This window comes from Primulina eburnea, chromosome 11 (assembly GCF_022965805.1).
Source record: "Primulina eburnea isolate SZY01 chromosome 11, ASM2296580v1, whole genome shotgun sequence".
Taxonomy (NCBI): Eukaryota; Viridiplantae; Streptophyta; class Magnoliopsida; order Lamiales; family Gesneriaceae; genus Primulina; species Primulina eburnea.
Window position 1 is genome coordinate 39,512,308 of NC_133111.1, and position 72,089 is coordinate 39,584,396.

The 72,089-nt window shown below is 32.5% G+C and overlaps 7 protein-coding genes and 1 long non-coding RNA gene across 19 annotated transcripts in view; 4 read left to right on the forward strand and 4 right to left on the reverse strand.

The window, feature by feature from the left end:
• Positions 1 to 818, forward strand: part of LOC140805066 (WEB family protein At2g17940) — an 883-nt gene extending 65 nt beyond the window's left edge. The window contains exons 1-2 of the mRNA XM_073161251.1: positions 1 to 205; positions 351 to 818. The exon at positions 1 to 205 is cut by the window's left edge and continues 65 nt beyond it. Coding sequence (XP_073017352.1) covers positions 68 to 205; positions 351 to 818 — 606 coding nt within the window. The 5' untranslated portion in view covers positions 1 to 67. The remainder of the gene's footprint in view (positions 206 to 350) is intronic.
• Positions 819 to 12,390: 11,572 nt separating this feature from the next.
• On the forward strand, positions 12,391 to 14,468 carry LOC140804631 (uncharacterized). Its single transcript, XM_073160705.1, has 2 exons — positions 12,391 to 13,137; positions 13,246 to 14,468. Exons 1-2 carry the CDS (start codon positions 12,420 to 12,422, stop codon positions 14,286 to 14,288), a joined length of 1,761 nt encoding a protein of 586 aa, XP_073016806.1. The 5' UTR covers positions 12,391 to 12,419; the 3' UTR covers positions 14,289 to 14,468.
• Positions 14,469 to 15,002: 534 nt separating this feature from the next.
• On the forward strand, positions 15,003 to 16,499 carry LOC140805962 (GDP-mannose 4,6 dehydratase 1-like). The gene has a single exon (XM_073162349.1). It carries the CDS (start codon positions 15,123 to 15,125, stop codon positions 16,227 to 16,229), a length of 1,107 nt encoding a protein of 368 aa, XP_073018450.1. The 5' UTR covers positions 15,003 to 15,122; the 3' UTR covers positions 16,230 to 16,499.
• A 1,648-nt stretch (positions 16,500 to 18,147) lies between these two features.
• On the reverse strand, positions 18,148 to 20,395 carry LOC140805963 (protein BASIC PENTACYSTEINE6-like). 2 transcript variants are annotated; one of them, XM_073162351.1, is made up of 3 exons: positions 20,195 to 20,395; positions 19,611 to 19,662; positions 18,148 to 19,298 (listed from the first exon to the last, which is right to left on the reverse strand). In XM_073162351.1, exons 2-3 carry the CDS (start codon positions 19,614 to 19,616, stop codon positions 18,408 to 18,410), a joined length of 897 nt encoding a protein of 298 aa, XP_073018452.1. In that variant the 5' UTR covers positions 19,617 to 19,662; positions 20,195 to 20,395; the 3' UTR covers positions 18,148 to 18,407. The 2 variants fall into 2 exon arrangements, with proteins under 2 accessions (XP_073018452.1, XP_073018451.1); XM_073162350.1 differs by having other exon boundaries at positions 20,190 to 20,395.
• An 8,172-nt stretch (positions 20,396 to 28,567) lies between these two features.
• Positions 28,568 to 31,117, reverse strand: LOC140804804 (NAC domain-containing protein 37-like). Its single transcript, XM_073160939.1, has 3 exons — positions 30,881 to 31,117; positions 30,108 to 30,383; positions 28,568 to 29,187 (listed from the first exon to the last, which is right to left on the reverse strand). Exons 1-3 carry the CDS (start codon positions 31,053 to 31,055, stop codon positions 28,631 to 28,633), a joined length of 1,008 nt encoding a protein of 335 aa, XP_073017040.1. The 5' UTR covers positions 31,056 to 31,117; the 3' UTR covers positions 28,568 to 28,630.
• An 11,624-nt stretch (positions 31,118 to 42,741) lies between these two features.
• On the forward strand, positions 42,742 to 43,760 carry LOC140805964 (uncharacterized). 2 transcript variants are annotated; one of them, XM_073162353.1, is made up of 2 exons: positions 42,742 to 43,412; positions 43,505 to 43,760. In XM_073162353.1, the coding sequence occupies exon 1, from the start codon at positions 42,833 to 42,835 to the stop codon at positions 43,397 to 43,399; it is 567 nt and encodes a 188-aa protein (XP_073018454.1). In that variant the 5' UTR covers positions 42,742 to 42,832; the 3' UTR covers positions 43,400 to 43,412; positions 43,505 to 43,760. The 2 variants fall into 2 exon arrangements, with proteins under 2 accessions (XP_073018454.1, XP_073018453.1); XM_073162352.1 differs by having other exon boundaries at positions 42,755 to 43,400; positions 43,486 to 43,760.
• An 11,061-nt stretch (positions 43,761 to 54,821) lies between these two features.
• LOC140805965 (uncharacterized) lies at positions 54,822 to 66,845 on the reverse strand. 10 transcript variants are annotated; one of them, XR_012112401.1, is made up of 6 exons: positions 66,665 to 66,845; positions 65,932 to 66,155; positions 65,089 to 65,465; positions 64,943 to 65,006; positions 58,054 to 58,179; positions 57,553 to 57,964 (listed from the first exon to the last, which is right to left on the reverse strand). It is a non-coding gene; the product is annotated as an uncharacterized lncRNA (long non-coding RNA). The 10 variants fall into 10 exon arrangements; XR_012112408.1 differs by having other exon boundaries at positions 65,181 to 65,465; positions 66,665 to 66,844; XR_012112404.1 differs by lacking the exons at positions 57,553 to 57,964; positions 58,054 to 58,179 and adding an exon at positions 54,822 to 54,837 and having other exon boundaries at positions 66,665 to 66,841.
• Positions 66,846 to 67,157: 312 nt separating this feature from the next.
• LOC140804737 (uncharacterized) lies at positions 67,158 to 70,179 on the reverse strand. The gene is made up of 5 exons (XM_073160842.1): positions 70,100 to 70,179; positions 69,774 to 69,934; positions 67,935 to 68,018; positions 67,761 to 67,850; positions 67,158 to 67,527 (listed from the first exon to the last, which is right to left on the reverse strand). The coding sequence occupies exons 1-5, from the start codon at positions 70,140 to 70,142 to the stop codon at positions 67,273 to 67,275; spliced, it is 633 nt and encodes a 210-aa protein (XP_073016943.1). The 5' UTR covers positions 70,143 to 70,179; the 3' UTR covers positions 67,158 to 67,272.
• Positions 70,180 to 72,089: the final 1,910 nt, after the last annotated feature.

Below are 72,089 nucleotides of genomic sequence, written 5' to 3' on the forward strand. Positions count from 1 at the left end.
ATTATATAGTATATACTACTCAAGTGAATTCTATCCATAAGAGTAAACTGTTCCCACCACAAAAAGTATGCAGGAAGGAGGCGTCGTGGTGAGGGGAAGAGTCGAGATCGACACAAGGCGGCCGTTCCGATCGGTGAAAGAAGCCGTATTGTTGTTCGGGGAGAAAGTACTAGCCGGAGAAATCTATGCTAACAAGCTCAAAGAGGTATCTGCATGATTTACAGACTATGTTTCTGCATGCTAGATTTAAAATAAAGACAACCTCGTATTTCTATGTCTCAAATTTAACGTTAATTTTTGCGTATGCAAACGTGTATACATATATTACGAACTTTCTCATTTCTTCTCAGTTGCAGAGTAATGGTCCAAACCGAAACTCCAAAATTGGAGCCGTCCAAGCCGAGATCCAAGAGACGAAGCAAACTCTCGAGAAAGCAAAAGAAGAAGGAGCCGTCACGGCACATTGTGTAACTTCACTGAGGCAAGAACTGGAACAGACAAAAAGGGAGTTAAATCAATTAATAATGGCAAGAGAAATCAAATCCCATTTGGATAAACCAGAGATTGAAGAACTAAAGTTAGTTGAAAAAACAAGTGAAGTAGCCGAAAAGAAGTTTGAAATCGAAAAGGAATTTGAAGACGGAATTTTGATTGAATTGGAGAAGAAAAGATCTTTCAAATTTGCAAGTCCTCCACTGCTGACAAAAGTGTTGACAAATAATGAGGGTGGGGAAGAGGGAGAGAAAGTGCTTTTGGCTAAGAAGAAATGGAGGAGGAAGGGTTTGGTTCCATTGATTGGAGGGTTTTTTGTTCGATAGTATGATGCCCATTGAGTACTTTTGTTATATGTTGCTGACATTTTGAAATTAAAATAATGTTCATTTATTTGTTTAAATAAATTTGTTTTGAGCAATGCATATGTCCATTGGATTGTGGTATTATTATAAATTGAGTGTTTAAGTCGTTAAACACGGAAAGATTTAATTTGTAATTCAATCCAAAGTTTTATTGTTCACGATCGGTAAATAAATAAGGACAAATTATTTTGATAAGATCGTCTCAATTTTATTGAAGCCTATCTTTGGTTTGGTAATAAAATTAAGGATACATTTTGTTGTATTGGACTGAACCACGTGAGATTTGAATTTGATTTGACCATAATAATTCAAAATCACTTGATTGTCGTACATAACACCTTAATCCTGAGCGGATAATGAACTTTGATTACTAGCTTGAAGTTCTTTGATACATCAATGAGTGAGACCAAACCATTGGTCAATATCTCGATGTTTTGGGAATCAAAGTGAAATAACAAAGAACATATATTCGTAATATGGAATCTGTCACCTAGTCAATATGTATGATCATAAACTCATAAGTTCTTCTAGAAGACAGTAAAATCTGAGCTCAGTAGTTCAACATTCTTGTTGAATTAATTATGTGATGTGATCACATGGGACTGTCAAAGAGAAGATGAGGGTTGATAAGCTATGAATATCTAATGTGGGTTATATGGTCTGGATACCCTGTTTTAGATGTTCTAATTGATCGACATGGGTGATAATCTCTAATCTCTGTGTTGTAATTAATTAATTCGTGTTAAATACGTAGAACAATCGATCCTGTGCAGTAGAGATGATTGAGATCACAAGAAATCAATAATTGATATGTTGGGTCGATAAATCAGAGGATATTATTATTGATTTTGTGCTTCAGTAATATCAATTAATTTGAGACTGCAATCTTATCCTTTTAGTGGAGTAGAATAAGATTAATAAATTATTTTGATAAATCATGAGTTGATTGGATCAAATTAATTTATTGGAGCTTAAATTAATTGAATCCGACCAGGTCCCTTTGGTGGCTCTAATATAAACTCGGATAAATTATATGAGTTATAATTTATGGTATATGTGGGATAAATTTATCTGGACTATTATATTTCATGGAAGATTGAGATATCAAATCTTCTAGATATGTATAATATATTTGTCCATTTAAATTTATATTTTAAAAGATATTCTAGTTATCTTTTTGTTACAAGATATCACAAATATATTTTATATATATGTGATATTGTAACTTGTGACCACACACAACACAATCCTACACAAAGAGTTTGAGAGAACACCAGAGAAGGCTTGGAGGTTTGGAGCGTAGATCCAGTGCAGAAGAAGATCGAAAACACGCTTCAAGGGTAATCTCTAATCTCTGTGTTGTAATTAATTAATTCGTGTTAAATACGTAGAACAATCGATCCTATGTAGTAGAGATGATTGAGATCACAAGAAATCAATTTTTGTGATCAGATCTTCTCGGTCTTGGCTAACATATGGTATCAGAGGCACGGGATTTGATATTGTTTTTGCGTATTGCGAATTAATTAATTATTTATGCATGTTTTAGTTTAAAGCGGTGTTAGATTTATGTGATTATGGTTTGAATGAATGATTTATTTAATTTTTGAACGGTTTATGGCCTTAGTTTTTGGTGAAATTGTATTTCGTATTTTCGAGTCTGTAACCAAGGGGGTGGATTACGACTCCATGTTTCCCCTTGTTATTTTCGTGCAATTTTTATTGTATTTTTCGGATTTGGGCTTTTCTGCTTCTGTTTGAAGAACTGGAGGGTCGGATGCAATTTCAATTAAAACTACAAGGGCTAGACGGAAATTTCGGCCAAATAATTCCAGGGACCGGAGTGCACCTTCTTCAAATCGTCAAGGGCCTGTTCTGTAATTTCCGAAAACCACCATGAAAGTGCAAATCTGGATCGCGAAATCTGGAACGCCACGGCCGCGAGGATGAGGAACGAGTGCGAAGTGATTTACGGTCCATCTCATGCGTCGTTCTTCACGTTGGAGTGGGCGCGATTGAGATTCGAAAATCACAAAATTTTTCGCGCTGGATCTTGGAAAAATCGGGCACCGATTTTTGTTTTCGAAATGGGTTTGGTGTCTCGGTGGTTTCCGGATGACTAGCGCGGTGTAAATCTTCGCATAGGCAAGTTTCCGGCGATTCCAGCGGCGGCGTGGGGGCAGCGGCGGCGTTTTTTGCTGCAGGGTTGAAGAAAAGTCGAAACGGGTTTCGGGTCATGGGCTTCGGGTCGGATCTGGAGTTTTTCTTGGGCCAAACAAGTTACTGGATCAACTTGGGCTGGACACTTTTAAGAATTGGAGTGTTGGGCCAATTTTTTGGGCTCAATTAGATCTTTAATTTTATTGTGTCTAGGATGGGCCATAAATTTGTTCTTGTTTAATTATTGCTTATATTTGTCATTCATGTATCATGCCATGTAGATTGCATAAACACCGCTTTAGGTACCATATTGTCATGCATAAAATATTTTATTTATTCTATTTGAGAGAATAAATATTTTGATTAATAATTGAACTATTTTAAGAGTTAAAATAGTCATGATTTTATTAATCGGATAAAACCCAAAATTAAGTTTAAATATTAAGTGTGAGAGGGTATATTTTAAATAAACCCACGGTCTCCCTTATTAGTCCATTAGTAAGAATTATGTATGCCTCGTGCCAATTTTATTGGTCTCCCTATAAGAGGGCTGCATTGTTTTCGGTTACTTGATTGGACTCATTATTATAATTATTTTATAGTAAAATTAATTGTGACCACCCTATAGGTGACATAATTAATTTGATACTTGATAAATAATTAATTTAAGGGTATACACTTAAATCAATAATATTGTGAGAATTTCCTATAGAATATTTTTACAATATCTTTTGATGGCCAAAATCAAGCAATTCTAAATTGATATTGCATGAGTTGCTAGATATATTGAATTTAGTGGGAGGGTCCCAGCCTAGCTATAAATAACATGTTTTTTCCTAAAGAAAAAATTATGTATTTTGGAGTTTTAGGTAAATTGCTGTGCTGTAGTAGTTTTTGGGATCTACAAATGCATTTCATGCATAACACGAAATTTTATTTATTGCATTGCTCATTTAAATTTATTTTAATTTCAGAAAAATGTCTGGAAATTCACTGTCTATGATTTTAACCAACAACCAACTAGTCGGAGAAAATTACATTGATTGGAAACGTAATTTATTGATTGTCTTAACTGCGGAGAAACACAAGTTTGTGCTCAATGAACTCTGTCCATTGGTGCCTACGACGGAGTCCACGATAGCTCAAAGACAGGCTTATGATAAGTGGATCAGTTCTGATGAGATGGCCCGTTGCTACATTTTGGGATCCATCTCAAATGTGCTGCAACAGAAACATCAGAACATGGACACTGCTACAAAAATCATGGATAGCCTCCAAGAAATGTTTGAGCATCAAGGACGTCAGGCACGACAAGCAGCCATTAGAACCATTATGAACATGCGCATGAAACCTGGGATGCCCGTGAGAGATCATATGCTTGCATTGATCGCTCAGTTTAACGTGGCTGAGGTGTTAGGAGCTGAAATCAAATCAGAGACTCAGGTTGACATGGCACTTGAGACTCTCCCTGAGATGTTCTCACAGTTTAAGGTTAGCTATAACATGAATAAGCTAAACATGTCCCTGACTGAGTTGATGAAGGAACTCCAAAATGCTAAAAGTGTTCTTAAGACTAAAACTGGTGATTCATTTGTTGTTGCTTCCGCTGGGCCGTCTTATTCCAAGCCGAAAAGTAAAAATGGGAATACGAGGAAGAAGCCCAACAAGAAGGGTCCACAACAAAGTGAAAAGAAGGTCAAGGTAGATGGCAAGCCTAAGGGAAAATGTTTCCATTGTGGAGAGAAGGGTCATTGGAAGAGAAACTGCCAAGGATATCTAGCTTCCAAGAAGCAAGGTAGTGGTGAGTTATCTTTTATTGAGTCTTGTTTAGTGGTTGATTCTACTGATACTTGGATTGTAGATTCTGGAGCCACTAATCATATATGCAATACTTTGCAGGGGTTCCAAGTAACCAGAAACCTCAATGAAGGAGAACATACTCTAAGAGTTGGCACAGGGGCTGTGGTGTCTGCAAAAGCTGTTGGGATTGTTTATCTTTATTTTTCGAATAATAAACATTTGTTTTAAGACATTGTTATTATGTTCCGGAGATTACTAGAAATTTGATTTCTGTTGCTTTATTGTTTAGACAAGGATATTATGTCCATTTTTCACAAATGGTGGTTGATATTACCTTGAATAAAGCTCTTATTTGCAAGGGACATTTGAATAACGATTTGTATGTCTTAAAACAAGATGACAGCTCTTTGCATCACATTGAATCCAACAAACGAATTAAATTGTCTCCCACTAATGAAACTTATTTGTGGCACTTGAGACTTGGTCATATCAACCTTAATAGAATTCAACGGTTGGTAAAGGATGGTCCTTTAAGTAATTTAAAGGTGGAATCCTTGCCTGTATGTGAATCCTGTTTGGAAGGTAAGATGACTAAGAGGTCTTTTAAATCTAAAGGACATAGAGCCAATGAAGTTTTGGAATTAGTGCACACTGATGTATGTGGACCAATTAGTGTACAAGCTAGAGGAGGATTTGAGTATTTCATCACATTCACTGATGATTACTCTAGATACGGTTATGTTTACCTAATGTCCCACAAATCTGAATCTTTTGAAAAGTTCAAGGAATTCAGAAATGAAGTGGAAAAACAATTAGGTAAGAGCATAAAAACACTTCGATCAGACAGAGGTGGCGAGTATCTATCCAATGACTTTAGAACATACTTATCAGATAATGGGATAATATCCCAATTGAGCGCACCAGCTACACCTCAGCAGAATGGTGTCTCTGAAAGGAGAAATAGAACTTTGTTGGATATGGTCAGGTCCATGCTAAGTTTCTCTAAGATCAGTACATCCTTTTGGGGATATGCTATCCAAACTGCAATATACTTATTGAACATGGTTCCTTCTAAGTCTGTCTCTAAGACACCCCTTGAATTGTGGAATGGGCGCGTGCCTAATCTAAGAAATATTCGGATATGGGGATGTCATGCTTATGTGCTAAAGAGAAAGATGGATAAATTGGAACCTAGATCAGAATTATGCATTTTTGTTGGATATCCTAAAGGAACAAGAGGATATTACTTCTATAGTCCTCAAGACAAGAAGGTATTTGTAAGTACAAATGCAACCTTCTTAGAGGACAAGCACATAGAAGAGAGTGAATCAAAGAGTAAGGTTCTTTTGGAAGAGATTACTGAATCATCTACTCCAGAGATCCGCACTGAACCTACTCAGTTTGAATTCACATTTCTACCACCATTAACCACTGGTTTCCAAACAAATGAAGTGGTAGAAGGCATTGGTTCTAATGATCGGTCACCCCATCATATCCAAATGGAGAATGAAGGAAATGATCAAGAAGAGAACTTAAGACAACGACAATCAATTCCAATCAACCAAGAACCTCCACAACTTAGACGTAGTGGGAGGGTCATTCGACAACCTTCTAGATACTTGCTCTATGGAGAATCGTTTGATGCGGTTTCCATTGAACAAGAGGAGGATCCCATCACGTACAAAGAAGCTATGGAGGATGTTGACGCTGACCACTGGAGGAGTGCCATGGAATCAGAAATGAGATCCATGTACACTAACTCCGTCTGGGTTCTTGTAGACATTCCTGAAGGTGTGAGACCTATAGGGTGTAAATGGGTCTACAAGAGAAAGAGAGGAATAGACGGAAAAATAGAGACCTTTAAGGCTAGATTGGTAGCCAAAGGTTTTAGTCAACGAGAAGGAATCGATTACGATGAAACCTTCTCACCTGTGGCTATGATAAAGTTTATTCGGATCCTCTTATCCATTGCAGCTCATTTTGATTATGAGGTGTGGCAAATGGATGTCAAGACAGCATTTCTTAATGGAAATCTTGACGAAACCATTTATATGGTACAACCAGACAGTTTTATCCACAACGGTCAAGAGCATAAAGTATGCAAACTGAAAAAGTCTATTTATGGACTTAAGCAGGCGTCAAGGTCTTGGAACATCGTTTTTGATCAATCTGTGAAAGATTATGGTTTCGATCAAAATCTTGATGAGCCTTGTGTCTATAAGAAAATTTTAGATGACAAGGTGATTTTTCTTGTGCTATATGTGGATGACATCCTACTTATTGGGAATAATGTAGGGGTGATGACATCTGCCAAAAATTGGTTGTCTCAACAGTTTGACATGAAAGACTTGGGAGAAGCAAGTTATGTTCTAGGAATCCAGATCCTTCGGGATAGGAAGAACAAACGGATTGCTTTATCTCAATCTTCATATATTGATAAAATATTGGTGAGGTATGCAATGCAAAATTCCAAGAAGGGTCAAACACCTTTCAGACATGGAATTCACTTGTCAAAGGACCACAATCCCAAGAATCCAAGTGAAGTGGAATACATGAAAAGAGTTCCTTATGCTTCGGCTGTAGGAAGTCTTATGTATGCTATGCTATGCACTCGACCAGATATTTGTTATGCTGTTGGGATTGTTAGTAGATATCAGTCAAACCCAGGACCAGAGCACTGGATTGCTGTAAAGCATATTCTCAAGTATCTTCGCAGAACTAGAGGGTATATGTTGGTTTACTCGGCTTCAGAGTTGGCACTTGTGGGTTATACTGATTCTGATTTTCAAGCTGATAGAGATTCTCGTAAATCCACATCGGGATCTGTATTCACATTGGGTGGTGGTGCCGTTGTTTGGAGGAGTATCAAGCAATCATGTATTGCTGATTCCACAATGGAAGCGGAGTATGTAGCGGCTTGTGAAGCATCAAAAGAAGCCGTTTGGCTGAAAAAGTTTTTGCTAAGCCTTGAGATTATTCCTGCTGCATCAAATGCCATTACTTTATATTGTGATAACAGTGGTGCAGTGGCAAATGCAAAAGAACCAAGAAACCATCAGCGTGGAAAACACATTGAACGAAAATATCACCTAGTGAGAGATATTGTTCAACGTGGAGACGTGACAGTGTGCAAGATAGCATCTGCTGAAAATCTTGCTGATCCTTTCACCAAAAGCTTACCTGCTAGAGCTTTTGAGGAACATATTCAAAATATGGGTGTACTAGACATGACTCATTTACTCTAGGGCAAGTGGGAGGATGTTCGATAGTATGATGCCCATTGAGTACTTTTGTTATATGTTGCTGACATTTTGAAATTAAAATAATGTTCATTTATTTGTTTAAATAAATTTGTTTTGAGCAATGCATATGTCCATTGGATTGTTGTATTATTATAAATTGAGTGTTTAAGTCGTTAAACACGGAAAGATTTAATTTGTAATTCAATCCAAAGTTTTATTGTCCACGATCGGTAAATAAATAAGGACAAATTATTTTGATAAGATCGTCTCAATTTTATTGAAGCCTATCTTTGGTTTGGTAATAAAATTAAGGATACATTTTGTTGTATTGGACTGGACCACGTGAGATTTGAATTTGATTTGACCATAATAATTCAAATCATTTGATTGTCGTACATAACACCTTAATCCTGAGCGGATAATGAACTTTGATTACTAGCTTGAAGTTCTTTGATACATCAATGAGTGAGACCAAACCATTGGTCAATATCTCGATGTTTTGGGAATCAAAGTGAAATAACAAAGAACATATATTCGTAATATGGAATCTGTCACCTAGTGAATAGGTATGATCATAAACTCATAAGTTCTTCTAGAAGACAGTAAAATCTGAGCTCAGTAGTTCAACATTCTTGTTGAATTAATTATGTGATGTGATCACATGGGACTGTCAAAGAGAAGATGAGGGTTGAGAAGCTATGAATATCTAATGTGGGTTATATGGTCTGGATACCCTGTTTTAGATGTTTTAATTGATCGACAGGGGTGATATGTTGGGTCGATAAATCAGAGGATATTATTATTGATTTTGTGCTTCAGTAATATCAATTAATTTGAGAGTGCAATCTTATCCTTTTAGTGGAGTAGAATAAGATTAATAAATTATTTTGATAAATCATGAGTTGATTGGATCAAATTAATTTATTGGAGCTTAAATTAATTGAATCCGACCAGGTCCCTTTGGTGGCTCTAATATAAACTCGGATAAATTATATGAGTTATAATTTATGGTATATGTGGGATAAATTTATCTGGACTATTATATTTCATGGAAGATTGAGATATCAAATCTTCTAGATATGTATAATATATTTGTCCATTTAAATTTATATTTAAAAGATATTCTAGTTATCTTTTTGTTACAAGATATCACAAATATATTTTATATATATGTGATATTGTAACTTGTGACCACACACAACACAATCCTACACAAAGAGTTTGAGAGAACACCAGAGAAGGCTTGGAGGTTTGGAGCGTAGATCCAGTGCAGAAGAAGATCGAAAACACGCTTCAAGGGTAATCTCTAATCTCTGTGTTGTAATTAATTAATTCGTGTTAAATACGTAGAACAATCGATCCTGTGCAGTAGAGATGATTGAGATCACAAGAAATCAATTTTTGTGATCAGATCTTCTCGGTCTTGGCTAACATTTTTCTTGAAGAAGAAGGAGATCGAGGAGAGGAAGTGAATCTTGAAGAATTCTATATTTTTGTCCCCATCTTATTTTAGTTTTGTTTTTTTTGGTAAAAATTTATTAGTCAGTATTATTTTCGCACTCTACTTTATGAATAAAATATCTCTTATTTTATTCATGAGATGAAGTGTATATATCATAAGTTGAAGTATAAATAAAATTGGCCATTTTTACATCGTATTTGAGTCATTTATTAATTCATCATTCGAAAAAAGATACGAAGATATGATACGAAGTCAAACAAAAGAGAAATGCTAATGAAATTAATCAGTTATCGTGGGAAATGTTTATTCAAGAAAATGAATAAATGATAAAGAATTTTGAATTAAGTTATGTAATTTCTCAAATTACGTACTGGTCATATGTTGGTAGGTATTCTTTTATTTTGTCTTCAGAAATCTCGGGATAGAAATGGGTGAACCAAATGACTATGAGAAAATAGTCGATGCAAGAGTTTAACTCTTTTTCCTTAAAACGATATTGCCCATCTCCGGTGCTCACGGTTGTTGGCAATTCGTTTCCTAAGATACAATGACTACGACTTTAAAATATTAGCATTAAAAATTTTAAAGCCACATGAATTTGAAATGTTTAAACGCTATCAAGATTATATGCAAACTTTCTAATTTCGAATTCTAAGCGTTAAACTTAAAAATCAAATTCCAAAAGTTTAAATCTTGCAAAACTTGGATTTAAGCGTAAATGCTTAAAAAAACTCAAAATTAGAAGATAACTCTTGAATTTAATTCCAAAGTTCGAATTTAAGCGTATAAGCTTAGAAAATTCAAACTTAAGATTTTATATCTTGAAAATTTGAACTTTAAGCACTAATGCTTAAAAATTCGCATATAGAATTAAACTTAGAGAAAAAGGAGAAGAAGAGAATTTGTACAATGAATGCAAATGTGGACGGTCTTATTTATAAAAAATGAAAGGACTTGAATCAAGAGACTATATATATATATATATATATATATATATATATATATATATATATATATATATATATATATATATATGTATTATATATATATTCTTTTGATTCAATATTTTCACTCGATAAAATTTGAATTCAATTAATTTTTCATTCACCCTAATTGGTAATCGAGAAATAATTATATTCACTACGTAGCTCGTTCGAATTATTTTATCGATTCTAAATAAGTACAAAACTCCTTTTTCTAACAATATATACTATACCTAATTCCATGGGGGGAAGAATTAGGATGTCCATAAATTTGAGGGAGACTTCGAGTTGGTGGAAAAAAATGAACATCCATCTAAAATGAAATATTTATTAAAAAAAAATGAAGAAGGTATAGAGGTGGGGGGCAAAATACTAGATCTAATCGTCCATTTGATTATTTTTAAGACGAATATGCGCTCGTTTTGGGGATTTATTACGTCTATTCTGTCCAACTCTAGCCTTGGAAAAACTCAACAATTCATTGGGATCATCAAAATTCAATAGTAAAATCAAGAACGAAGTCAGAAAATAGAAGTTGAGGTCAAATTTTTTTGAGAACAAATATTAAGAGAGAAATTGAAAAAAAAATTATAATTTATATTTTGCTCGATCACTGGATAAAGTACACATGATTCCTATAAATCTTTAGATGATCAATCATTACAGTTAAGTCTAATACCAGTTTATGTATATTAACGTAAGCAACAGCTAAATAGACTAGGACTCTAAGACATGATTAACCAAATTTAAGCCCGAACTCGAAACGTGATATAAGGTGAACATGTACTTGCGATCATTTTTGGCGATGATCGACTGACATTTATGCAGATTTTTTTTTATCATAATATTGTCATGCTCCGAACTCGAAGCTTGATATCAATGATGTTTTTAAAATTTTCGAAAACATCAAGCCTCATAAGTCTCTTGATATATATATCTTCATGTAATGGCCTCTTAATTTCTCCTAAAGGAACCTCAGTCGGGATTCACAAAAATCATTAATTCCATTAATTATTAATTTATATAAGTTATATTATCTAAAAAATACATTAAACCTCATTAATTTGAGGTTTTAGTTTAGAAGCTTCTCATGTGAGATTCTTGACTTTGCTAAAGTTAGAGCTTGGTTTTACTATGTCGTAAAGCGCAAGCTTATTACAACATCAGATTCTTTCTCTGGGTAACCTAAGTAAAAGATTTTTCTCATAAAAGTGCCACATTAAATAGAACGTCTAACAATAAATTTTTTTGTTATATACTGCATCCCCAAAATTCAAGCTGATTTACTTTTTTGAGGGAAAAAATGTAACAAATTCAAAATTCAAACAATTTTGGTATGAAGTGTTCTAATATAATAAATCTAGCTCGTTGCTTGATACAAAATTTAGGAACTAAGCCCACTTTAAAAAAGTATGAATATATAAATTAGCTAGTGGATTGTTTGGTCGTGTGCCCTTTTCCGCTTTCTCTTCTTTATATAAAAAGAAAATCTTCATATACGCTCTCAAAAAAATATAAAAAAACAACCATCTATATTTGTTTCACGTATTAAAAAAATATCACTTTTTTAATTAATAGCAAAACAAATAAACAAATTTAAATAAAGATAATTACATTTTTTTGTCTTATAATTTAATTTTTTTTTCGTTTTTGATTTAATATTGAATTGTATTTTTAGTATTATAATTTAGTATTATAATTTACATGTTTTTTTGGTTCTCGGTAAATTTGTATTTTTTAAAGGAGCGAGAAAAATATTTGAATAAAAAAATCAATAAAGTGCAAAAAGCAGAATAGCAGAGTTTGCCTATATACTACTCCAAGAATCAACATCCTCTATATATATATATATATATATAGAGAGAGAGATAGATTATTGTCAAAAATAGAGACACAAACAAAGAAATAAAGAGAGATGGAGAATAATGTACATTTTGCTCATGAGCACCCACTCATCTTTAAGGAATCAGAGGAAATTCGGCATTGCTGCAATGCATGTGGGCTGTATGTGTTGTCGAGTCCCTGTTACATGTGCACCATTCAAGGTTGCAATTTTTATCTCCACCTAGCTTGCGCACAACTCCCCCCCGAATCGCACCATTATTTCCACATTGGTCAACTTTATTTACCTATTGTAAAACATGCTCTCGTTTTACTTGCAAAGCCGCGTGACGAGAACTGTTTTTGCGGTAAATGTGGGAAATTGTGCGAGAATTTCATCTACCACTGCTCCGAATGCGAGTTTGTACTCCATCCTCTATGTGGGTTTCCTTTAGATATCCAAATAAAACACACGAGCCACCCCCAACATCCACTGGTAATTGTGTGCAAGAAGGCTCTGTTGCGTTGTGACGTATGTGGGAGAGAACATGAGGGTTATTTCTTCTCATGTCAAAAATGCAATTTTTGGATTCACCATGATTGTGCCTTGTTACCCAGCTTTGTAGGACTCCAAAACCATGAGCACTATCTCTCCCTCTTCTATTCTGCTGCCTCCTTGCTTGATTTTGATTTAAGTAGCGAGTGTCTAATTTGTTCGAAAATAACGATTAGTGACTTCGGGCTTTATTATTGTTTTACGTGTGGAGTTAGCAGTCATGTGGGTTGTGCAATAACAAAGATGAAGGACCCAGGTAACTAAATTTACTTGTTTATTTATTGTTTTCTATATATGAATGAACGAATGGTATCACAAAAGCAACATATATATAAATAATTTCAATGACAAAATCTGCATGCAGGTGAGATATTTCATCTACCGACTTTGTCGATCGATGCTTTTCCGAGTTCGATGATTCGTTCATTAGCAAAGGAAAGGGCAATACAGGAGAGAAACTCTCCCAACATGTTAGAAAAATACCACGCACATTCTTTGGTCTTGATCGATGAAGAAGACATTGCACAAGAATCAGTTTGCAACGCATGCATTCAGCAGATTTCACCTCCATATTACAGATGTAGTGCCCATTCTGAATGCAATTTTCTCCTCCACAAATTTTGTGTGGATTTGCCTCTTTCTATCAAAGATTTGATTTACATATCAGCCACTGGCAGCCTGGTTTCCCCGAGATCGGATGAATTCTTTTCTTTGTTTCAGTGTCATAGTTGCCGCAAGTACTGCAACGGATTCGGATACTCATATAGTGAACACAGCTCCACAGTTGACGATCTTGCATGTTCCTTTTCTCCGAGAGTCATCGAGCATGATTCACACAAGCAACATCCTCTTGTTCTAACTTCTTCAGGTTATACTATTACAAAGAGGGTATCGTGCTGTGGTAAATCATGTCGGTATGTATACCACTGCGGTGTGTGTAATTTCATGATACATATTGATTGTGCTCGTCTGCCTAAAACAGTCACCCATAAATTCGACAAACATCCCCTCACTCTGACATTTGAATCTTCTTCCCAATACCAAAATACGGATCACTTGTGCGAATTCTGCGAAGAAGACATTGATTCCAAGTATTGGTTCTATCATTGTACCGAATGTGACCAATCGTTTCATGTCGACTGCATTCCTTCAGTAGGGGAATTTTCGAAAATCAAGTTTGGTGGCACCGTGGAAGTGCCTTGTCACGAGGATCATCCATTGACCTTAACGAGGATGATGAATCTCGGCAGCCAAACCTGTGGGTATACATATTGCCACGAAATTATCGAAGGCTTCAAAGATGGAATGGCTTTACACTGCCAAGACTGTGATTTTTGGATCCATTTCGACTGTGGATATCGATCCTGCGGTGGAAAGGTTTCACATCCCTATCGAAACTTCCAATGAAATCTTGATTAAATATGTTTTGTTTGTTTAAATTAGTCTTAATTTCCCCTCCCAAATTCAAGGGTTAGTTTGATTATAAGAGAGTGTATTAAACGGAAATGTCCTCGAATAAGCTTCATATAGATATCCAAACAAAAAACGTAGAAATATTACGGCCAAAAAACTTATCCAAATTTGGAAATAACTTCTGCTCGTATGAAAAATAACCAAACTGAAATGCATTTTCAAAGGTAGTGAAAAAGGTTCACGAGGTACGATATTATCTCATTCTATTTTCCAAGATTCTTTATCACCTTTATGTTATGCATTTGCACAAATATATGATAGAGATGCTGCCAGAATTTCCATAAATTATACTCACTCAAAAAATATATATAAAAAAATGGTTTGATACATATTTGACAATTAATTTATATATATATATTAAATTATATGTATAATAAAGGGGAAGTTGGTGAAAAATTCCTAATCAAAACATTTATTTAGGTTCATTTTCTACCCACAAAATTGTGGTACTATATCATACAAAATGTGGTACACTTCATGTAGAAATGTGGTACTAAAAAAATACTTAGGAACTAAACACAAAAAAATTGACGGCGTGGACTAAGGACAATTTCCCGTATAATAAACAAATGTGAGGCAAATTATCGGAGTTAATAAGAAAACACCCAACTGCAATAGTTGCTAATAAGAAAACGAAATGGAGAAAAGCGTTAGTTCCCTACGGTTCTCTTTTTTCTTCTCCATTTCAAAAAATTTACACTGGAAACACTGAGCAATACAATACAAAACAATACAATACATCTTCAATTTGCACTCCGATTTCTTTCAATGGACGCCAATGGCACCGATGATCTCGCCACTCCATCCCCTCCGCTGCCGCTTCAAACCACCCGGAAGGTAGCTCTGATCACCGGGATCACCGGCCAAGACGGATCCTACCTCACCGAATTCCTTCTCGATAAAGGGTACGAGGTTCACGGCCTCATCCGGCGTTCCTCCAACTTCAACACGCAGCGGATCAATCACATCTACATCGACCCCCACAACTCCCACAAGGCTCGGATGAAGCTCCACTACGCCGATTTGAGCGACGCCTCCTCCCTCCGCAGATGGGTCGATACAATCCTCCCGGATGAAGTCTACAACCTCGCCGCCCAGTCCCACGTCGCAGTGTCCTTCGAGATCCCAGATTACACAGCCGACGTGGTCGCCACCGGTGCCCTCCGCCTCCTGGAGGCCGTCCGCTCTCACATTTCCTCCACGGGTCGGTCGCATATCAAATACTACCAGGCGGGGTCATCGGAGATGTTTGGATCCACTCCGCCGCCGCAGTCCGAGTCCTCCCCCTTCCACCCTCGTTCCCCATACGCCGCCTCCAAGTGCGCCGCCCATTGGTACACCGTTAATTACCGTGAAGCTTACGGCATCTTCGCCTGCAATGGGATTTTATTCAACCACGAGTCTCCTCGAAGGGGTGAGAATTTCGTGACCCGGAAGATCACCAGGGCCGTCGGTCGGATCAAGATCGGGCTGCAGAGCAAACTATTCCTTGGTAATCTGCAGGCATCGAGGGACTGGGGATTCGCAGGCGACTATGTTGAAGCAATGTGGATGATGCTTCAACAGGAGCAGCCAGGGGACTATGTGGTGGCCACAGAGGAGGCTCACACGGTGGAGGAGTTCTTGGTAGCTGCATTCGGGTATGTGGGATTGAATTGGAGAGATCATGTGGTGATCGATAAACGGTATTTTAGGCCTGCAGAGGTGGACAATCTCAAAGGGGATGCCAGCAAGGCGAAGAAAGTACTGGGATGGAAGCCGAAAGTCGGGTTCGAGCAGCTGGTGAAGATGATGGTAGATGAAGATATCGACTTGGCTAAGAGGGAAAAGGTACTTGTTGATGCTGGTTATATGGATGCCCAGCAGCAACCTTGAAAACAAAATTTTATTTGATAAAAGTTGGATTGAAATGAATTCGTTTTTCTAGATTCGATAAGTATATTTGTGATTCAAATTTGATTCAATTATAGCAGTAGCAACTTGATACATTGCCTTGATATGATGAGTTTAGGCAGCAAGATGGTATCTTTTGGATAGCATGTAGTAGCTGTTGTTTCTTGATTAATGTTTTATGTGATTTCAAATCCATGTTCTACATCCATGGTGTTTGTTTGGATAAATTTGAGATGGATTTCAAATTCTTTTCACGATGTTTTATGTATTGGTTTCAAGGCATTGTGATAGAATCTTTTGGGATATATATCTATCTGCCAGATATCTCTGTCAAATATGAACTCTTCTATTTGAACACAAGGCCAGTTTATAGAATCAAATTCTTTTTAGCGTCAGTGTTAATATTTTTGTAGTTTAATATCGTTTTCATTAAAATAAAATTATTAACTTTCAAATTAATCTTAGGTTGCATTTGGATTTGATCGATTGACTTCAAATATATTCAAATGTATTTTTGTAGTTTTAGACGAGGAAGACAATAAACTTCAAATCTAATCTTTGCGATGAATTTCAATTTCATCCATTAATAGAGGCATTTGAAGTCTATTTTATTTTGTGTAACTAATGTGTAAATAATTAAGGTTTGAATTTAAAATTTCGTATGTTTAATTTGTAACGATAAAACTATACTTGACATCCCCAAATACATCTTTGAACAATTTGAAATTTGTCGACTAAAGAATTCTAGCACATTCATTTCCCCAAGATAAACCTAATGAAAGTTGGTTCGTTTTGAATGGATACAGAATGAGTGGGATGAAGAACATGAGATTAGTTAAGACTTAAGTCGAATGAAGAGTTAAACCGTGATTAATCATTTTTTATATGTGGTATGATTCTAATTTCAATATGTCTCATTTGAGATCACGAATCTATATCCATTACACTGCTTGACTAGGTTCATATTTAAAGTGAAAAATAATAATTTTAATATAAATAATAATATTATTTTTAATGAGTCAGGTTATATAAGATATTCGTCTAAACGAATTGAATATTTAGATGGTCTTATAAGAGTTTTTTGTATCATAGTTTTGATATTTTAAAATTTCAAAATTTATATACTTATTCTTGTTAAAAGTAAAAATTTACGGTAAAAAAAAAATTTCAAACTCATAAAATTTATTAAACTACACGTTATAAAATTTTGTCAACTCAATTGTGTTTTTCTTCACCATTTTGGGTCTATTATAAATTATCACTATTTATTATCCTTATTTATCATCTATTTATCACTTACATTGGACATTTTTTACTTGTCCTATCTACGTATCAAACTCCCCCTAGATTTTTAATTAACAAAATTACCATTAAACATTATATTTGGAACTCCTGAAAAAAAAAAAGCCTTGGATATTCAATCTGTTAAACAAAACAAAAGAAAGGTAATAAATCTTTTCACTCAACGTCGTCTATAATTGGGATCATGTTTAATTTTGAAACAATATCAATGTATTTTCTTTAAACTAACTTCTAAATTAACGATTCTCATAAAGTTGAAATCCCGTGCATTTAAATTTAATTTTGAAATAGGGTTCATTCCAACAACGGCGATGTATACCATATCAAATCAAATGTGTGATGAAAAAATCAAGTAATTTATCAAAATTTGTTAAAATAACAAATTAAAATTCAATTTAGAAGACAATTAAATAAAATCTAATACACGATCGAAATAGGGTTCATTCCAGTAGCATCGAATATAAAACTAAAATTTCAATTTTAGAAGACGATTAAAATAATTGAAATTTGCGCTACACAGATTGTTCTAGAGCTGTTTTCATCAAAGCTTAGCACCCTTGTCAAATACATCTTCTCCCCCCATCATGAACAGTACAAATATCAAGCGTTCGAAGAGACCGCAGATTTTTAACATTATCTTGAAACATAGTATATACCGCATATTTTTAACATTTTCTTGAAACGTAGTATACACACACTGAATAAGAATACAATCAGGGAAATCACAACAAATGCAGTAAATTTCAAGAATGATTGATATCCTAAGATTGAAGTTAAATAGGGCAGAGCACCATTTGATTTTGTTACCTGTGCAACTAAGCAGAAGCCTTTACCCTCCAAACCCAGACATGTTCGAAGCTATTTTAGTGTGCTGTAACGGTTCGTGCCATGCTTAGCCCAGTGAGATTTAAGATCCAGTGGAGTAGAGAAATCATATCCCTCAGCAGCAAGCCGATTAAGCAATTTGCTAAATGCACTGCCACTCATTTTTCGGCCACCAACGCGAGAGTAGCGCCTATTGGCCGCCTGAGGCAATGGATACATTGAAATTGTGGTCGTGCAGCAGGCTGACTGCCATCCACCACTTCCCCATCTGTAGCAAGGTTGGGGCGATCCTGTGCATGTGCAAACCGGTACTGGCATGGCTGAGTCATCGAAGCTTATTTGGTTCAAACCTAGATTATCTTTCCATGAAACGGGCTTATCTAGGTCCTCCTCATTGCTCTCCAAAACTTGCTCCTTGTTCCAACCATTGGATGCCACAGAGTTAACTGGCTTACTCAAACCTTCAGATGATCTTTTACCAATTCTTGCAGATTTAGCTGACTTGGTTGGTTTTCCATCTTTTGGCTGCCTTCCTTTTCTTGATTTTGCTGTTTCAGGAGCCTCTGTAACAGTGAGCACATCAACTCTTGAACTTTCTCTAGGAGTAAAAGCTGCTTCAGACACGTGGACTTGCTGGTATGGGATGTGCTTATCTCCACTGGGTAGTTCGTTTCCAGATGTATCTGGGAGAGTGTCATATTCATTAACTGAATTCTCTCGATATTGCATAGCAGCAATTGCTTCGTCTCTCTCCTCTATGGCAGCATTTCGCTCGGCAATTGCAGCATCACGCTGCAGCATTGCCATATCTCGCTCTTGGAAAGCCCTCTTTCTCTCCTCTAGTGCCATGTTCCTCTCTCGGATGGCAGCATCTCTCTCAGCCGTGATGGCCATGAATGTCTTTATGGTAAAGTGATTGTGGTCCTTCCATCAAAGTTTAAATGTCAGTAATGCAATTATTTCAAGTCTAAATAGTATGATAGGTGAGCTGATAAAAAAGACAACCTGTTATTTATAATATGTTTTTTCCTCTTTCAGTCACTTTCAAATCCTTTCAACCAGTTCGAACTTGACCTCTTAGTAGTCTTAGTTTAATACCAAACGTTCTAATTTTAAGACTGTTTGCACAAGTCTTTTCACCTATTTTCATTTTCTTAAATTCTTAGACATGTATGATTTATGAAGAAATAAAGCAAATAAATATGAGAACTGGAATCAAAAGAATAATATGTTTACCATCATGAAGAACTAATTTTGATCTATAAATTCATCCCCAAATTGGCTGTTGCTGCACAAGTGAAACAGCATATTGGTTAGAAATCAATATCCGCAAAGGCAAGTATCAAGCCCCAAAAACATCCCCAGCATAAATACTTGAAGATTTTAGAAAGTCACAGCAAGACATGCTATGGTGTTGCACAGCAAGGTCAAGTATTTGAGGAAATGTTCTAAAAAGTAGTTCAATCAAACTATTAGCATCACATTCCTGATATATTAAGCAAAGACTATCCGACAATTAAGCAAATCAAATTAAGTCCATGCTAACATATTATCCACTTCAGACAGAGGAGGTTATATTAATAGGTTCTGTGGCAGCTACACAATATGGCTTCATATCATGACAGGACTATATGTCAAGAAAGAGGCAAACAATTACTTCATACAATACTTGGTAGGAGATCTGAGCATGTAAAACGCAATTAAATGCTGGATCAAAGACAACACAACGAACTGGGCAGACGCAAGCAGATCGATAAATCAATGCACAACAATGTAAAGAGAAAAACAAAAAAAACTACAAAAATCGGAGCTTACCGAACCGCTAACAATCTGAAGAAGCCTCTCTCTTCCCTTCTTCTTGTCGGAGAGAAGAGAGTGCGCGATCGTAAATGCGGAGTTGCAGGCAAACGATGGCTGAATCTCTGCAAATGTTCGAATTTGGGGAATTTAGGTTTCACGCGACGTCGTATTGGTCATATGATTCCAACGACATTTTGTCTTCAAGTCTTGTTGTCGGAGCAGCAGAAAATGACCATAATTTTTTATAAGGGTAATCGGTAATCTAACTGATTTAATTTAAAAATTGGTTAAATCGATTGAATTATTGAACTCATGGTTGAACCCAAAAAAAATTATATTTTATAAAATAATAATATAATATCATAAATAATATATTTTATATTATAAAGATTTTAAATGTATATAAATAATAAAAACATATAATTATCTAATTTTAAAATCTAAATATACATAATATATATATATATATATATAATATTTAACAAAGTAAAAATCTAAAAAATTATATAAATATATTCAAAATATCCATTATAGTTATATATTGTTAAAAAGAAAAACAATAAATTAAATAAATTATATTATTATTAAAATAATATTTTTAACTAAGTCCAAATTATAAATAATCATTTATATATAATAAAATTCCAAATTTAAGATTGAAAAAAAAATTAAATTTTCAAAAAAAATAATATTAATATTTTTCCCTAACCGATTCAAACGGTTGAACTAATTTTCTAGTTCATATTTAGTTCTACCAAGTTTGACCGTTAAAGGTATTTCGGACCGGATCCGTGATCGATTCTTGGTCGAACCGGTCCGATCCGGGTTCTGAAAACACTGCTCCCCAATGCTCTTCTTTTTGGGTTGACTTGTATTATTAGATTTTCATTAAAATAAAAAACATATTTTAAATTTAAGTTAGTACAATTATCATGAACTTTATTTTTCACATAATTTTTAATTAATATCATGATATTCAATTCTTCTAAAAAACATAAAGTTAGAATATGTCTCAACTGAACAACAAACAATTGATATCTTCACCAAATTGCTTACGGGGAGAATAAGTTTTATTTCATGCATAAATTTAGGGCGAATACTGAATTATGAAGCTTTATCCATAAGATAGTTTTCAGTTAGTCTTTAAGTTTACCAAATGAAAATTAGCCTCAAAACCTAACCAATAGATATTACTCTCAGTCTGACTGATCTTGTCATTTAATATTGATTGTAATGATTTACTTACATTCTATTTATTAATCATTAACGGCGACTAATTATTCATTCAATCTTAAAAACTTTTAAAATTTGTACGTTGTACTCCCGTCTCTTACCAGGTCAAACTTCGCACATTTTAAATAATTGAAATCCCTAAAATTTTTAGTTTACCTTTGCATCTCATTATTCAAGCATACTCTCATACTTGTTCTCAAGCGTTTTGCTTTCTTTAATCTCTATCTTCAAGATTTCATTTCAGAAATGGCAGCTCCAACAACTCATTCCTACATCATGGATGCACTCGCAATTGATTTTGAATTGATTTACTCTACCGAAGATGCTGCAATTACGCGGGTTTTCAAGGCGTTTGAGTTATCTGAACTCAAGATTTTTCTCAGCTAATCTTTGGATATCTATGTGGCTGAGCTGTAGAGTTTCCATGCTAGAGGGAAAGTTACTGAAGATTAGAAATTATTGATGTCTTGAGTGAAGACAATTTGTTTATTAAGCAAGATTTCTTCTCAACTGTGTTCCAGTTGCCTTCTGAAAGGCTAACTGGCTTCTTTGAATGTCCTCAACAGGCATTTGAGGATATGAAGTTGAAGTTATCTGCTTCTATTGATCCAAACAAGACATCAGTAAAGAATAAAAAAAATAAAGCTGGATTATCAACTGCTGGCTGATGTTCTAGCCAAGTGTATTCTGGCCAAAGCAGACTCTTTTGATGTCTTCACCACCGAAAAGTTCTTGGTGATGCAGCTATTGTCACAAGAATGAATATCAACTGGACAGTCATTTTGTTTCAGATTCTGAAGGCGATGATTCAGAATGAAAAGCAACCATTAGGTTTTGGCATCCTTTTGAGCCGACTGTTTGAATATGCAGGAGCCTTGGTGAGTAACTCTGTGACCCTGCATAAATTCAAGGCTCTCACTGTAGCTAACATTCTATCTCTCAGGCCTAGGGGACAAGGATTGATCATCTTTATTGTAGGACTGCTGGCAGTTAACAAAGAAATTGGAGTTGAAATGGCTACAGTGAAGAAATCTGTGGAGAAGAAGGCCAGTAAGGGCACTGTTTCTAAACCAAAGAGGAAATTGATTAATTAATCCAGTGATTCTGAGGTGACAACTCTCTCTCTCTCTGTTTCTTCGAAAAATCCAAGGACAACAAAAATCACAATAGTACCTACACTAATCAAGGCGATACCTATTTTTTAGATACAAGCGGTACTTATTTCGCAGGTACAAATGGTAAACTGAAAGCTGTGGCAGTTCCGCCAAGAAAAGTCAGTATGCCAATAGCTCTTCCTCTTCCACTACCAACAAAATGAGTGATAATTAAAGATCCAATCCAATCAACCAGATCAAGACGAGATTCTACCTTCTCACTGGTTTCAGGAAAATGAAAAGAAAAGGTTGCCGAAGTTGAGGAAACTGAGCCTATATCAACAGTGCAGACGCAAATCGATAAGCTAATGGATGAATCAAATGAGTTTGCTAAAGACAAAATCAATTTTTTTTTATGAATAGGTAGATTTTCGGACACTCGCCTTCACAAAAAAAATTGAAAAAGAAGGTTGTGTTGGAAATGTACATAGTACTAGTGAAGGCGGTGTTGAATCAAGCGAAGACTGTAGTCATATATGAAGCTCTTCAACACTGAGCTTATCTTTTTGATTTTTTGAAGATTCAGAAATTGACTACTATTTGTGATGAACAAAGATCAAACCACGATCCCACATGCCCGACAGCTTTTGATGACATAGCAGTGATCAATCAACTGGACATGGATCTTGTCTCACTTCAGATGACACTATTATTTTGGGAAAATGATCATAATTGGTTCAAGCCAGTGGATACCTAGGACAAGAAGGTGGTTGGATCTTCATCTCAGTCTATCTCTAAAACTCAACTGAATCAGATCCTAAGAAAGCCAAGCCGGCTATTTAGCTAGACGTTGCCTCTTCTCCACCCCTGAGGAAAATCACTTTGGCAAATGTAAAAGAAGTTGTGCAATCCATTATACAACAACAACAATAAGATGATGATGATGTTATCACTATCATGTCTTCATCTCCAGGAACTAAAAAAACCGATGTAGTGATCTTTGAAAAAAAGTCACCCTATATAAGGATGTACTCATGATAGAACATGATGAAGTTGCATTCATTAAATGCATAGTGCAATAGGTTGTTGAAATTTCAATGACCGAACAAGCTTCTACAGAAACTGATGCAGTGCAAATCAATCAGGTTGAAGAAGATCAGATTGAGGCATTTGTTAGTCAGTCTGATTCGAGTATTCTGATTATTGAACAAGTGTCCTTCAATTAGTCATGCCCCTAATTTTACGGTTGTTATCTCCAAGGAACTTCCAAGAGTAAAGCCTTCTCCTCCAGATATGGATATAACTGATGAAAACACTTTGGACCAGATTCATTTGTGCCTTTCTACCATCTCCACTTCCATCACAATTCTTAAAAGGAGCAATCTGAATACTGAGGAAGCTCTGAAGTCATTTAAAGATAATATGCTCAATTAAGGAAGTGTCAGATTTATCCAGGGGCATGATCGACATATTCACTCGATTGGAGCAGATTTAAAAGGCTCATCTGGCTACTGCTACCCATCTTGGTGGGCAAATTAAGCCAATAACTTTCAAATTTGCACCAAGATAGAGGAAATGCAAGCCAATATCAATGAGAATATTGATGACGTGAGTTCTTAGTTAGCATATGTTCTTGTCTACTTGAAGGCACCATCTGGTGCTGACCAAAAAAGGAAGAAAAGAAGTCAACTAAATCTTTCGATCAGCCAAAGCCAACTAATCCACAAAATAAGCTTATTGACAAGCATTCTGGTCACTGTAGAAGATAATGCTTAAAGAAAAAAAATTGTATAGTCAGCAAGACATCTCAATAGTATATTATATTGAGATTAATGAATTCAATAATTTGTGGCATAATTTTTTCAAACACTTGTTAGAATATTGTAAGTTTTGATAATTTAACAAGACTACTGATCTAATAAATTTAAGAGTCTAACCGACTACCAAGCTAAACTGATAGTGTAAAATGGATATTGACAGGCAAACTAATGTAAGGACAATTCATGGAGCCTAACCGACAGTTTATTTCAGTCGATCAGTCGGTTCAAATCCAAACATTCTCTTAAGAATATCAGTAAACTCCGTGATTAAGAATCAGAGTCCAACCGAAATATCATATTATTTTTCGTACTAACAATCACCGATTCTCAACATAATATCAAGATTCATGCGCACAACCAGAAAATGTCAAAAAGGACGATGGCATGACAACAACGACATATATATTTGAAAATTAATATATGATTTAAAAAATTACCTCTGCAGATGAAGTCTACAAATAGATTAGCTTGACTAACCTCTTAAGCTCTCCGGCTCTCTGAATTTTTGAATTAACTTATCTATTGTATCATCTTGAAAAAACTTTTTGCGAGCCAAACTGATAAAAGAAATCACACGCCGATAAGTTATTATCTAATCATTTGATGATCAAATCATGCTTAGAATTTCTTTGCGAAAAATGTGTAATTGTAAATAAGAAGTCTTATTGCTCAAGCTGATTAAGATTGAAATTTACTAAGAGTTTCAGTTAAGCAGTATTAAATACTACTGAAATGTGTATTTCAAATTGATTGTAATTATCAAAGTCTTTTAGTGAAAACTTTTCGTGAGGAAGAAGAGGTGATGTATGAGTATTGAAGTCTCCGAACATTCAGAAACAAACTCGTGTCAATTTACTTTTCAGTTTACCTACTTTACGTTTCATTCGATAACCCAACTGAGTTTTGACATGTCATTTTGTTCAAACAAGTTTCAGTCAGTCTATTTCCGCACAGTTCTTACTGTTGACTTACTAAGAACTCAACTGATAATAATTTCATTTCAGTGTTGTTAACTAAACTAAAATATTTGTTGAGAAAAACTTATTCACCCCTACTCTATTTTTGATCCTTAACATAAGTTCATAAGTTGAATTTTTCATTCAAAACAAAGAAAAAAATATGGGAGATGAAAACTAAAGCTACTTAACAATACTAAAGCCATGTACATTAGGATTTGGTGAATGTTGATAATGGATTAAACGAAAAAAGACTATAATATTATTTACAGAAAAAGACAAAAAAGTACTACAACTACTAAATTTTTACAAAAAAAATTAAAATCATCCCTCTATATTTCATCGACCAGCTAGAGAAAGGTAGAAAGACATCACGTTTGGAAAAATAATTTTTTGGTTCATTAATTTGTTTAATTTTTTTTGTTTTAATGTATTAATTTATCAAAATTTGGTCTTCATACACTAATTTTTTATTTCCAAAATTTTTGGTCCATTGTTGATGTGGTGTCGATTTCTGATGTCACATCAACACTCGGACAAAATATGACTAACATTTAAAAATAAATAACAAATTGTTGCACTAAAACAAAACTTTTAATACTTAATTAATCAAGACCCAAAATAAAATACAAAAAATTTTCCAACTAGGTTTGTGCAAGATTTTCATATCATTTACATGCTCTTCACACACACGACACACAAGTAGACATACATGTATATATGGTAACGTGTGAAATATTTTTTTAATGTTTTTGAGGAAGTGTGTGTTGTTTTGAGTGGGGTTTATTGTATAGACAAAGCATGCGAAATAGAAGCCTCGTCGCTTAGCGCATGCCAGACAACCTTCGGCCCCGCAATGACACCCATTCATCACTCAACCATATATATATATATATATATATATATATATATATATATATATATATATATATATATATATATATATATATAGGGGCGGAGCCAGGATTCAAAATTATTCGGGGCTGGCTCCGTCCCATGCTGTATTTAATAAAATAAATAATTAACTAAAAAATTTAAAATATGAAAACATAGAACAAGAGTATTTAATATTTAATACATTCAAAAACATGGAGCTAAAACAGTAGTGAAGTTGTGCTCTGCGATTCTTCTTAGAATGAAACTCGTAAATTATTAAAGCATTATCAATTTTTTCAACCAAATCTCGTTCGATGTAGATTATCATAGAATCTCCGAAAAACTCTACTTCCAGCTTGTTACGAAGAGCTGTTTTAACAAGTTTCATTGCTCAAAAATTCCTACAAAATTCAATAAATTCGCATTTATATTTTCTATAGCATCTAAACATTCAAATAATAAATAATCAATACTAAAAATCGAAAATCCCCAATATAAAATCTGGAAATTCGAAATAATGCTCAATAAATTCCAAAAAATTATCAATACCATCAATCGGCTCAAATATAGTATCTATAATCAACAATTTAATATATATCTATTAGAAGAATTCAAAAAAACCAAATACTCATATTTTGTAACACTAAATTATGAAATTGCTTTTAAATTCGAAATCTAACTAAGAACAACGTGAACGAGATGTAGAAAGTATAACAATAAGATTTTCTCATGATTTTCGGTGAAAACGGCAACCGATGGACGACGGTCGATTTCAAGACGACAAAAAAAACTTCGAAATTTTGGTATTAAAAGAAAGTTTATGTCGTGGGCTTTCCAAATCTACAACTGATTTTGAAAACTGGCGACCGATGATGACGTTATGACCATTTAAAGTAATGAAAATGGTGATAGTATGAGATAAAAGAATAAATATGATGCAACAGATGAGCGAAAAGAGAGATAAAAAACATATCGGGCTTTGGGACTAATCAATTTTTTTTTAAAATAAAACAAATCTATTCTTTTTTTAAAAAAAACTAGGTGGGGCTGGAGTCCAACCCAGCCCCTTACATAGCTCCGCCCCTATATATATATATATATATATATTCATTAATTGCGGCACTTTCGGAGAAATCCACGAGAGCCACCGTAGGCACACCAACTCCAGTATCTGTCGTTCTCTATCGAACAAAAATGGTGGAAAAGTCTACTGCCCTTAAATGATCATTCAATGATAAAGGAGGTAGAAGTGCAGTAATAGCACCTCTTTAATTCATGAAATAATTAGTCTCCGATATTTAGCATTGGGAAAATTCCCTCATCTGGCTATGTGTCATTTTTTGACATTTTTAGTTCTTTGTTTTGTGATTTTAGTTCATTATTTTTTATAAGAATGTTTACGTGACATTAGATACGTAGATATCACATTAATACTATGACGAAAAATGAATAAAAGTGTAAATAAAATAAGATATAAAGCATGCTAAAACTGAAATTTGACGACGTAGAAAATCAAAATATAAAAATCTAAATTACAATTTCTTCATTTAGCAGTCAACCAAAATGTTTGTGGATTAGGTGGGTATGATGAATCTCCAAGCATTAAAGTTTGGGGTGATTGAGAAAATATATATGCTAGGAAGAAAGCAGAAAATCTTCGTTGGTTCCACTTGCCTAAACTTTTAATTTGATTTTAAACCTTAATGTTGTAATAAAAAAATTAAAAATATTCCTCGGCCTATGCAAGATATCCATTTTATAATAATGTAACTATCTTTAAATATTGTGTGTACATTCAATAGTTTTGATATTTTGGGAGCGCGCACACACACACATATATACGTAGATACGTTATCAAACGTCCATGTGAATCGAATCCAATCAAATATACGACCTTTTTTAACAACAAAATGCTAGTCAATTAGATATTTTCCCATAAATATCTGGTCTCCTATTATTATTAGTTACAAGTATTTTCTACACTATAAGCAAGAAATGTAGAGTCACTATTATTCGATCCGATGAATATCCTAAAATTAATTTTCCTAATTCCTTATATCATATCATTAAATATAGAATAACTACCATTAAGCATATGATATTATATGTATACACAATATGTTCTAAAGGGAGAATTCCTAAAATATTTTTTAAAATCTTTTATGTAGTTTTCAAGTAAGTTGATCCAAAAATGTTTTATAAATTATATATGCTGCAGAGACTTCTCCTAAACCATTTATTTTAGTTTTTTGACAAAATAAAATGTTCTTCATATTTAATAAGGTATAAAATTAAAATTAATTTTGGAAAATGATTTTTTTTAAGAATATATACTATTTAAAAGTTTTTAACATCCAAATATTTTTAGAAATCTTATATCATTCACAACCATAATTATATGTTAAACAAAAAAAAAAAAAAAAAACTTGTCCCAAATTTCATTGACAAATTAATCTTGATTTACAAACAAATTAAACTCATTTATTAAATATGCAAATTCCAATATCACAATCACTCAAGATTGCATCATTCAACTTTGGTCCTTCTTCCCCACACGTAAGCAACTCCTCAAAACTTGAAAACCTATGATCATCTTCATATTCAGCATCTCCATGGCTAAGCTGAGAGGCAACAAATCTGTCAAGATCTCTCCAATCCATTACATTCTTTGACTTACAGTATTCCTTTATGTAATGATCATCATTATCATCCTCATTGCTAGCACGCAGTTCTGTTACGGAGCTCGGTTTTTTTACTGGAAGAAGGGACGGAGAATCTAACTCTGGAAGCTGTACAAATTGATCGGAGTGCTCAACGAGATTTAGAGTTTCAGCAGCAGAGTCTGATTCTTGTTTGCAGGCCAAGTTTTCGGCTAGACAGTTTAAGGGTTTGCATTTGGTTATTTGATCGATGGAACCCATAATTTTGCTGACATCAACATCTTGATAATAGTAGGCTGAGTCCCACCCTAAAATGGAGCTCTTTGTTTGGGTTATGCTTCGTTTCTTGAAAGCCCGGCAAACCACCCAGCCTTCTTCCTGCAAAAGGTTTGTTAAAATGAACATGGCGGGATCGCTTGATTTTGATAATTATCAGGAAAATATGTTTGTTTTATTGAAATTTTAGTTAATTAATCTGTATTAGAACTAACTCATTGGCAATGACTGGAAATGTGCATGGACATGAGTAAGACTGCATGGATGCTGAGATCAGAAAAAGAAACATGAATAATTAGAGGTGCACTTCATAGTTTAAACTGAGTTAGAACTTGCATAATTTCTTTTCTTTGTGAGAATTATAATTTTTTATAATTATATTAGAGTAAATAAGCAAATTCTTGTCCAGGTATGTTACATTAAAATCGGGATCGGAGGCACATGAGATTTTTTTGGTCAAAGAAAATCAACCGATCATATCCTTTTTTTGGATTTGGACACGAACTTTAAAAAGTCGAAGAATGTGCATGTGAAAATCTTATATATTCATCGAAAGAATGGTTTAAATGGAGAAGGAACGTCGTTTATTGTCTGAAAAAAGGTCAAAAAAGAATTACCTTTCTTTGGGGGGTGGGAAATTGCATTTGCATGTACTGGAACATGCAAAGGAAATGCAAGCCTAGCTAGATATTAAAAGATGGGGGAAAATGGCCCCTTGCTTATAGAAATTAAATCATTTTATGTCTCATGTTTAACTCATTGTTACACATAATTAACGAGGAAACGAGTCGAAGGCCTTTAAATAATTTGTGTAAATATTATTATTCATGATTATTTTTTTACTTTTCATTCATGGATGGCTAGTAACCATCAAAAGTTACTTGAACAAGGCTTGCATTAGAATAAACTATAAATTTTGAAGGAAAAAACTTGGATATTTGAAAAATTCCCAATGTTAAAATTTAAACAGGAGACTAGCTTGATCAACTTGGCTGTAAAAATGGGTGAATGAAGGAACTTGCCTGTGGAAGACCATTTTCTTCTGATTCAAGCCTGTATTCATGCATGATCCAGTCAGTTTTATGCCCATTTGGTGCCCTTCCTTTGTAGAAGACTAGGGTTTTCCTCATACCGATAAGTTTCGATTTATCGTATACTGCTTTATCTCTTCCGGTGGCCTTCCAGAACCCGGCCATCGTCGCCCTGTTAGTTCTTGTACCAGTTGGGTACTTCTTGTCTTTGTGACTGAAGAAATACCACTCTTTTTGCTCTTCATACCCGATTCGACATTTATCTGAGGGTATTATAGAAAAATACGATGGTTTATGAAACTATATGAATTATTTAATGGTGCTATATACGCAGCCAGAGAGTTTAATTTTCTATTAGCTCTAGTGAAAACATGTATAGCCCAGGCCTATGGAATAGTCTTAGACTATCAAGAACATATAAATGACAAAATATCTTTAATGTGCCATTATGTATTACTTGTTTTTGTGATGTGCTTCACTTGATCAAAGAATTGGATATAAAGATTGTAAATAGTAACAAATTTTCACTTGCAATTCGAAAAATAAATTTTCGGAAATCATCCAAGGTCGATCTGGTCGTTCTTTTTCCTCCGATAAATAATCAAAACGAGCGCAAAACCTACTGAAAGGACCAACCTAAGATAATCCCAAGTCATTTAGGCAACCTCAAGATATATCAAAACGTAAAATATCTCTGAGGAAACCCTAATCAAGAAAGTAAAATTAACAGAAAAAGAAATCTTAACTAGCTGCTTAATACCTTGTAGATCCCATGGTTCAATCCTATACAGATCAATATCTCTTATAACATCAAGATCTATCTTCTGTGCAGCAGCCTTCTTCCTAAGATAGTATCCAACAAGCTCATCGTCCGTCGGATGAAATCGAAACCCGGGCGGAACACAAGAGTTATACTCCATACTTGGATCCATCATTAATGTCTCTGCATCAAATTCAACCCCCACTTATACAAGTCAAAATCACTTATTTTCTTTCATTAATTTCATCATCTCTAAATCATAGCCAAGCTATATAATACAAAGCACAACAAAAAAGTTAACCAAAAGATGAAGAAAAAAACGAAATCATGAAGCCTACGTATCAAAAGGTGACAAGTGTTATCAGTTATAATTATCAGCACATTTGGTGGTGAGCAGAACTTGACATTTTATCTCTAAAAGGTATTCAACACGCATGTTTAAAGAAACCCTTTTTTATTTTTAATTTTTTTTTGTAAGTTTCGAATATATATTTTTTAATTTCATTTGTTGGGTTATTAGAATAATGAGAGTTGGGTATGATGGGAAAGCAAATGATTAAGCAGTGCTCCTAATGAAGAACAAGAGAGGTTAATAGATAGAAACTGACAGATGATTATGATGTTGTGTTGGCTAATGGTGAATTAGAAGCCACATGGTATAGTTTAAGTTAATTAATATATTAATTCCCTAATACTAAAGAATGAGGAAATAATTGGAAAAAAAAGAAAGAAAAAGAATTCCCGACTTAGGGAATCATATTTTACTTTCAATTTGGTTACTCGAGATTAAAAAAAAGGCAAATTAATGTAGCAGAAGGACGACCAGTGAACGAAACTTGATCGTGCGCGTTTTTAAGGGAAATTCCATCCTTCAGTTCTTCGAAATAGTTTATTTTTCTTCTTATGTTCTATTTGCTTCCTCTTATTTCTTGGCTATGATAATTTTATCTTCCTAACAGAGTTTCTGAATCGGCCATTATTATCAATGTGATGTCCCTATATATATATATATATATAAGCACGCCTACTTGTAAATGGAACTATGGAGGATAAATAAAAAAGAAAGAAAGAAAGAAAGAAAGAAATTAAAGTGAAGTCTGAAGAAAGGAAACATTCTAAAGGTGGATACTGACCTTCTTGTCTCTTTGTCTGGAATTGACATTTTACCTCTTTCTCTCTTTGCACATGAACTCAGCTGGAAATAGGAAAGACTACTGTCAAATTTATATTTCAAGAAAATCTATAAAAAAATCTGGATTTTTTTTTCTATAAAAACCCGATTAATTTTGTAAATTAGAATGATTGTTTCACAAAATATTAAGGCCCAGTTTGGTAGGTGGGATTATGGGTGGATTATTTAGTAGTATTTCGTTTGGTTGCGTTTTCAAAGTTGGGACTGACTACTTGCTTGACAAATTGTACTGTTTCTCTTGGACACTACATCCACGCATATAAGGTGGATAAAATTTATCAGGCAACCTTCATAATGTTAAATGACGAGAATAGCCATCAATGTCTATTAAAAAATTGCAAGTGGGTTTGGTCCACTCCATTGTCATTATTTGTTCACAAGAGTTGACCACCGCACAGCACTTCCGAAATTGAAAGTGGAGAAGCGTCGTTCCTGATTTTGAAGACAGATCCGAAAATATCAGAAGCTTCTTCGAAGGTATAATTTCATAAATTACAGTTTCAATGTATTTTTCATTAATTATGTTGCATCTGCCTCGTAAATCTTTGACAGTAGATACGTTAGAGGATAAATAATCAGTGATGCTAAATTTGTGTTTTTGTTTTTCCTGTTTTTGGTATAAATCTGTATTACAAACAGATTATTGCTTTGTTGTCATTTGTTTTTTTTTTTGTTCTTTTAATGTAGCATTTATTTATTTTTCTTTGTAGGCTATAATCCTTCAAATTTATGGTCATTTGACACTGTCGTAGTCATTAGATCTCATTTTTCGGTTTGGCTATTGTAAAACAAAATACTTAACTTTCGAATTGTAGAATTATTTCTTTTGAGTACAGCTTAACCTGATATACAACAGTTTGAACTTTGTTCCTCAGAGCTTATGTATTAAATTTTTGGTCCCGTAGTCTAACTTTTCTTACACTTTTTAAGAACTGTGCAAAATGGACCTTAGACATCCTAACATTAGAATTTTCCTGATCCTACACCAAATGATGATCCGTACAATTTTCACGGTATGCCTTTTAATACGACATCGCACGAGATGTATCGCCGAACGACGGATGCAAGCACGTAGAAGGTCAGCTTCGTACAACATGACGCAAAGAATGACGGCACAAATGATCCATTTGAGAAGAATTATTGAGATCGGAGATGTTCAGTGTGTCGTGAATTTGCGGATGAATAGAAATTCATTTGCACAACTATGTTACTTGCTAACCCACGTTGGCGGGCTGGACCATTCTAGATATGTCAGAACCGAAGATTTAAAACATTCGTATACAAATTACGAAATTATACTTAAAATTGGATGCTTTATTCAGTGTTACCTACAGTTACATATTTGGTGTAATTTATGTTCGAATAATAGATTGGATACGTCATCATAATGAAACATGAATGAGACAAGGAATTCACAGGAAACCAAAATAGAAAAAATTATATCGACGTGAAGAGAAAAAACAAAAAAATAAACTCGTTCAAACAGCGAAATGTTTGCGCTTTCGTTTCAGTGAAACTGAGAAATAAAGGATTACTCGAATAAGATTTTCGGAAATTACTCACAAGGAATTCTTCTCACACGTAGATCTTGATTTCTTCCACGGCTTCGAACCAGGGTTGTAGCTACAATTTCTGAGCTCACATGAGAAACAAAAATTATCAGAAAACCATGTTTGTGCTTCAGGTTGGATTTTCGGTTCTTAGTAAGACTGATCTCACCTCGTACGACGATCTTGACGGACGACGAAATTTGGGAGGGTTTCGAAGTCGCGATTCATTATTTCCGAAACTGTAGGTTGGTTTGGGGATAAGTAAACAGAGATGGGAAAGACTTTGAAATAAAATATTGAAGGGTATTTTGGTCAATCACAAATTTTGTCATCATTTTATCAATCTTCTAGAATTCACACCACACATGATATTATATATCTCTCAAATTAAATATCTATCCTATCAAACATTTATCCATCAAATTATCAGTAATTCAATTATCACATCCTACACACCAAGCGAACCCTAAGAGTGTGTTTGGTTGGTGTGATAAGATAAGTGAATGATTAATAATTAGAGTGATTAAAAAATGATATATATAGATTAATAGTATGAGGGATAAATAACATGGTGTTTGGTATGATTTTAAAATGATGGATTAATTTTGTAAATTTTATTGCAATGACCAAAATGCCCCAAATGCTAATTAAATATATATTCCTAAAATAATTGGATAGCTAATTAAATATTTGTAATTATAATTTATATTTATTAAAATTAATTTAAATATATTTATTAGAAATAAATATGTGAATATGCAATTACTTTAATAATTAAAATAGTAATAATATTTTGAATGTTAATGTTAAATAAAGTTTAGTAATAATTATAATATTATTGTTTTTTTAAAATAATTATAAATATTTTTAAAATAATTTGATAGATAATTAAATATTTATAATTATAATTTACATTTATTAAAATTAATTTGTGGTGTGAGTAGGGTTTTGAAATAAGAGAAGGAAAAAAAGGTCATTTGTGGTGTGATGATAATTTATCCCACCTAATTTATTAGATTTATAATCAAACAATTAATCATAAAATTAGATTTTAAACCAAGTCAAAAGGATTATTAATATATCTTAAATTTTAACCAAACATTAGATAAAAGTGTGATTATTTATTTATCATTGGTTAATCACATCAACCAAACACACTCTAAGTGTATGTTCGCAACATCGATAGATATTATCGGTATCACAAAAACTCATATCTTGCAAATCACTTGTATAATCCAAAGTTTTTTAGTATGAGCTTTCTAAACGAAAGAAGGGGCGACACGTAGGAACTTGATGATCTGAACATCCAGAAACATATCAGTGCATTTTTCACTTCCAATTTACCTAAACAACTCTATTTGTGATTTGTTCAAATACATCAGTTTGGTTTGGATTTTTCCGTACTTATTTGTTAAGCAACTGACGTCGACACTCGAGAATATATTAGATTTAGCTGCTAACCAAGCTAAATTAACAAGAAAGAAAAATATTGTATTAAGTATTTATTCAGTCACATTCTAAACAATTTACTTGCTTCTACGTATATCTCTATTGTTTTCAAGCTTCACTTCCTATTCTAAAGGGGTAAAGTTTAATAATTATTTTTAAAATATTTGAATTTAATCCATAATTTACCATTTTATTTTATATATTGATAATATCCATGCTTTTAAGTAATATTTTTTTCAATTTAATTTAAATTGTCAAAAAATAAAATATGAATTAAAATATATTATATAAGGCAAAAACTTGTGTGAGACGGTCTCACAGGTCGTATTCGTGAGACGGATCTCTTATTTGGGTTATCCATGAAAAAGTATTATTTTTTATGCTAAGAGTATCACTTTTTATATTGAATATGGGTAGGGTTGACCCGTCTCACAGATTAAAATCCGTTGGACGGTCTCACATGAGACACACTCTTATATCTATTGTTACGTGTGTAAAAATACGGGCTAATTGCATCGATATCCCATGTAAAAAAAAATCAAAAAAGAAAAAGACACCCATGTAAATTTATTTTTTAAACCTATTTTTTTTAAAAAAAATTGAAAAAAAGAAAAAGACACCCTATGTTCTGAGTGAGGTTGGTTATGCTGATGTCACAGTAGATAACTTCATATAATGTTCTTGCAGTTGTAATACGATGTTGTCTAAATGATGTTAAAATAAGAATTTTTCATTTTATTCAATAACTTTTTATTTAAAAAAAGAATAAAATTGCGCATGATTAAAAAAAATAATGATTACACAAAATTTAAATTTTTTAACTTACATGTCATTAAAAAAATACATATAATCAATAAAACAAAATACGCATAATTAAAAATTACACATGATTAATAAAATGGGTGAGTTCTAATATCCATACCACAAACTATAAAAATGTTCGATCAAGTTCTTTTGAAATATGTGGTCTCTCCATTAGACAAAGTAAGACAAATTAGTTTTTAAATATTCCACAAATTTCAAAAACAAAGATATCCTTATTCGAAATTGCCTTAAAAAATCTTTCTCGTTGTAGACGATATTATCAACGAACTAATCTTTATATAAGCTTTGAGCCCCAAGGAAACATTCTCGATTTTACTTCTTTTCATTTTGTAGCCATGTTTGCGGCTTGACTCTCCAAATATCACACCGGTGGGGTGCTCCATGAATCCATGGGATGATGGTCGTCCTGTCGTGAGGAGAAATCCAGGGCCGTACCTCTTGTGAGGCGAGAGAGGCCATCGCCTCAGGGCCCGGCTCTCACAGGGGCCCAAAAAAAAATCGTTGGTATCATATTGTTAAGGCATGCACCTAAATAGTATGTCCATTGGATATTTTTTTAAAAAAATATGACATTGACTCATTGAAAACATGATTAAATATGATGATTGTGTTCATTGGGGATTTAATGAAATTATGTAGAGCCCAAACAATAAAGCTACATGTCTCATTAATTAAAATTTTAAAAATTTTGTATGCATAAATTAAAATGATAATGTTTGTACAATATATTTATTATTTTATCTTGTGTCAACTCATGTGTTAAAATTTTATACTTTACTTATCGATTATTTGACCTCTTTTCTTGAATTTATGTAATTAGACTCATTTCAAAAAATAAAACACAAAAAATTGTAATACTTATCTATTTTACATATCTTTATTTTCCGTTTTCTTGAATAAAATCTTATATTCATTATTTAAAACAAATTATATATTTTTACAATATTGTTTCATTATATTTATCATTTTGTTATTTTGATAGTTTATGTTGATAAATTTCAATTTTAGTAACATACAGTACAATGTTTGTCAATTTCAATCTTTTTCTAATATAATTGTTCATGAGTATGTCTCATGTGAGACCGTCTCACGGATCTCAATCTGTGAGACGGGTCAACCCTGCCCATATTCACAATAAATAGTAATACTCTTAGTATAAAAAGTAATACATTTTCATGGATTATCCAAATAAAGATCCGTCTCACAAAATATGACCCGTGAGACCGTCTCACACAAGTTTTTGCCATTGTTCATATGACACTGCATTATGTTAGAGCCATGTTGATGTTGTGACGCACGAAGAAAAAAATCGCAAAGAGATAAATATATAATTCGTAAATTATATTTTCCTCATATCTATTGTTTGATTATTTTTAATTTTCAAACTAAATTTTACAGTTATTTATCACAACAAGATTGTTTTTCAACATATCGCCTCAGGCCCTGTGAACCACAGGTACGGCTCTGGAGAAATCGGCCGATCATGGGATCGAAGATGAAATTTTAATCATCTGATGATGAAAAGCTCATGTTAATTAAACATATATATTGAAGAATGTGTGCGCAAAAATATTGGAGATTGTACGTGAAATTGTGTGATAGAAAATAGAGATTTTGTGTGAAATGAAAAGAAAATGAGTTTTTTTTATAAGCAAAAGATTGGATTTTGTAAAATATAGCTTTTGGGATTATTTTTTTATTTAATTTTTCTATAATTGTACTGATTTATTATTACTTTTCTGGATTTTTTTACGATTTTTTAGGATTTGTTTTTCTATTTAAATTGTTTTTTTATTTAAATTACGGACATATTTCTATCGTCGTTGAAATATTTAAATAAATTTAGATTCTTACCACCCAACCAATATATAATAAGCTCCTTACTCGTGCTTACTGCAAAGCTTTCGACCATTTTGGTGGTATGATTTATTTCATCTATATTTATAATTTTACCAAACCAATATATAATTTATTTAATATAAATTTCCAATGGATTTTCCAAACGAAGAGCCAAAACTATTTGTTCTTGATAAATTAGTTGAATCGACTTTAGGTGTATTTTTTTGGAATAAATTGGTCCAACTTCACTTTTAATACCATTATTTTTCTCTATTTTCTCATACTCATTATTGGGGAAATAGTTTTGAGATCCGCTAATTTAGGTTACTAAGTTTTCAAATTTTAGATTTGATACATTAACTTGTAATTTTCGATAATTTTGGTTCAATTGCATATACGACACTGAAAAATACTGATGTGACACGAAAATGATTACATAATATTGAAATATGCTGACGAAACATTGAAAATCGCTGAGTTATCAGATGTTACGTTAATAGTTGAATCAAAATAGTCGAAAACTAAAAGTTAATGTACCAAAATCAAATTATAAAAACTTAATGGAAGAAAACTAAAATAGACAAAAAAAATCGTTTTATTTTCATTATTATAAATTGACCTATTTCTTATCGTACAAATTTAATATAATGTACTACACACACAGATAATATATATATATATATATATATATATATATATATATATATATATATATATATATATATATATATATATATATATATATATATTTTGTCCTCTAGATTAAAAAAATATTGGCTACACCCCTAGATAAGCTAAATGGTATTTTTTTTAGGTAATTTATTTTAGAATCATATTTTTAATATTCTATTTTTTATTCTACCAAGTTAAGATTTTTTTTTATAATCTCTTTCTGAAAGAATATAATTATTTCACAGATAATTTTTTCATATATGTCAATTGATATACTTTTATTTTATATTGAAATACAAGTAAAGTTGCATAATAACTCGATATGTTGTGGATTTTAAAACTTAACTCAGATTCGTCCATTCAAACAAGTGGAGGAATTTAAAATCTATCATCCCAAATTCATCGATCCGAAGACGACCCAAGGATAATATATATGTGCTAACTTGCATGCACCATTAAAACCAGCAAAAATAATATCAATTACCTGATAAAACTGTTTCGTCCACAAAGAACAAAATCAAGAACCATATTTTACTACACTTGCTCCTCATTACTTCCTAAAGACTCCAACTTCCCCTTTGGCGACACCCCACCACAAGCACCCTTAATCAGACAACAAATCTTCAAACAATCCAATAAAAAAGAAAGCATCAAGAACAAAGCTATGATCAAAAGACAAACAATGAACACAAATACCAAAGGAAAGTCAATGGCCTTGACATGAGCACTTGCTGAACGAGTAACAACCACTTTCTTTACAAATTCTGCGGAAAACCATGCGACGAAACTGCATAAACTGGATAGCATTAGTTTCCATATTGCCTGCATGGTTACATAGCACGACGATTCGAGAGCTCTTTCTTCCATCTCCATACTCATCATGAAGTTCGCGGCAGCAAGTGAGAGACGCTCGATAGCAGAAATCTTACTGATTTCCGTCGTTCCTTTATTTTAACAAACGTAAAAAAATTGATGGATGTAAAACGGATCAAGCAATGAGGTATGTACAATAATTTGGGACTCGGATCACCTACTGTGAACAGCATCTTGCCGTGCACACATTGAATTGAAAAATTCAATGTAGAACTTATCGGATTGTTCTTGCATCATCAAAAACTAAATAAATAGAAGAGGAAAGATCATAGGGGATAAGGGCCAAAAATATGGGTTTAATTAGATATGAAATATCTTTTTATTCATGGAAAAAAACAAACCTCGTAAAAAACATGTAAAGAATCTTTAGATTTGTATGATTTAAAACTTGCTTTGTATTGATATACATACCTTAGATTAAAAAAAAATCCTTATCTGTAACGAAACACTTTTGAGGCCAATTTGTCTAATTTAATCAAAGAATTAACAGCAGAGGAAGTAAAAAAGGAATTTTGTAATCCGTAAATTGTGTTCGTTGATTTAAAGAATAGCGAAAACAAGTAAGATAGAAAATAAAATTATAATCTTGAAGTTTTATTATGAAGAGACCTACTTTAATACAATCCAAGATTAGCTCTACGGTAAAAAGAAATCCCAATTTGAATAGGAAAGTAAGAAATAAAATATTTTCTTGCGATAAAATATAATCTTGATAGGAAACTCTAATTAATTAAGGAATTCTAAATCTATTAAGGCGAAATATTTTCAAATGTAATAAATAGTACAATGTCTTTAGTTTTTATTTGAAATTTTCAAAATTAAATAGCACAGTGGTCTAAAGGAAGGGGGGGCGTTTGTCAAAACTTGAAGCGATTCTTGTTGATTATTTTTCCACTTTCGTGGTTTTTTATTCTTTTCGTATTATCAGTTTTTTTTAAGTAACAAATAATATCAGAACCAAAGTTCTTATGATGTCCAGAAGCTCGCTGGAATTCCGGAGAAAATTATGTCTTAAGGATGTTAGGTTTTAAGTAGGAGTAGTGTGGCCCATCCAGTCTTTCCTAGGAATTTTCTTTGTGGTTAGAGTCCAGCTTGAGAAGTGAGCCAGTGGCCCAAAAAGAGCGATTAGACTTAAAATCAACAAGTTTGATGGTACATATTTTACATTCTAGCTAGGGATGTAAATCATCTAAACCAAACCAAACAGTATCAGGCTTGAGCTTGGTTTGTTTAAAACTGTTTGAGGCTCGAGCTCGATTCGAGCTTCTATTATCAGGCTCGAGCTTGGTTTGTATTGAAATTACTGAGCTCGTTAAAAGCTCGATCTCTGCTCGTTAAAAGCTCGTTTAGCATGTTAATCAAGCCAGACTCGAGCTCGGCTCGTTAAAAGCTCGTTTAGTATGTTAATCAAGCCTGACTCGAGATTGATTCATTAATAGCTCGTTTAACATGTTTAACAAGCCTGGCTTGAGCTCGTCTCGTTTTCGAGCTCGATAAGCATAATTGAGCTCTAGTTTGAGTTTGAATCGAGCTTGCTAAAAATTAAATATATCTATAAACTAATTTTAAATCAGACATAAAAATGTAAATTCATTCATAAATAATCAAAACGACACAAATAAGAGAAAAAAAAACATAAATAAGTATATTATTGAACATTCCAAAATCATGTTTGGGAGCCACCTAAACGAGCCGAGCTCGAGCTCGCGAGCCTATTATCAAACATGTTTGCGAGCTCACGAGCCGAATATCCTTAGGCTTGAGCTTGGTTTGATTAAATTTTCGAGCTCAAAATCGAGCTTGAGCTTGGTTTGATATGATTAACAAACAAACTCAAACGAGCTTTTTATCGAACCGAGCTTCGAATAGCTCGCAAACCGTTTGGTTCATTTACATCCCTAAATTTCTAACAGTTACAGAACTTACATATCAAAATTATACGTATATCAAGAAATTACGTCTACTTCTATCAAAAAATAAGGTTAAAAAGATAGTGGATGAAGAGTGAGAGACTCTTGACTAATGGTGTTAGGTATAATTCACTTTAAAACTAATGAATAACGTGACACATAATGTGGTGGGTGGCAAAATCAAGAAAAAATGTTGTACATCCTTTCGAACATGTATGAAAAATCAACAAACAAGAATATGCATCTAATGAAAAAATTATTCAATTTGGAGATGGAAGATGGTGTTTCAGTGTCGCAACATAACAACGAGTTCAACACGATTATCACTCAATTAACATCAGTTAAATTAATTTTGATGATAATGTTCATGTCCTTATTCTTTTGGTGTCTTTACAAAATACTTGGGAGCCAATGAGGGCAAAAGTTAACAATTATGTTGGCAAAGAGAAACTACAATTTAGTGATATCAAATATCAAATTTTTGTTGGAGACGTTTGTAATATAAATTCAAATAAAAGAATATTATCGAGTTATACTCTAAATCTCGATAATAGAGGTGAGTGTAGAATTTGGTTGTTGGACTTAGTCGCCAATGCGACTTTTGACTTTATCAATGATAAGATAAAATATTCATTAATTTGAATTAATTTTTTTATGTTCGAGTATGATATCTAGCATGTATATGATCTGATAATGGTTTGGTATCTCTATATGTAGGGATCATGGGCAACCACATTACAGGGACACAAAATTTAGAGATCTTTCTCTCTCCGTATTTTTCACGTTTAATAAAAAGTTCTTAGTTTTGTGGAATCATCTTGGATATTCTCATAATACTCACTTAACTGCGAACTTCCCTTGTTATCAAGATATCATAAGAATAGCAATCAAAGGTCTTCGGTCTACTCAAATCTACATCATATGTTTCCGTCAGTGAAAAAGTTAGAGTTGTTGTGAGATTAGTCACTTAAAAAAAACCACAAATCAATAATGAACAACACTAACATTATGGCTGAAGAGGGGCATGATGCTTTATCATTGTCCATGGACTTAGGAGCTACTTTTTATTTTGATGTAATTATCTAGTACATCATGATTACCAATGGTATAAATAAAAATTTGGTTTAGGGACTTGAGAGCTATGCTTGTATTCGATATTATATCGACGATGATTACGGAAAAATTTCTCAAACGGATGCAAAATCTTTGGAAATACATTAATATCATCCATGCTAACTCAAGTTTAAATTATCCCATCTAACATGTATATCGATACCATCTCATTATACCAACTACAGTTCACTTAGCCAAGTAACACTGATTCAATTTGAAATTTGCTCAGATCTTAAACTCGAAATTTAATCCTATATTTTGACAAATATAGTTAAATTTGAACCAGAGCCAAAATGTTTGGATTAGTTAGTCTGAAAAGTCGGGTCGGATTTGATCAGCACAAAAGACATTGGAAAAATCGATATCGAATCCAAATAACCCGAATGTCGGAGAAATCCCGACCCATGCCCGCCACCCTAATTCGACCCGGGCCCAACTTGGCTTCCATACCTCAGCGGAAGAGGGTTTACAAATTCACCGAGATGAAATCAAGCTCTATTTCTTCTCCACTGATCAACTTTTGATCAAAATGAGACGCCACTGTCCTCGAATGATCTCTCAAACAATCACGCACCTATACAATGTTGAGACGGCAATTTCCCGGAAAAATTCAAATTTGATTCGTAATTTCGTGACTTCAGCTCAGGAATCCAAGCCTGCCCCATCCGAAAGAGTTTCAGCTATCGTGGATGAAGTTTCAATGCTAACATTGCTCGAAATCTCAGACTTAACGGAGGTTTTGCGTAAAAAGATGGGGATTGAAGAAATGCCCATGATGGGGGTTATGATGCCGGGGATGGGATTTGCGCCAGGGATGGCGGGGGTGAAGGGGAAAGCAAGTGGTGGGCAAGCTGGGAAAGAAGAGGAGAAGAAGGAGAAGACGACATTCGACTTGAAGCTTGAGGGTGGTTTCGATGCGGCTGCAAAGATCAAGATAATCAAGGAAGTGAGAGCGTGTACAGATTTGGGGTTGAAAGAGGCCAAGGATCTCGTGGAGAAAGCGCCCACTTTGTTGAAGAAAGGGGTCCCCAAAGAGGAGGCTGAAAAGATTATCGAGAAGATGACGGCTGTAGGAGCAAAAGTTGTAATGGAATGAGGTAAAGTTTTTAGTTTGTACTGTTGGATTTAGCAAGTTTCTGTTATGATTTCCCATGTTTATTTTGCTAATGTTGCTGTTAACAGATAACTCCCGATTGCCAAGCATCAGTCAAAGGTATTTGTATGTTTGATCAAGTCAAAAGTTCAATGCCAGTCTCTTACTCCTCCTGCCCCAGCAGCTACTGCTGAGAAAAAGGCAGCCCAGTGCTTATCTATTCCTATATATTTCGGAAGGAGTGTCTGGTTGTAATCACTCATTGGATGTTTGATTTCATGCTGTGGACTGTACTTATCATATTCCTATTTTTTGGGAGGGAGTTTCTGGTTGTTATCTCTCAATGGATGTTTGATTTCTTGAATCTTTTTTGTTCGCCCCTATGGTTAACGTTTCTTGATTTCCTTTGACGTACAAGTCATTGTTTCCTTTTTTTTTGGTGTTATGCACGGAGTTTGAAGTTTAATTGGACCTCAGTTGGTACTTGGGTTGATTTTGGTTTAAGTCTCAATTTTAACGCGGTATCAAAGTCCAGGTTCCACCGTTATGTGTTGGACTGCTCATAGTTGGGCAATTCGTTCTGCCCACAATTGAACCACTTGTAAATTTTTCATTCCAGATGTCCATATCTGAGCGTGGATGTGTTACTTGTTCCACATCAGTTGGATAAAATACATGGGAGTTGCATATATGGACTTGGACAATCCCTTGTAAGCTAACTTTTGAGGGTGAGCTAAGTCCAAGTCTCAATCTTTAACACTTGACAGTGTTTATATGTACATAGCAGCTATAATTTACATATCGTTTACATCTCTATGGTTTGGAAGTTACTATTGCACAGAGGTTTTTTTTTTTTGGATGATATTACCGTGTGAATTATTAGTTCTGCATTTTCCACTTCTGCACATGCAGTTTCCAAGCATGGAGTTTATCTTAGTGCAAAACACGCCAAAATACAGAATAACAGCCAAACGAGTGGTGCCAATGGATGTCTATCATGGGCTAATGATCAGGCTTGGGGTGGGTTCTAAGTTTCTAAGCCAGAGATCCTTCCGAGGAGTTGTGCATTATGCATGTTTGTCTGCAGCAAATTTTCTCGGGGCTCGTGTTTTATTCGAGTCATTTTGGTCTCAAGTTGGTTGTTTATTCCATTATTCGTTTTGAAGTCGTGGCAAAGGTTTATAATTACTTCCTGTGAGTCCATTCTTTGCTTGCTCCTCAACTAATTTTGGTTCTGATATGCAAGTTACTTGCCTATATTAGAAAATAAAAGTCGAGGTTATTCTTTGCAAGGTCTCGATAGAGTTTTACTAGTAGCAGTAAGAAATAAAAGTCGAGGTTGCTCTTTGCAAGGTCTCGATAGAGTTTTACTAGTAGCAGTAAGAATGAAAGTTTGAATTAATCATATGAGAAATTAGTAGAACTCTTGCATGGATGTTTACATTTTCTATTAGTTTTAGATGTCAGGTTTCTCCTCGACATGGTATGTTGGATGCTCCCACTGTGTCTCTGTCGTGTGTCTTACACTATGATTGAGATGTTGCTATTGAATTATCGTTCAGGATATGATGATCTTTTTATTTTAGTTGAGGATATGATGATTATCTTTATTTTAAATTATTTTACTCTCCTGTATATCGACCAGCATTCCAAAGGGCAACGAGACGGCTAGGATAACTTATTCTATGTACCTCAAAATTCGAAGCTAGATTTTCTGCAGTACAATAGCCAATCAGATTTTTTGGGATGGCTTAGTTGATGTGAAAAGTCATTTCAATTCCAATGAGCGTCGGGGAAAGACGAGGAATGGTTGGCCTCTTTCCACCTTGAGGGTGGTGATGGTGATGGTAAACCATGGTTCCCCAATCATCAACAAGCTCGGCTTGAGTTACAGTCGAACGAATTTAAGAACCAGCACCATCTAATCTTAATCCTTGAAATGCTCCAAGAACTTAGAAGAGATCGAAGTGACTTCTATGGAAGATGTTAAAATTACGACGAACAATTACATATCCTCATCATTGAAGACAACTACGATCTTCAAGAGGGGAATAATGTCATGTGTCTTACACATGATAACGCAGTGCAGCAAGAAGGAAATTTCAAATCTATGATTGTGATGTTGCTATTAAATTAGGATCTTACTATTATATTTTACTGAATTATGTTGCTTGATATCCTTAATTGATTTAATAATTATATTTTATTCTACTTAGTTTGAACAAATGGGATAATTCCCAAAGATTACAAGTTAGGATATGATCATTTTTTAGAATATAATGATCCTTTTATTTCAGGTTAGGATATGGTTATTTTTATTTTAAATCATTATTATACTTTCTTATATGTTGGTGGATTGAATCACTAAAGAATATCATAAAATAATTATTTGCGGTCTTGTTTTACGATATTTGAGATTCTCTCCCAACGAGTCTCAAATTCACAATAGAAAACCCACTGACAAGATCTACGTTATCTATAACGTCAGAGACCATAATAGTCTCTCTTTAGGATAAGAAGTTCATTTTGTCTTAAATTCTTTTCATATACTTCTAGAATTCATATATATTGGTCTCTTTTCAGGCATCTCAATGTGGAGAAAACCAGCTTGAGTCTTTATCTTCTCACCGTGGTCGAATAAATAGGAGGTTTATTACTCTTTTGATAACTCCGTCGCCTTTGAATTTACACGAGGAGTGGGTCTAGAATTGCATTTGGTGGAGTTTTGCCAGCAAATGTGTACCATTTCAACTTGCAAAACAGAAGGGTTTTGATTATATTCTTGAAGAAAGACACGTCTTTGTTTAAGTTAGCATACATTGAACTTGTCTCCCAACTGTGGGTCGATGATTCAAAGAAGAATATGGGAAACAAGTTTTTCGATAGGTGATGAAGGATTTGTTCATTTCCAAATGAATATATTGTTTATGGCTTAAATGTATTTTATGGCTTTCTAAAACTGTCGCAATGCAAGGATTTCCACTTGTGGATTTCGAGTAACACGTAACTTTGAATTCTGATGGATTAGACATCATGAAGTATGGCGTTTAGCACTTTGTGATCTTGCTTTTTTTTTTTAAATTCAAAAATAATAACATAAATACAAATGTGTCAATTAAATATAATAGCATGAATTTACCTGTAAATAAACAGTATCAAGTTTTAATATATATAGAAAAACTAGTAGCAAAGCACGTGCGTTGCAGGTGGGTAACGAACTTAAGTACATTATGAATATTGATCCTAAATTTGCAAATGAATGTAGAAAAATAATTTTTCACAAATTATTCAATAACAGATATTATTTCACAGCTTATTTATCATTTTAAACAACCATGATTTAATTTCTTCAATCCTTTTCTTGCATGATTTTCGAATTTTTCAGTATCTTTTTCATATTTTTGTTTTATTTTTCTTGCTACTTTCTTCGATTAAATTCAGCAATCATATCATCATATCTAATTTTTATGTTTCTCTTCGTCGTCGTATTTGATTTTGATTAAGCTCTGTCATGCTTGCGTGTTTTTTCCTATGATCTTCCTATTTTGTTTATTTGAGTCGTTTACGTTTTGGGTCTAAATCCATTTTATTTTTCTTGTTTTTTTTAAGTCTCACTCGGTTTCTCCAAATATTATATTATATTATATATATTATATCTATTTTGCAATAGGATCATAATTAATTATATTAATTAATTGTTAACGAGAAAGAATGTATATGACTGAATTTTGAAATATAATGAATAGAAAAAATTGGAAAAAATGGAGTGATTAAAATAGATATGATGTATATATTTTTAAAATTATTGATATAATTACTTGAAATAAAAATTATGAGAAAATACATGAAAATTCAAGAGCAGATAATATATTAGAAAAAAACTCTCCCGAGATAAGATATATATTTTATTAGGGAGGCAAAAAAAATTCAAAATAATTCATCATTGGAAAAGTCCAAAATATAACGGTATTTTCTTCCTTCAAAAAAACTTTAATGGGACACCTCGTAAGTTTTAGGTACAAATATTAATATTTCAAATGTTACTAAATATTTTTTAAAAATTAAAGTCATAACATCATAAAAAAAATGAAAAAATATGCATATATTCACATAATTCAAAAACTAATTTAGAATATATATATCACACACACAATATATATAATCATTAAAAAGTAATATATAGAAAAAAAATATTTTGAATACTGTCGAATATTACAAAAAACAATTAAGTTATTCTCACTATATTTTTAATTAATTTTGCTGCATTTATAAGTCCATATAATAGTTAAAATTACCATAACATATATAAAAATAATTTTAAAGTAGTTAATAATGTCAAATATTACAAAAAAAATTGAGAATTGATAGAGAAAAATGACGAGAGATTTCGAAATTTTCAATTATAATTTAGAATTTATGATGCAGGGTTTTAATAAAAAACTAAATTAAATAATTTATTTTGCATAGTGAAACATTTTGTCAAAGAAAGTTTTCTTGAATAATTTTCATCAATTGTTTGACTTAATGTATTTAAGAAAAATTTCAAATTCAAATTTTATTATTAACTTAAATTAATGTAAAATTAATTGAGTCATGATAGGAATAAATATTATAGGATAGACTAGCGTTAATTGCTTTACCAAAAGTTATAAGTTGTGATAACAACGCTTAAACGTTAATTCAAATATTTTAGAACGTACAGCAGCTCAAGATTAACGGTTCGATTGCTCTATCCAGCATGGACAATTATTGTAACTCATCAATTGCGTTCTTTGCAATAAATGAGAATCGAACTTATGACATTGGCTTTGATACTAATTGTAAGATGAGACATTTGTCGCTTTACCAAAACTATAGCTTATGGTAACGGTGCAACTCAAATATTTTAAACGACATAGTAGCTCAATCGTCATGATTCGATCGATGTATCCAACAAGGACAATTATCGCACTCCAATAATTACACTAATTGCAATATATGATAATCGATCTCATGACTTTGGCTCTTATATATACCAATTGTATGATCATGCACCTGTCGCTTTACCAAAAGTTATAACGGGGGTAACGATGTAACGTTAACTAAAATCTTTTAAAGTCGTAAAACAACTCAAACGTCACACTTCGATTGTTCTACCTTGCATAAACAATTATTGCACCTAACAAATATGATATGGATGTTATTTTACATTCTGAAATCATTTCTCGAAATCAAATTTAATCTCACTAATCAAATAATTTCATGGAACAAAAATTAATTTTCATTGCTAATAATAATTTAAACACAAATATTAATTGTTAAAGTGACCACCCTATGTCCTCACCTATGCTCCATTAAGTTGCAATGATAGTAATAATGGACAATGAATTGGTAAACATAACTTAGTTAATTTAATAAGAGTAATATTAAATAATAATTTTTTTTATTTTAAAATGTAAAAAATAGTTTTTATATATATAAATTAATCATATATAATGATAAATTAATTAATATGTAGAAAAGAGAAAAAATTGTTTTTTTATATATGTAATTTCATCACATACAACGAGAAATTAATTAATAGATTGAAAAAACAAACAAGATAACAAATCAATATATTATATATGATGATTCGTAATTGAATAATGCTAATATAATCATACTTTGTATTATGTTTAGAACACAATTGAAAATTAGATAACAAAATATATAATAATAAAAATTTTAATTTTAAAAACATTATTATCTAAAATATTATCATAATACATAATGAATCACAAGTGAAATCACTAAATTATTGAGTAACTATTTATTTAATTTTTACTTAAAACAATTTATTGGAATTTGTCAACACTTAACATTTCTTATCATCTACATAAATATCAAGAGCTTCATAAATTCTTTTATATTAATTAAAAATTTAAATACTAAAAAATTCTTAAGTTCCTAAAAAAATTATTTTATAATAATCTAATATACTTGTAATAGTCTAAGAAAGTTGGAAATAATAGAGTTGAAGATTCACAAAATTTATTAGTTATATATGAAATATTAAACATTTTATTAGAAGTTTTTAAATTTTAGTCTTTTTTATCAGCTATATAAAAAAATCAAGAGTTTCGCAAATTTATAGACATTAATTAATAAAAATAACTTTAATTAAATATATAAATATTTTAAAAAAATAATATGACGTGTTTATAATAGTATGAAAAAAATTAAAAAATATAGTTGAAGAACTCAAAAATTTTATTAGTTATATTTTAAAATTTTAAGCGAATTACATCCATATATGGTACAAGGTTTTCTACCCCGTAATGAGAGGTACAAGTAGCAAAACCACAATTAAAAAATAATTCATTGAAAAAAAAATTTGAGAAAAGTATTGCAAAACTGGAAGCACAGAATAATTTTACGTTAAAAATATGCTTACAAATAATCTTTCACATATTTCAATATCTTAGTTTATATTTTAAAATCAACTTGTTATAAAAGTGACGTATTTATATGTAAAGTATAAGAAAAGATAAGATATAAATATTAAATATTAATTAGCAACCATGAAGAAATGCATTCATTTTAGTAGCAACAAATAAAAATCATGGGTAAATTGATAAATTCAAATATCCAAAGGCATTTAATATAGACAATAAATTACAAAAAAAAAAAAACCCATGGAAAAAACTATTGATTTAATTTGCTAAATTAAATGAACAAGGGTATATTAGAAAATTTATAATTAGAAGTCATATATTTATGTGTATGTTAGATTAAATATATAAATATTTTAAAAAAATAATAAGACGTGTTTATAATAGTATGAAAAAATTAAAATTATAGTTGAAGAACTAAAAAATTTTATTAGTTATATTTTAAAAATTTAAGCGAGTTACATAGAAAGAGGAGAGATATATATTTGATTTTGAGTTTGAATCCGACGTGGAGGAATTATTGGATAAATATGAAGATGAACAAGAAAAACTGGATATTTAGGTAAAAAAAAATAGAAACTGCACCGCCTAGGCGCAAGTCAGTGGATGGTCGTCCGTATACCGTTTTGTAGAACACTAATGATAGCTATAGATTATTTCAGCGAAGGCTAATAGTTTTTATAAATATGGAATACGGTATTATTTGTTAAATAAATGAATGAGAGTTACTTGTTGCAATAATTCAATATTAAGTGTGGTGTATCGCGACAGAAATTTGTTACCTCATAGATAAAAGAAAATGAAAAAAATAAAATAAAATAAAATTAGAATTGTAGATGATTGCAATGGTGAACCAAAACTTTGATAATTTTCTCCCACTGAATTTTTTCTTGCCACATTTAATTGTTTTGGTTGGAATTTGAGTATTTTATTTTAGTTTATATAAATTGTTTGTTCTAATTTCACATGTTAAATATAGCTTAATTTTACTTGGTATTTTCGTAGTTATTATTGGTGGAACAACCCTTATCTAACATATATATATATATATATATATATATATATACATATATATATATATATGTGACTTAAATATATGACTTCTAATTATTTTCAAAAAAAAAAAAAATATGACTTCTAATTGTGAATTGTCTAATATATCCTTGTTCATTTAATTTAGCAAATTAAATCAATAGTTTTTTCCATGGGTTTTTTTGTAATTTATTGTCTATATTAAATGCCTTTGGATATTAATGCATATTGAATTTATGAATATTTAATATTTATATCTTATCTTTTCTTTTATTTTACATATAAATACGTCACTTTTATAACAAGTTGATTTTAAAATATGAACTAAGATATTGAAATATGTGAAAGATTATTTGTAAGAATATTTTTAACGTAAAATTATTCTGCGCTTTCAGTTTTGCAATACTTTTCTCAAATTATTTTTTCAATGAATTATTTTTTAATTGTGGTTTTGCTACTTTTACCTCTCATTGCGAGATAGAAAACATTGTACCATATATGGATGTAACTCGCATAAATTTTTAAAATATAACTAATAAAATTTTTGAGTTCTTCAACTATATTTTTTAATTTTTTTCATACTATTATAAACACGTCATATTTTTTTTAAATATTTATATATTTAATCTAACATACATATAAATATATGACTTCTAATTGTGAATTTTTTAATATACCCTTGTTCATTTAATTTAGCAAATTAAATCAATAGTTTTTTCCATGGGTTTTTTTATAATTTATTGTCTATATTAAATGTCTTTGGATATTAATGCATATTGAATTTATCAATTTACCCATGATTTTTCTTTGTTGGTACTAAAATGAATGTATTTCTTCATGGTTGCTAATGAATATTTAATATTTATATCTTATCTTTTCTTTTCTTTTACATATAAATACGTCACTTTTATAACAAGTTGATTTTAAAATATGAACTAAGATATTGAAATATGTGAAAGATTATTTGTAAGCATATTTTTAACGTAAAATTATTATGTGCTTCCAGTTTTGCAATACTTTTGTAAGAATATTTTTAACGTAAAATTATTTTGTGCTTTCAATTTTGCAATACTTTTCTCAAAAATTATTTTTTCAATGAATTATTTTTTAATTGTGGTTTTGCTACTTGTACCTCTCATTGCGGGATAGAAAACCTTGTACCATATATGGATGTAACTCGCCTAAATTTTAAAATATAACTAATAAAATTTTTGAGTTCTTCAACTATATTTTTTAATTTTTTCATACTATTATAAACACGTCATATTTTTTTTTTAAATATTTATATATTTAATCTTACATATACATATAAATATATGACTTCTAATTGTGAATTTTCTAATATACCCTTGTTCATTTAATTTAGCAAATTAAATCAAAAGTTTTTTCCATGGGTTTTTTTTTTGTAATTTATTGTCTATATTAAATGTCTTTGGATATTAATGCATATTGAATTTATCAATTTACCCATGGTTTTTCTTTGTTGCGACTAAAATAAATGTATTTCTTCATGGTTGCTAGCTAATGAATATTTAATATTTATATCTTATTTTTCTTTTATTTTACATATAAATACGTCACTTTTATAACAAGTTGATTTTAAAATATGAACTAAGATATTGAAATATGTGAAAGATTATTTGTAAGCATATTTTTAATGTAAAATTATTCTGTGCTTCCAGTTTTGCAATACTTTTCTCAAATTATATTTTCAATGAATTATTTTTTAATTGTGGTTTTGCTACTTGTACCTCTCATTACAGGGTAGAAAACCTTGTACCATATATGGATGTAATTCGCTTAAAATTTTAAAATATAACTAATAAAATTTTTGAGTTCTTCAACTATATTTTTTAATTTTTTCATACTATTATAAACACGTCATATTATTTTTTAAAATATTTATATATTTAATTTAAGTTATTTTTATTAATTAATGTCTATAAATTTGCGAAACTCTTGATTTTTTTATATAGCTGATAAAAAAGACTAAAAGTTAAAAACTTCTAATAAAATGTTTAATATTTCATATATAACTAATAAATTTTGTGAATTCTTCAACTCTATTATTTCCAACTTTCTTAGACTATTACAAGTATATTAGATTATTATAAAATAATTTTTTTAGGAACTTAAGAATTTTTTAGTATTTAAATTAAATTTTTAATTAATATAAAAGAATTTATGAAGCTCTTGATATTTTTATGTAGATGATAAGAAATGTTAACTGTTAACAAATTCCAATAAATTGTTTTAAGTAAAAATTAAATAAATAGTTACTCAATAATTTAGTGATTTCACTTATGATTCATTATGTATTATGATAATATTTTAGATAATAATGTTTTTAAAATTAAAATTTTTATTATTATATATTTTGTTATCTAATTTTCAATTTTGTTCTAAACATAATACAAAGTATGATTATATTAGCATTATTCAATTACGAATCATCATATATAATATATTGATTTGTTATCTTGTTTGTTCTTTTCAATCTATTAATTAATTTCTCATTGTATGTGATGAAATTACATACATAAAAAACATTTTTTTCTCTTTTCTACATATTAATTAATTTATCATTATATATGATTAATTTATATATATAAAAACTATTTTTTACATTTCAAAATAAAAAAGTTATTATTTAATAATACTCTTATTAAATTAACTAAGATATGTTTACCAATTCATTGTCCATTACTACTATCATTGCAACTTAATGGAGCATAGATGAGGACATAGGGTGGTCACCCTAACAATTAATATTTGTGTTTAAATTATTATTAGCAATGAAAATTAATTTGTGTTCGATGAAATTATTTGATTAGTGAGATTAAATTTGATTTAGAGAAATGATTTTCAAAATGTAAAATAACATCCATATCATATTTGTTAGGTGCAATAATTGTTTATGCAAGGTAGAACAATCGAACTGTGACGTTTGAGTTGTTTTACGATTTTAAAAGATTTTAGTTAACGTTACATCGTTACCCCCGTTATAACTTTTGGTAAAGCGACAAGTGTGTGATCTTACAATTGGTATATATAAGAGCCAAAGTCATGAGATCGATTATCATATATTGCAATTAGTGTAATTATTGGAGTGCGATAATTGTCCTTGTTGGATACATCGATCGAATATACGATTAAGCTACTATGTCGTTTAAAATATTTGAGTTGCACCGTTACCATAAGCTATAGTTTTGGTAAAGCGACAAATGTCTGATCTTACAATTAGTATCAAAGTCAATGTCATAAGTTCGATTCTCATTTATTGCAAAGAACGCAATTGATGAGTTACAATAATTGTCCATGCTGGATAGAGCAATCGAACCGTTAATCTTGAGCTGTTGTACGTTTTAAAATATTTGAGTTAACGTTTAAGCGTTGTTATCACAACTTATAACTTTTGGTAAAACAATTAACGCTCTATCCTATAATATTTATTCCTATCATGACTCAATTAATTTTACATTAATTTAAGTTAATAATTAAATTTGAATTTGAAATTTTTCTTAAATACATTAAGTCAAACAATTGATGAAAATTATTCAAGAAAACTTTCTTTGACCAAATGTTTCACTATACAAAACAATTTATTTTTATGAGCCCACTATGTGTGACTGTAACACATGAATGAGTTTTCAATTAGAAAAGATCACAAAACCGACATAAAATCTGAGTTGAATAGTTTGAAACACTCCAGAAAAAATGTCATAATCAAGTCTGTTTAATTTACTAAACACCACAATTATTGTATGGGAATTAATGGTATTGCATGTATACAATACAATAATAATTACTATTTATCAAATATATATATATATATATATATACACACACACACACATGCACGTAAATGAAGGACTTACAAAGAATTATAACTCCCGCAACCCATTTTCCACTTTGATCTCTTACTGCTGGCTTCCCATGCATATCATCACTTCCATCGCCGGTAAACCTTTATTTTTCTTCTCCCCCCTTCAAATGAACCTATTCATCGGGAAAAAAAATCATGTTTATATTTATTCGTCCAATTTCGCGAAAAAGTAAACTATTCGATTAAAAACGGACATATGCTGTTAACTAAGTAGCTATGGGAATCGACTATAACCTCCTCCGATACTATTTCTAAGGATGATGCCATTTGATGAAGAGAAGAAGCAATTGTATATGTTCGTTTTTATTGAATAATTCTGGGAATAAAAGGCTGTTGAAAATATGGAGTGGTACGTATATATATATATATATATATATATATATATATATATATATATATATATATATATAATATAGAGGTTTCTGTAAAGAAACGAGAACAAGTTTCAAAGCAAAAATATTCCGCGCCATAGTAGTTTACCAGGTGGTGCAGAGGTGATCTTGTGATATTTTGTTGGAAGTTAGACGCAATAGTCATGATGTTATTTTTTCCCAATAGACAATTAAATTTGTATTCTTCTGCTTTCGTGTTTGAATTATGTCTACTCTTTTTTTGTTAACTCAATTATTATTATTTCACGTGATGACTCTATTATTTTTCATATTATATTTATATATATAGCCAATGCCCATGCTTGTAACATTGGACCACTTGAGATGACACATCATCATTTGGTCAAAAAAGTTGAATTTTTTTAGATATGAAATTTTGAAATGATTTTCTAAAAAGTGTGTATAAAAAGAAAAATTATGAAGAGATCGAAGGTAACTTAATTTTTGTGGCTTTTGGCATACGATTTAGTTTACGCAAAAAATATTTTAAGATGATTTTACGAGTCAATTTTGTAATATTAATATTTTATTTGGGTTATTTATAAAATATAAACTAATTAACAATTTGTTTGAAATTCGAGATCGTGTCATACATTCAAATATGCTTTATCTATACTATCTATACTATCTATACTTCTATACTATTATATTAAGTTTGAGCACATGATAGTAACTACCTAAGAGGACACCAACTTTTCTTTCCTATTTTACCCTTATATAATACTAATATTACATTTTTATTTTTTGTTGTTTTGTTTTGTTTTTTAAATTTCACACACATTTTTACTTTTATTTTATTTCAACAATTCAAATATCAATTTAATCACTCCATAAATTGTCAAATTACACTTTAGTTCATCGATAATGATAAAAAAAAAATTGTACACACGCATCGCTTGTGTATAGTAACTAATATATTTAATGATGGGTCCTAATTTGCGTCTATTTGATGATCGTGTCGTACATTCAAATATCTTTTTACTCCTACGTACTGTCAGTTACTGAACATTCTCAAAGTTTTAAATTAGTGCATACATAATAGTGGGCTAGAATGGCAGATACAAGGAGAAGTTGATCTCAGCGAGAGATGAAATTTAATAAATTTTGTATTTAATCTTATTCCATGATAATTGAGAAACAATATTTTTTAAAAATTATATTGTAGATGGAGAAGACACTTGTCATTTTTGTGGATAAAATAATATATTTATTCAAATAATAAAATGGCAAAAATGTAAATTTGGATTTGTAAAGAGTTAAAACTAAAATAATATTTTTGTCAGGTATTGATTCTTAAAAAAGTGTGGTTAAGTACTGAATTATAATTCAAATATTGACAGAGAGATTTTTCACAAATTTATCCTTATATGTTTGTCATCATGTTAGCAATATGATTAAAAATCGACTAAAATTGCAAAGAAATAAAAGATACGAGATTATAATTTTGTTTTGAAATAAAGCAAACCAAAGTCATAAATAGATAAAAATACCAATTATATTGAAATTTTTCGGAAAAAAGTTTTTTAAAAAATTGGATTCAATCAGTTCTTTATTTTTTAAGGATGATTCAATCAATTCGAATACTAATGAAGTGGAAAAAAATAATCCGAGTTAATAAGCAAAGAAACGAATCTAGTAGCCCAACGTTTAGAAAAGCCCAATACGAAAATCAGGATCAACGGCCCGGCTTACAAAATTAAGATCCGACCCACACTTTAATCCGCCTTCCCAATTTCTTCGAAGCAAAACTTGAGGTTTCCTCGGAGGAAGCAAAGTTCAGACAATATCAGCAGGCGGAGTAGTTTCTTGGACTCAGAAATCAGACTGTTAACTGATCGAGCGATTTTCCGGTAAATTCATAACTTCTCCATAATTTTTATCATGCTTCAATGCAGATAGCTTTGCGTTTTTCGTTCACCAATTTTTTCTGATTTGTTTTTGTGGATAGGTTCTCATTATTTTTGTCACGCTCCGAGCCCGGGTCCGCGCCTGCGTGACTGCACAATGGGCCCCTATAGCAGGGTATCACAATCACCCCTCCTTCAGAACGCGACGTCCCCGTCGCGGCCTGACCACTCGATCCACTAGCATCGAGAATCTAGAGGTGGCTCCTACAGGTTCAAGAGGTGGCTCCCGTCATGTAGCACTTTGCCCCGCAAGTTCAAGAGGTGGCTCCCATGCACGTAGCACTTTGCCCCGCATAGCACTTATTTCTCGGTGTTCCATGCCGGTGACCGGCTCTGATAGCATTCTGTCACGCCCCGAGCCCGGGCCCGCGGCTGCGTGACTGCACAATGGGCCCCTATAGCAACTACTTCGTATTCGTCCTCGCTTTACGAAAATGATTAACCCAAGTTGCTATAGAAGTCCATTGTAGCCCTTTATAAACTCATTTTAAATCTTGATTTTTTTCAATGTGGGACAAGAGTATCACAATTTTGGATTGCATCATTTCTCTAGATTGTGTTTATTCATCAGTGGTCCATAAATTTTACATCCTAAGAAGATGTACGGTTAATAAATATTAAAGATAAACTTCCCTTGATAGTGCATTTCCATCTTTCGCCTTTCCACAGCTTCTTTTCTTCAACACCTGATTTTCTGTAATCCTTCACTCAGGTGCTTAACTTGGAAGCAATGGATAAGACCAGACATTGGAGAATTGTGGGATGTAGCGCATATACTGACTGGGGAAGGACTTCTTGAAGGATTTGATTGGTTGGTCCAAGACATTCCCTCTAGAATTTACGTGCTCGATTAAACGATGCTCGGAGTTGGACCTGAAGATGTATTTGCGCACACTTGTATTGACATGGCTCTTTCATACTGTTGCATTCTATAACTGTTTCTGCTAAAGCAAAGAGTGTTGTGTTTATTGAATCTAAGTTGATTGAGATTCTATATTTTGTAAAAGGTTTCTGTAGCAACTGTGAGAACCTGAATTTCCAGCAGCTAGAAATATTTCAGCAGTTATCAAAATTTCAGCAGCAACTCATATTTGAGAAGCTGGTATTTTCCAGCAGACAAGTATTTTCCAGCATACAGAATCCAGCAGCAGAAGAGCTAGAAAGCAGCAGAAGCAGAAGAGCGAGAAAGCAGCAGACAATTACTGATTCAGCTTAAACTTTTAACTGAAGTATTAACACGGAATAAATGCTGTTAATGGCAGATTATGGTCATTAATTGGAAGGCTAACAGTCAGATTTTGGCCTATAAATAGCACCCTCAATCCAAGAAATTGATGTTACCAAAATCTTGAGTTATCACTTCAAATTAGAGCTAAGAGGGTGCATATCTCGAAGATGTAAAATCCAGTAGCGAGGCAAGCAGATTTCAGACTTCAACCGAAACACTTTTTAGCAAATTACGGTAAGTGGGCTTGTGTATAAATATCTTGAAATCCGTTTGATAATTCTGTTTTAAAGATCAGTTTCTATATGTTTGATTTCTGATATATGATTTTGAAGCACTGAAACTCCCTAGTGAACTAATGGTAGGAATATATATTCTGAACATTTCTGAATTCTGATTCTGATTCTGATTCTGGTCTCACCTCTTAGAGGAGAGAACATATAGGGGACTGATATCAGTTTAACCATGAACTTCACTAACGTGCTCAGTACTTACCAATTCTGATTTCCGTTCTGAAACATGTAAAATCTGAATTCTGATTTCTGTTATGAAAATACGAGTTTTCTGTATATTATTGTATTATTGTTTCTGTGGAAAACGATTTCGAAAACTGGGAGTTATTCCCGCCCCTGCTTACTGAGTGACGATCATATCACTCACCCACCAAACCCATCTCAGATAAGAACGAGGAAGAAAAATTAGAAGAAGAAGAGCAGATCCAGTTCTGGGGCTGGTGAAGAAGATTATTGTTCTCAGTTTATTTTTATGTTAATTTCGCTGTACCTGTTAATACACTGTTATGTCTGGTTTTACATTTCCGCTGTAAAACATCAGTATTCGAGTTTTAACAGACAATTGATTTATTACGTATTATGAATAAAAGACTGGTTTCTGAATTCTGTACTCTGAGGCTGGTTGTTTTCGAATGTAAATTTGAGAGTAACGCCGGTGTCAACCAACCCCTGTCTCGAGGCGTGACAACAACCGAATGTCGTCTGCTGCATGTATTGCCCTAAAGAGGCCAAGAATCCAAAATTTAATCAGAGTATGCAATTCTCCGGTTGTAAATTTTGTTTTAATGCTTGTCATCAGAACCTTACCCCAAAAAGACAACGAAAGAAGTTAATAGAAAAATGGCTGCGGTTCTTTGATGTTTATCATCTCATGAAACAGTTATATTTGGCTTTCATATGAACAAGAAAACATGTAATATCAATTCGATCAGTGCAATAATACCTTAGTATATTTGCAACACATTTAGTCCGATTTTCACCAAAGTTTTCCATATCAACCTGACGGTTTGCAATATGAGGTAAAAATAAACATGTAAATGAATCAAGTCACTTGCGAGTTGTTTGACCTGGTAAAAAGCTCGTTCGATATCGGTCGTTAAGATTATTGAGCCGATCTCGAGCTCAACAATTTTATCGAGCCAAGCTCGAGTTCCAGGATATTTGGCTCGTAAGGCTCGCGAGTTCGACTAGTTTTTTGGACTAATTTGTTGGGGCCACGAGTTTTATCTCACATTGTTATTTTAGTGAAATGTAATAGTTTCAAATGCTAAAAAAATGATAAATATGCCTCTTAAATTATGATATCTTAGTTGGTCTTCTGGCTTAATATGCTCGATGAGCTCTAAAACAAGACCGCTTAACGAATCAAGCTTGTTATATATGATAAACGAGTCATATGTAACAAGCTCGCCCAAAAAGATGTTGGCAGAAAAAATCGAACCCCTAACCATTAACCAAATATTTATATACTCAACCAACTCGATCATGCCGATAGAAACTCTTTTAATTGAAGCTGTTGCAAATAGCGTCAAAACTATAATGTTGGTTAATGATTAATTGTTCCTAAAACCCTCCTTTATTATTATTATATAATTTAATGATTAGTAAGGTATGAAATGCATTGTGTGTTCTTGCAAATGCGACCAGGTATGTTCTCGATCGAATAGAAACGTAGCTCCGTGCTGACAATGAAAATACAATTACAATTTCCACCATGCAACATCGGGAGAAGATATTTCATTTCAACATTTACTTGTATGTTGGAATCCACCTACGATTTTTTTTTAAATGGTGGGTTTTCATGTTTTAAAAACGGATCTCACGTATCCAAATTCATTAGGGGCACCAGCATTGGTGGGTGTTATAACACCCACCACCTCATCAAAAATCGTGGAGTCCACATGCCACATATACATTAAATTAACACATCTATTCTCCCACATTCATTTTAACATTCACACTCATTATTTGTAGGTCTCGCTGTCCACTCATTCATCTTATTCTTATTTTACATTAAATAAATTCAATTTCAAATTTTTTAAGAAATTTAAATTATTATTATTTTATATTAATAATAATTTGTTTTTATATATATAACAACGTTTAGCGACAGTGTGTGACAATCCGTCGCAAAGAACGACGGTTTTAAAAAACCGTCGCTAAATGTCTAATTTTTTTAGGCGTCATAAATAATTCAAAACACGTGGGACCCGCGTGTCAGCAAATCAGCGACATTTGCTATAAAGTCGTCGCTAATAACGACGGTATTTCAAAAACCGTCGCTAAGTGTGCAGCCCCACACCCTCTCTCATATGAGTGGGCGTTATAACGCCCACTCACATTGGGGAGTGGGTGTTAAAAGGGTTTTATAACACCCCTTTTAACACCCAATGTGGGTGCTCTTAGAGCATCCGCATCCGTAGTCATTAATCTACGTTATTAATCTTCCATCTCTTCAAAAAACATGAGGTCCACCAGCCACATAATCATTATATTAATATTTTCTCATTATTAATACACACTCACATTCATTTAATATCAACCTTCATTATTTATGGATCCCACTATCCATTTATTCAATTTTTTATTTTATATTAATTTAATATATTTCTAATTTTATTTAAAAATTTACAATAAATATTATTGAAAATAAATAATATTATTATTTAAAAATAACTTAATTTCAATATTGATTAAAATATTATTAAAAAAATAAAAAAAACAGTTGGAATCTTTGCTATCATTCTTTAAACTTATAAATTATAATTATTTAATATAATTGTAGAAATTGATTAGTATTTATAGCGAATAAATTATAGTTTTTTCCATATGTAATTTTTTTAAAATTAAATGAAAGATCCATTTGGCTTTTTAAATAAAATATTTTTGGGAATGATTTATTTTTCATAACAAAACAAAAAGAATAAGTAAATAAATAAATAAATATATATATATAGTCAAAAGAGCCGTTTGGCTTTTTTGTCCATTTTTTAATGATATTAATACTGATGAATTTCTTGTTGACATGACAACCAAGATTAATAATCTATATATCAACATTAGTGTATTAATATTAATTGATTTTAATAATCTTTTACTATTTATTAAGTTTAAGCATATTAGAATAACTGTTTTTGGTGTCTTTGGTCTAGTTTTTTGGTTTCCCTATTTTACCCCTATTTGATATCAAAATTACATTTTTGTTTTTTTTTAATTTCAAAAAACATTTTTGTTTTTATTTTTTTTATTACAATTATTCAAATAGCACTTTAGTACCTCGATAATTTATCAAATTTCATTTTAGTCCATAAATAATTATAAAAAAAATTGTACACACACGCATCGCGTGTGCAGAGTAGCTAGTTACTCATTAACCCACGGGGGTGCTCTTGTCGATTAATTAACAAGCATCTTCTAATAGCCTACAAGATGGAGACACGTGTCCTCGTGATTCCACCTCCTCTGTTTCTTCACGATTAAGATTAAACGCGAACCCACGTGATGACGTAAGCAGACCCACCCTTTTTTAAAAGTCCCCCTCCAAATCTACATACATAGGCATTGTTTGGTACATGGAATAAGAGTAAGATTGATAAATAATCCCTCTTATCCCATGTTTGATACTTTTTTAAAAAGCTTATGATAATATCATGGGCCCTTGATAAATAAATTTTGAGAAGGATAAAACATCCTTTGTAAGAAGGTGTGATAATTTTAATATAATGATAAAATATATTTCAAATGACTTAATTACCTCCTATTCAAATGCATTTAAGTTAATGTTAAATGTTTATTAAATATATAGATACACATATATACACACATGTATATATATATATATATGTGTGTGTGTATATATATATATTGTACGTAAAGATTATAAATTAACCAAAAAATTCACGTTCTAGTTATTCTTTTAATTCTTTATCAAAAAAATCCAACTAGAAGAATCCAAGAAAATCCATGTGTGTATATATATATATATATATATATATCTATATATATATATATATATATATATATATAAAACGTAATTTAAGAATTGAGATATGTAATTACAAGATTTTGATAATAATGAAATATAAGTTTTTATGATAAGGTTAATTTTGTCATTAAAATTCAATATATAAATTTAATCACTTTTGTTAAAATCATACCAAACATTCAACATATTATCTTATCATTATATTTATCCTTGATTTATCCTTATGAGTTAGTCTCATGTGAGACCGTCTCACGGATCTTAATCCGTGAGACGGATCAACCCTACCCATATTCACAATAAAAGTAATACTCTTAGCATAAAAAGTAATAATTTTTCATGGATGACCCAAATAAAATATCCGTCTCACAAATATGACCCGTGAGACCGTCTCACACAAGTTTTTGCCTATCCTTATACTATATATCCCTTACTTACCCTATCCTATGTACCAAACTGTACCATAATGACTAAAATGCCCCTGCTATCCTCCTCCCAATGGTCTATAAATTTGGCCACCCGACACTTCGATTCTTCCCTTTCCCACTTTCTCCTCTCAGCCACAATTAAGCGTTTTTCGGGCCATGTTCACCTTCGAGTTCAGCTTCGAAAACCTTTTTTCGGGTTTCGAAAGCGGTTTTCCCCCATGAGATCCCATTGAACCGCCTTTCCTCTTCGATACACCATTCCCCGATCAAGTAGAAGAACCAGTTTCCTTGTTTCTCCCACAACAATCCCAAGAACCGGTCAGTTCCAGCTCCGGTTCAGACACCTCAAACCCAGACCCATTAACTCAGAATTCCAGTTTTTGTAATCCGATCCAAAACAGTGCTTCTAAACACCTGAGCTCGGTCACCTCTGATCAGACTACCCTGTTACCCCCCACGATTATTTATGAACGGAAGCGTAAGTGTACGCAATCGAACCGGGAGTCGGCCCGGCGATCACGCATGCGGAAACAAAAACACCTGGGGACCCAAGTGAACCGGCAAAAGCGAGTGAACCTGGAACTAATGAACCAGCTGAAGCTGGTGGTGAGCCAGAACGAAGCTGTTTGCAGAGAAAACGAACACCTCCGGCTGGAGGCGGTGAAGCTCCGCCAAAGGCTGTGGGATATACGCCAAGTTCTGCTGGTCCGGAGGCTTCAGCACCATTTTAATCTCTTTGCATGGCAGAATAATCTCACGTCCATTAATGAAAGACCATTGAATAATCACCCCTTGATTGCATAACCTAATTGATCACTAAAATCAGCCTCAAATTCAATACTATCGAGTGCCACACTCCTCATTGTGAAACTGTGAAAATCTGTATCATTCTTGTGTTAGTTAAAGACTTAAAGGTAGAAGAAGAAGGAATTTTGGACCCAGTTTGAAACAAAAAAAAATTGTTTCGGTCCAACCAGGGGGAATTATATGTACGTAATTAAATAAAGGGCAGTAAAGTTTGGCTTTATTTCATTACTAATATTCAGAAAGTCCCAATCTTCTTATACTAAGCACAATTTGCGACAATTATATTATATACTTATTTCTTTTAATTTTTTCTCTGCGGCTTTGCTATTATATATTACTTTTAATTTAATGGTGCACACCATGCAATTTCTATATATAAGGTAAAATTATTATCAAAATTCTGAAGTTGTCCACGTAGAAATGATACATATACTATCAACAACCATATGCCGATTTTTTCCTGAAAAAAAAAAAGGTAAAGGATAGGCAAATTACAGCTAATTAATAGTTTCATCAAGATGGAGCTGTATTTTATTTATATCAAAATGTATTTTCTATCAAAATCACAAGTTTGGGACGAGTCTTTCCTGGATTGAAACCTAATTGTAAGAAATCTCTCTATCAACTCCAGAATATATATATATATATATATATATATATATATAGATTTTTCTTCATATTTTCAAGAAATTTTTAATTATGAGAACTTTATCGGTATATAGCAATTTAACCACGTTTTGTGGGTTCGCTTCTTATTTACTGATTTAATTTATTTTGAAGTAGTACTCTGATGGATGATTAAATTTTTTTTAGGGAAAAAAAGTTCAGAATTCATCGATCCGATTTACATATTTTAAATTTTTTCAATAATCTGATCAGTGGATTATAAATTTTATTTTTTTTAGAAAATATAATGATTATTGAGCTGTTCAATTTAAATTAAAGACAAATAAAATAAAATAAAATGGTTGAATTTGTAATTAGTATATATATGTGTGTGTGTGTGTGTAGTAAAATCCCTATATTTTAAATATTTTGATGAAAAAATGGCCCATTCTTTTTCCATAAAGTCACCAACAAAGTGAAGGAACAAACGAAAGCGAAATGCAAATAAATAAAATAAAAATCAGACAAAGGATCAATCGGACACTAGGAATATGATAACTTTATTGTAGTTCCCATACCTAGTTACCTTAACACAAGCAATCCAAGAAAGCACGTATCTTCTCCAAAGGGGAGCCCACGGTCCTGTGCAGAGAGGATTAGTAAATAAGTTAACAGAACAGAAGAAAAAGCAAGCAAATTTACAGAACAGAAGCTTTATTCGCACATCGTCCCTTGAGTATAATAAGTATAGCCAGGTTTACAATATTCCGACCACCCGCCGGAAGCTTTAACCTGTTCAAACAATCTGCTACAAACCTAAAGGCGGTCGCAACCTGAAATGCTGTATACTTTTATCTAATGAACCACATCTTCCTCCATTTTCCTTGAATAAAATTATGACGACTTAGATATTGAAGTTGAAGTGCCCGTTCCAGGAGGTCTACTCTGCTTGATGTTAGGTTTGGTAAACCAGGTAGTGTAGAGAAATTGCTTCTTAGGCCCAACATGGTTGCACAGTAGCCTAACTTTTTGCCTTTCCCTCATCCATCTCAACACCATCTTCATGTGCCTCTTGTTATTCAATCCCCTCAAACCAACTTCCTGCTAGAACAGTAATAGCATCATTCTATCTAATACAAAAGCTTACATTCAACAAAATTCAATACCCATAATTATACAGCCTACAGTAAATAATCTACTCCAATATTTACTGAAGACACGATTAATCCGATCACCACCACAATGTAACCCATTAACTACATCATTCATGGTGTTCAGATGTTATAAGCCACGATCAAACGCCTGTTTGATACATACACACATACATACATACATACATACATACATACATACATACATACATACATACAATTAATTCCATTATTGAATGATTTAGATTTAACTGGTACACCTAGTTTTATTATGTTAAGCACCAGGTGGCAACAAAAACTAAATTTCCTGAAGAACCAATCCAATAAAATTTTAATGTAAAAGATATAGAGGAAAGTGCGTTACTTTTTCCTATTTTTCGTTTATATTGGAATCAGCATCATCATCGAGATAATACCTTAACATGCTCCCATGTATCAGCAATAGTTAGTGGACCATGTTCCTTCAAGATGTCAAAAATGACCCTTGTGATTGTTTGCGTTTGCTCTGGGGGAGTCTTGAGTTCTATTGGCTTCATCTTTGGCTTTGATTTCTTTGCAACATACCTAATTGCTGTCGCAAACATGTTCGTCCACACCGACCCACAAAATTTCACAAAGTTCAGAACAGATTGCTACTCAACTGCAGGGAAAAACACAATATTTAATGGATGTCATCATAATCAAGCACCCTTTAAGATATCAAGCTGGATACCTAGTAACATAAAAAGAATCTACCAGAAGATTCTTGCAAGCCTCATTGTAACCACGGGGGCAAAACTAAATGATCAGCAAAAATGAGGATCTTGAACATGGATACTTTGAATAATACAATCTATTTCTAAGATGAAAAACGAAACATACGCTTCATACCTCTATGGTTTTCATGTTATCCAAAGTTGTGTACTTTTTCCTATTCAGCTAAAGAACCCAAGCAGACAAGTTCAAGTAAACGATGACGTATAATATTCAACATGTTCTCCGTTTCAGAACACGTAATTTGGAAATACGGCACACCCAACAAGCAATACCAATAAATCATTCAAAGGGAACAAAGAATTCATCCCGCGGGTTAATTCTGGTGGAAGGAGATTAGTAGCTCATGGGTTTGAGAGACAAAAAGAACCAAATAAGAATCGGGAGTCCACTAACCTCGATCGGTCGATTTCCGAAACAAACTATGATCTTTACAGAGAGGGAAGAAGAGCTCTCTATCTTATAGCTCCATGGAACTCACAGAATTCTGTTGATTCTTTCTTTGGAGACAAGGGTTTGTGGTTAGTTTTGAAATAAATGTTGCAAAATTATTCCTCAATCCCCACCTCTCAAATTTTTACTAATTTCCAAGAAATTTGTTTTTTTTTAACACGACTAGTTTCCGAGATTTAATTACTAGGATTAATGTTTGAAGGATAATATTTCTCTTACTTTTACTAATCATGGATTTAAGTGGGCTAATATTAAATAATTTGTGAGAAAGTTAACTTGCTTAAAGTTTTTTTTTTTTTTTTGTTTTTTAAATGTCAGGTAGGTGACCATGTTATCTCGAGTATCATTCAATGTGTTTTAATCCAATATGTTCAATTGATCATTTATCGAGTATTGTATTTTTTTTAATGTAAATAAAAAGAAAAATATATAAGTGCATCACAGTTATATTAACTTTTTTAGCTGAACATATCATTCACAGCCCAGATGATAAATATTTTATATCATCACTCCGCGATGATTTACAACATTGGAATCACTACGAGTTCAGTTTAAGCAGCCATGGCCTCTTTCTCTACAGTTGTAAAAGGGATTGGCTTGGTTGGAGCAGGCAACCGACCTATGCTATCGACTTTATCTTTCTGTTTTGGGGGAGGCCTTGCTGCTCTCGGAAGCAACCTGCCCTTCTTCTCAAACCACTCAGGTTTCAGTAGAGCTCGAAGCCCCAATTTGTTATAATATACTCTCCTTACTGATCCACCAGCCGCTTCTACAGCAGCTTTTACCCTCACAGTCACTCTCGAAACCTGTATAAAGACGCACAATGTTCCAAGATACTGTTACATTTAGTACCTGATAAGTATGGAATTATGATTTTTGCCTAGGAGGGGAGCCGTGACCTAAACTCAAATAACTGAAGGGAGAGAACAATTTAGTGCATATATAAAATGTAAAACATATTTTTCTATCTAAAGTAATAAACATATTAATCTGTAAGAGAAACTTTGAGAAGCAAAGGTAGCGAAAATAAGAATATGACCTCAAGATGGATGGGCCACTGAATATATTCAGCACCACGAGCCAGCAGTCTAACACCATCTTCGATTTGCTTCCCTATTGCTCCAGCATCCTTTTGTAAAGAAAACAGAAGGTTATCAGACAAAGCAGGAAATAAACTGGGGGAAGAAGATACGTGTAAAACCAATAGATGTACCTTTAGAGTTTTCATCGTGATCAACTCTGAGGAATCGATATTTCCAGAATTTATCAATTTTGCAATTTTTCCTAAACCAACTGGCTGTCCCAATCATAAAAATATAATTACATTCACTTGAAAAGCATCAATTTTTTCTGCAAACGAATTTTCTTCATGAATGTCACAGAAGGAGAGAGTTGTATCGTATTCTGGTTGAGTGCATGCTTTTATTGAACAAAAAAACTCATGGGGCAACAATAGAGAGGGAGGAACAAGCTTGTCAACCAGACCATTGTATTCAACGAAAACCATAGGATTGAAGAATAAGGTCGGCGTTCAACTAAAGGTTTGTAAGAGTCAAGTATAACCCAAAAAAACGAGCCCAGTCTTGAGGAAGCTCGAGTTTGGTCTCATAAACTCCGCTCACAAGCTCATCTTGGGCTCACCTTTTTTCATGAACAAATTTGCAACCTCAAAATACATGCATTCAAAAACTTCAAATGCAAATTAAATATTAAAATAACATTAATTATATATATATATATAAAACATAGAAAATATTAACTCTAAAAATATTCAAAAATAATTCATCACGTGAGCTCTTGAGAAACTAAAATTGAGCAAGAGCTCAGGAAACCTTAAAAGCTCCATTATGCTCAAGCTCAAACAATCTTAAGAACGATAAAGATCGAGGCGAGCTGAGTCGAAGGGTGCATCGGCTCACTTGCCATGACAAATCATCATTTATATAATATTATAATTTATATTGATAATAAAAAAAAGTCAGTTTGCTCATTCTTCATCTTGGTCAAACCAAAAAGTTCTAGGAGTGAACATATAGTGTCTGCAATAATTTGAAGAGCTGATGACAACAAGACTTATAAATACTAGCATAACTGCATAGCTCAGACCTCCATTTATTGGAATTACAATTGTATCAAGTGCCAAATCTGTATTGTGCCTTAATGTTCAATATATGTAGCAGTACCATCAATCAACAAAAATTTCACAAGACGTAAAAGTGCATAAGCCATGTCAACGTCGTTTATATTAAGGAACTGAACATGGGTTAGGATGCATCAATATAGCACGTCGAATAAAAAGGTAAATTTACTTGTCCAGATTAACTAGCATTGGCATGAATGCATTTATTCACCTAAATGAGCAAAGCACGTCCAATACATATTTCATGATGCAATTGCAAATGTTATCAGAGGAGGAGACTCTTAAATCCACAAACTAGACAAGCTAAAAGAATGGGGGAAACTGAGGGCCCAAAAAAGCCAGTTAATTATAAAAAATAAAGATCTGATATAATTTCCAAAAAATGCGCATGAAACTACAAAAAAAGATATCTGGCTAAACTTCTATACAAAGACCAACGAAACTTCACAACTACTTGACAGAAAAAAGGCAAGCCTTCCCTATTTTGCACCTCTTATGGCGAAAAAAAATGAAGCATACAACAGCCATACTCACGAGTGAGAAACCGAAAAAGCTATGAGATTGTATTTTGAGAGAATTTGTTCTTTTATCCACAAACCTCTCTTTACTATTTCCATTTCCATGATCAAAACTGACCATTTGTTTTTCCACGAAGAACTCACTGTACAAACTCTAAATGGTAACACACTAATCATCTAGGGAAAAATTTACAAGTAACACGTACACGAGGAAGTAAATGTGCAACCGTGAACTTAATGCGTAAAATAAGTAAGTACAGGCAAACATTGGCAAAGGACTTTAGCAGGAATTAACCACTAGATTATTGAAAAAAAGAGATCTTTTAGTCGCCAATACTGACACACAGAGTTCAAAACAAGTTCATTCATACAACGCAAGCCAATAAACAAGTACCTGAAATGTAAGGCTGAAGGGATTCTTAAATCCACGCTTGGGGACACGACGGCGGACGGGCGTTTGGCCACCTTCAAACCCAAACTTCATCGTACCACGAGCCTGTTGACCCTTATGCCCCCGACCAGCTGTCTTCCCCTTCCCCGACCCTTCCGGGTCTTCTGCTTTATACAAATGAAAAATTCAGCTCGTGCTCAACCAAAATATAAAAACTAAACTTAAACTCTACCAAATGAAAAACACAACTCAATCTCAAAAAATTAGTCTCTAACTCGATCAAGTGATAAAAATTCGACCTAGTGATAAAAATAAGACTTGAACTCTACCCAGTGATGAAAAACTCGACCCCGGAATTTTAAAGGGTTTCATATATTTTTTTGCATAGAATATTAGTTGTTGATGAACTAACTTGGTGCTAAGACGGGTTCTTACGAAATTGCGCCTAGATTCGAGTTTCAGTTATTTCAAATAAGTTGGTTTCATTTTTTCTTTTAAAAAGTAAGAGTGAAAAATACTAAAATATTCTTAAATTCACTCTCTTTGACTCAATTAAAAAGTCATATTCAATTCAATTCAAATAAAGTGGTGAGAAATCATATATATTTCAATGACATCTCATAATTGTATTAAGATCTTAGGTTTCATTTCTCTGGTCTATCGTGTGTTTTGGGCAATTCTGACAACCCAAATCAACTTAACGACGGACTATAATGTGTTTTTAGTTGGAGTATGAGATTATATTAATTTGGATTCAAACCCGAAATTTCATCCCGACCTTGATATTTTTCGTGTTAGACGAGTTACTTGTCATGACAACATACACTAGTGCTTAATAATTAACATAATAATTAACAAATGGGCTAAACCTTGCAAGGGTCGGACATTATCCATTTATAAAGATTGTGTTTATACACTTACTTGGATAAAAAGGGAATTGGATATGGAACTTGCTTGTAAGGTTTTTTTATTAATAAAAAATACCCGTTTTTCTTGAATTAAAAATTTATTATTATTTATTTAATAAAAATCTATAAAAACTTTTTTTTTATTAAATTTATATCTCATATATAACTATAATAATTTTATATTAACTTTTGTATATACGCACTCATAGTCTCTCAAGGGGCACTCGTCATGAGATTGATAGAGACTTGGATTGGATTTGTTAGGCAAGTGTCAACAATGATGGGATAATAGGAGAAAGCATTCACACAATAGCAAGAAGTGGAATTAGTTAGCTGACAGTTACAGCTCAACTAACTGGAAACAAATGAGTGGCCAGAATCTTCAGGAGTTGCATAGCCGTTGGATCTAGATGAAAGCAAGAAGATTGGATCAGTATAAGAAGATATACTGATATCTTCTTGGACACACGAGACACACAACGGAGAAGAAATATTCTGATGCATGAGAAGAAGTGAGCCGAGAGAATATAGAGCGATCTTCAAAATAAACAAGAGAGTTCTTCTGAAATGTATAGGAGAAGAACTAGAATGTTCATGTGAAGAGTGCAGTATATTCATGAGATTCTTGCTCTATGTGTGTACACTGAATTCTACTCAAATATCTAATGAGAGTTCCTCCCGTGGACGTAGATCGTTTTGATCGAACCACGTAAATTGTGTGTCTTCTTCATTTTCGTGTTATCTGTTTTCTTTTCAAACAAATCGATATGCTATGTTGCTGTTAGTGATTATTTGAAGTCCAGGTTCTTGACTGCTGATTTTGTAAAAACAAGTCTGCGAGAAGGGATTCGATCAACAATTGGTATCAGAGCACCAGGTTCTTGACAGCTAAACCAACACGATGATGACAGGAAAAGTCGATCTTGATCGGTTTGACGGAAAGGGAGATTTTGCACTATGGCGCAGAAGAATGCACGCCATATTGGTACAACAAAAAGTTGCCAAAGCACTGGAAGGAGAGAAGAGACTCCCTGAATCCCTGCCTGAAGAAAAGAAGCAGGAGATGATGGAATTGGCGTTCAGTACATTAACGCTGCACCTAAGTGACAAAGTTCTTCGCGAAGTCTCATCGGAAAGAACAGCTACCACTATCTGGGCAAAACTTGAATCCCTCTACATGACTAAATCTTTACAAGATAGAATATATCTCAAGGGAAAACTATTTGCCTTCAAGATGAATGATTCAAAAACGGTCAGTGAAAATCTTGATGATTTCAATAGACTCATCTTGGATTTGGAAAATATTGGAATAAAGATTGAAGATGAGGATAAGGCTATTTTAATCCTCAACGCTCTTCCCAAAACATATTCAGTGTTAGTGGAAACAATGAAGTATGCAAAGGAAACACTG

Coding starts and splice junctions, on each gene's coding strand:
- LOC140804631 (XM_073160705.1), top strand. CDS start 12,420: ATGGAGAATAATGTACATTTTGCTCATGAGCACCCACTCATCTTTAAG. Junction 13,138..13,245: donor AACAAAGATGAAGGACCCAG/GTAACTAAATTT, acceptor ATCTGCATGCAG/GTGAGATATTTCATCTACCG.
- LOC140805962 (XM_073162349.1), top strand. CDS start 15,123: ATGGACGCCAATGGCACCGATGATCTCGCCACTCCATCCCCTCCGCTG.
- LOC140804804 (XM_073160939.1), bottom strand. CDS start 31,055: ATGATGGATCCAAGTATGGAGTATAACTCTTGTGTTCCGCCCGGGTTT. Junction 30,384..30,880: donor TGAACCATGGGATCTACAAG/GTATTAAGCAGC, acceptor TAATACCCTCAG/ATAAATGTCGAATCGGGTAT. Junction 29,188..30,107: donor AAATGGTCTTCCACAGGCAA/GTTCCTTCATTC, acceptor TTTTGCAGGAAG/AAGGCTGGGTGGTTTGCCGG.
- LOC140805964 (XM_073162353.1), top strand. CDS start 42,833: ATGAGACGCCACTGTCCTCGAATGATCTCTCAAACAATCACGCACCTA.
- LOC140804737 (XM_073160842.1), bottom strand. CDS start 70,142: ATGAAACCCTTTAAAATTCCGGGGTCGAGTTTTTCATCACTGG. Junction 69,935..70,099: donor GTCGAGTTTTTCATCACTGG/GTAGAGTTCAAG, acceptor TGTATAAAGCAG/AAGACCCGGAAGGGTCGGGG. Junction 67,851..67,934: donor TCACGATGAAAACTCTAAAG/GTACATCTATTG, acceptor TCTTTACAAAAG/GATGCTGGAGCAATAGGGAA.